Source organism: Schistocerca americana, chromosome 9, assembly GCF_021461395.2.
Source record: "Schistocerca americana isolate TAMUIC-IGC-003095 chromosome 9, iqSchAmer2.1, whole genome shotgun sequence".
Taxonomy (NCBI): domain Eukaryota; kingdom Metazoa; phylum Arthropoda; class Insecta; order Orthoptera; family Acrididae; genus Schistocerca; species Schistocerca americana.
The window spans coordinates 28,970,899-29,042,987 of NC_060127.1; the positions used below are offsets into that span (position 1 = coordinate 28,970,899).

Consider the following 72,089-nt stretch of genomic DNA (forward strand, 5'->3'; position numbering starts at 1 on the left):
TTGATTGGAATACTCTCTTTCAAATTCTGAAGGTGGCAGGGGTAAAAATACAGGGAGTGAAAGGCTATTTACAATTTGTACAGAAACCAGATGGCAGTTATATGAGCCTGAGGGGCATGAAAGGGAAGCAGTGGTTGGGAAGGGAGTGAGACAGGGTTGTAGCCTGTCCCCTATGTTATTCAATCTGTATATTGAGCAAGCAATAAAGAAAACCAAAGAAAAGTTCGGAGTAGGTAATAAAATCCATGGAGAAGAAATACAAACTTTGAGGTTCGCCGATGGCATTGTAATTCTGTCAGAGACAGCAAAGGACTTGGAAGAGCAGTTGAACGGAATGGACAGTGTCTTGAAAGGAGGGTATAAGCTGAACATCAACAAAAGCAAAACGAGGACAATGGAATGTAGTCGAATTAAGTCGGGTGACGCTGAAGGAATTAGATTAGGAAATGAGATACTTAAAGTAGTAAAGGAGTTTTGCTATTTGAGGAGCAAAATAACTGATGATGGTCGTAGTAGAGAGGATATAAAATGTAGACTGGCAATGGCAAGGAAAGCGTTTCTGAAGAAGAAAAATTTGTTAACATCGAGTACAGATTTAAATGTCAGGAAGTCGTTTCTGAAAGTATTTGTATGGAGTGTAGCCATGTATGGAAGTGAAACGTGGACAATAAATAGTTTAGACAAGAAGAGAATAGAAGCTTTCGAAATGTGGTGCTAGAGAAGAATGCTGAAGATTAGATGGGTAGATCACATAACTAATGAGGAGGTATTGAATAGAATTGGGGAGAAGAGGAGTTTGTGGCACAACTTGACTAGAAGAAGGGACCGGTTGGTAGGACATGTTCTGAGACATCGAGGGATCACCAATTTAGTATAGGAGGGCAGCGTGGAGGGTAAAAGTCGTAGAAGGAGACCAAGAGATGAATACACTAAGCAGATTCAGAAGGATGTAGGCTGCAGTAGGTACTGGGAGAGAAGAAGCTTGCACAGGATAGAGTAGCATGGAGAGCTGCATCAAACCAGTCTCAGGACTGAAGACCACAACAACAACAAACACAGCTCGATACTCAAAGCTTCTGATAAAAGCAGCAATAGTCCGAAGATACTTTTTATTTAAGAAGAATTCTACGCATCCTCCTCCCTCCACCCTTCCTCCGTATTCTTGTTCAACACATAGAACGCATTCAACATCGTATTGTATGTAGTCCACACTTCTACTCGTAGTACAAGCCGAGAATTAGCCGTTTATGACGGATATGTCTGGCGTGGTTTGCGGAAACGTTTATGTGTCAAACCAAAGTCGATTCTCTGTATGTCCATCTTTTTAGAGATAATTGCGCGACCCAGGTGTTCGATAAAGAATGTCTAAACGCCTTTCAGCCGTCAAATTTCCAGCCTTATTTTATTTGGCAACCAGTTTTAGCGTCTTACTGCGCCATTTTCAGGCCCCTGACCGACGTGCAGGAAGAATCACCACGGTTGTGATCAAACCCGGGGCCAGCGATACTGCTGCTATTAGTAGATATTTTCTACAGTGATCACTGCAACCATCACCTGCCGACTGCCTTCTAAGAAACAGGAATTGATCATCTCGTCTCCCAGTGAGATAATGTCTCCGCGTGAGTGGTGATTACTTTCCCATTATGGCGGATGTTCAGTTTTCATTTGGATGCCCCTACATTTTCAGTTAGAAACAAAATTGAAGTATATGCGAAACGCCCTGCTTAACCCGCAGTTCAGGACAGAATTATGGAAAGAGGCAAAACTAAGGGGTTGTCAGTTACACTCGAACATACAACTTTATTATTTGATCAAACAATACAAGAGCCCCAAAAATTTGTTTTAAACACACTTTAATTTAAAAATGGCTGAAGGCCAATAACTTAAAACACAAGCATAATCAGAATTTAAAAGGCAAGCCTTATCTTAAAACAGTTCCTTACTTAGGCTGAAATAAACAAGTTAAATTCAAATCGTCTTAGCCCTAACATATAAAACTTAATAACATTAATTTTTTTAAATACCAAAGGCCTTAGGTGAAACAGTTCTTTAATTTTGGCTGAAGGCCTTAAGAGCAAACAACTCAAACTCAAAATCGGCCAAAGGCCCAAGACTTAAAAAAATTCAACAACATTAAAATTTATAAAATGCCATAGGGCTTACGTGAAACAGTACTTTAAACTAGGCTGAAGGCCATAAGAGTAAAACAACTGTAATTTAAAAAAAATCGACTAGAAGCCATACAAGTACAAACAACTAGAAATTTTTTTAAAAAAAATAGGGCAGTAGACACAAGGGCACTCAGATGTTCGAGGGTCGGCCTGGAATTCAAACACTAACGCTCGCTTAGGAGAGTCAGGCAGTCGGGCCAACCATTCACGATCCGACGACAACCCAACCGACCGACAGTCAGCGGACCCACCGACAAGATGACTTCCACTTCACCCTACCAGGGCACAACAGGGAGTTCAACTGAACAATGTAGAAGATAGTGGCGCCCACAACCAACTGTACAAAGGAGATGTCGAACTACACACCGTGCTGGACAGCAACAACACGCTGAGGAAACCACACTGCCTGAAATTTACGTCAACGGCCAGGGCAGATAACCGGAACGTTACGGCCACAAGGCAAAAGATTCCGCTGGTGCACTTCAATTCAAATAACCAAATACAGTGAAACTCCACTGGACGGTGGCTAGCATTTTCCTAACTTGGAAACCATGTTGTTGCTCGCGGGAATATCCCAACAGCCGACAACGAACTGCAAAAGACACAATGTGAACAGTCTCGACTCGCTGGTAGGTTAAATCAAAACTCAACTTTCGTGTCCAGGGTCGGTGAGCCACGGACCTCTTAGCAATGGGAACAGCGACACACACTCCCGACAGTGGGCCCCGGCCAAACGACGCCCCGCCGAGAATTCCTCACTGCTCCACGCCAACCGACCTGCTTATCGCACACCGCCCAGCCGGAAACTATAAGCGCCAGATCAAAAATAGTACAGGGTGGGAATATCGATATACACCGCTGCTGCCACCTGCAGAAGGAGAGGATAACAGCATAATCGCCATAGCCACGGGAGGCTAAACGCAGAATCGCTGCTAAGGTTTAATCCAGTGCATAGCATGAGCCAGCCACGGCTCAATATGAATGCACACTTTTAGACATGTTCGAAAGAACAGACACTACGCATTCACACAATTGATTCACTTTGACGGAAAAAGTTCGGCACACATGCACATTTTGTTCCACCAGCAGGAAGCTAAAAATTTGCGAGCATGGAGAAGATGGACTGGGACTGTGGAGAGGTGGCGCTAGGTACGAATGTGAGTCGCCCAGGGAGCGTGTGATACACACTGTTTCTGGGTAGCGCATTGGTTAACCCAACTGCCCATCAAGCACGAGATACTGCGTTTGAATTCTGGTGTGGCACACTTTTTAATTTGTCGCCGCAAATCCCGCATGAAGTCCTGATGCAGTTGGTATCAATAGTTTGTTACCTTATACAAACTGAGGGCCTCAGAAGGAAATGGATTGAATATCTCGATTAAATTAACTGCAGAAGACTACATTGATATGTCAGATATTGTAATCTGGTAGGGCAGAAAAGTGTGGAATGGCCAGGGAAGAGATGGGCACCATAACAGGCGTTACCTGACGCCAGAAATGCAGAACTAGATAAAGAAATTTTTTGAAACGGCAACCAAAACTTTTTGACTACCCCATGCATAGGAATGTTTTTAGCGGTATGGGATTTCGTTTTGCGACAATCGTCCTTCTCACCTATTGTCACGTACAGAAATACTCTTCCTTTTCTTTTAATAAAGGGCCACCAGGCGGCCTTGCGTCGTAACTGTGCCACTGATCCGAACAAACAGAATGGCAGTTATTTATCTTCTATACAAGATATTGACGACTGAAGGAGGGCATAATCTTACTATTTTCGGGAGCTCAGAAGCGTGCCAGACAAACACAAAATGCACCTCCGTGTTCAGGGTCGCCAGTGCTGATTGGTCCTGCGGCTCTCTCGCAAACACAGCGCGTCTGCGCACAAGGGTTAGAGCTGTGTTGACGGTCGGAGGTGTGTCGCGCGATGCAAAAACAAGTGTGCCGACACGGAGCGCAGCTGCCACTGTGCAAACAGCAGCTGCAGGTTTTGTGAGGGGGCGTGGGTGGGGAGCGGGCTTATATGTAGGCGGCGCACCTCCGCCAGGACTGCCGCTGAAACACCGAGATGGCTCTCTGGAGGACTCTCGCTTGCTTACTGGTCGCCGTCGCCGCCTCTGACGGTCAGTGCCTCGCTTGCGAACTGCTCGCTAGCTGCCACCTGCTAACATTTCGATCGTTTAGTAACTAGCACAGCGGTCAAGAAATTTGTCACGCTATTCTCCCTATCCACCGCCCCACTCCCCCCCCCCCCCCCCTCCTCACCGCCCCCGGCATCGGCCTTGCCGCAGTGGATACACCGGTTCCCGTCAGATCACTGAAGTTAAGCGCTATCGGGGGTGGCCGGCACTTGGATGGGTGACCCTTAGGGCCGCCATGCGCTGTTGCCATTTTTAGGGGTGCTCTCAGCCTCGTGGTGCCAATTGAGGATCTACTCGACCCAATAGTAGCGGTTTCGGTCAAAGAAAACCATCGTAGCGACCGGGAGAACGGTGTGCTGACCACACGCCCCTCCTATTCGCATCCTTAGTTGAGGATGACACGGCGGTCGGATGGTCCCGATGGGCCACTTGTGGCCTGAAGGCGGAGTGCTCTCTCTCTCTCTCTCTCTCTCTCTCTCTCTCCTCCCCGTCCACCAAATGAATGAATGGAACTCTATTCCATAGTTTTTATTTTGCTTTTGTCGCCTTATCAGCAACGAGAATACATCAAAATTTTGCGAAATTTTATACTCTCGTATAAACTTGGTAACATAGAAAATACGTAATAATTATGTCTTTCATCTCGATATAGACTACGACGCTGTGTTGCATTCTAGTCCCCTTTACTAGCTCTTCATTTCTGCCTTATTGCTTTCTTCCTTTCTAACCACCGTCCTAACCACCGTCAACAATGGATATTCCAATATCATGCAACAAGTCGGAGGGTTTCTACCAGCCGCAGTCATCTCCAGTGCATCCTCTACACTGCCGATACGTTTCAATCACGCGAACCTATTCGTGTTCTACAGCATACCAATGATACAGGTAACCATAGGTCTCAGCCCTACGCTTCAGAAACCTCACTTCTCTACCAATACACCTCCAGCGACCCCAAGAATATAAGGACTCCGTAAATGCACGCAGTTATTATAAGCCCGCTCACACCGATTCTTCCCAGTAATTTCTGATTTTACTATCCGATAACCTACGTCACATAAATAAGTTCACTGCCAGAGTAGCCGTCTCAACATTAAAATACAAAATTAATTTTGAAATACGATTTTAATGTTGAGAGAGCTGTAAACGCAAATGAACTCTACATGTTAAGCTACGCTGAAAAGATCTGTATATGACAAAAAATACGCAACCAGTAATCGCCTGTAATAAATCGTAATTGTTTCAGGAATAAATAATCAGTTACATCAGCCATCCAATTGTTCAGCCCTTAGTCAAAATTTTGCACTCTGTTGACATTTCTTCAATTTATCACACCTCATAATTCTTCCTCATTATTGTCATCAGAGGATATTGTCGTTGATATTATTTTGTCCTCAGTATTAATCCCACTTCTGAGTCCTCCTTTAAGCCTTGTACACACTTTTTTCTTCTTCAAAATAATCTGGAGAATTTCTAGAACATCTGATTTATAGAAGCAGCTTCGTTTCGGTTTGTGACGCAAGAAAGAAGACACACTTGCGGTGCACATTCTTACTTAACAGCTGTTGTTTGCTGTTGTTTGATCAAGCCACCACCGTAGCTATTAGGTTGACGTCGCTCATGCGCAGTTAATAAAATCAGTCTCGGAGGTGTAGCCCACATCATGCAGTGTTCTTTTAGGTTGATTTCGGGCGCCTTGCAACACTTTCATGTTTTCTTCTTATGGGTCGCCGTATCCTATGAAACTTTCAGTTGTCCTACGTTTTCAAAAAAATGGTTCAAATGGCTCTGAGCACTATGCGACTTAACATCTGAGGTCATCAGTCCGCTATAACTTGGAACTACTTAAACCTAACTAACTTAAGGACATCACACACATCCATGCCCGAGGCAGGATTCGAACCTGCGACCGTAGCCGTCACGCGTTTCCAGAATGAAACACTTAGAACTGCTCGGCCACAACGGTCGGTACCTACGTTTTGCTTCCATTGTTAAGAATAACTTCAGAACTGGCTTTCTGATGCCTTTAGCTATACTCCGCTCTAACTGATCGTCCTATAACACTTTCAGTTCCCGTTGTGTATACTATTCTGGTCGGAAATTTTGAAGCATGAGGTGTCAAACTGATTACAGTATCCTCTAATTTTCCTGCTCTTGCTGTATTTGCGACTGCCTCGATGTTTCGAAAGTCGCATGGTATGTCTTCAGCCTCAACGATCCTATACACAGCTTTGATTATTCTTCCGTTTTTGCTACTTTCTCCAGTGATGCCAAGTCGTGTAGAAATGCTGTGGGAACCCTTATGTTCTCCTAATTGGCTCACATTTTTCTTGTGGCAAGTTAGCGGACAATTTCTTGCCCTAGAAAATATTTCAGTACTCTATTTTTAACTATCCACTCTGCCTTTCGCGTCTAACCGTGGAATTCGTTTTGCAATAAGATTGTTGACACCTTTACTTCTAAATTTTCATAAAATGTAAGACATCACATTACAAAAAGCTGCTGCTGTGTCTACTTTACTTGTCGAAACCGGTTTCAGTCACATGGTTATCTTCAGTTGAGCTGTACATATGTAGATGACCCCCCCCCCCCCCCGCACACACACAATAACATAAACACACGCACATGCACGCACTCATAAAAACACACAAGGAAGTCTTGACAAGCAGATTGCCATTATTGTTAGCAGAGGTGAACTTTTACTTTAGAATAGAAGCTTACAAGGCGGAATCCTTAGAGTGAGAAAATGTTTAATTCTTACTACTGCAATGTCACTTCTTGAAACCGTCTTTGTCTTAAAAAATACTGCTAACAAGTGAGGATATTAGCATTTGGTGGAATACAATGACGTTTCTTTCAAATACGAAGCTTTGGAAAACTGGCCAAGCAAAATATTTCTTTGGAAGTTGTTTAGATTTTTCTGTGTGCTCAGTCTTTCCTTCCCATCATTATTTCTTTATCATTTGCACTTGCTTCATTCCTTTTCTTTACCAAACGTTTTTGTACTTTCACCCATCCATTTACGTATTTCTTGTGTTGGCCACAATATCTTCGCAGCTGCCTTTCTTAGACCTTTATTTGTCTGTCCAACTCCCGCGACTATCCTTTTTCGAAATGACCATTGCTGCTCTAAAGATCTGCCTACTGCGTGACTCACTATCTTCAGTAGTATGGGCACGTGTTTCTTCATTCTCAAATACGGCAATGTGTCACTGGGTTGTTCCTCAAAATTTTCCTCAAGATCGCTTAACTTCAGGGTCGTCGTCACAAGTTGGAATCTGCAATTAGAGACCAGTGAAGGAAATGGTGCAGTAGGTATCTGAGACAAAAAAGTAGAGAACGTTTACGTAAATAAAAAGCTGACATTTGAACATTTGCTGAATACTGATTGAAAGTAAATCCGTTTGATACTATTGATAAGACATACAGGTTGTTTAAAAAAGGACCGGTATATTTGAAACGGCAATAAAAACTAAACGAGCAGCGATAGAAATACACCGTTTGTTGCAATATGCTTGGGACAACAGTACATTTTCAGGCAGACAAACTTTCGAATTTACAGTAGTTACAATTTTCAACAACAGATGGCGCTGCGGTCTGGGAAACTCTATAGTACGATATTTTCCACATATCCACCATGCGTAGCAATAATATGGCGTAGTCTCTGAATGAAATTACCCGAAACCTTTGACAACGTGTCTGGCGGAATGGCTTCACATGCAGATGAGATGTACTGCTTCAGCTGTTCAATTGTTTCTGGATTCTGGCGGTACACCTGGTCTTTCAAGTGTCCCCACAGAAAGAAGTCACAGGGGTTCATGTCTGGCGAATAGGGAGTCCAATCTACGCCGCCTCCTGTATGTTTCGGATAGCCCAAAGCAATCACACGATCATCGAAATATTCATTCAGGAAATTAAAGACGTCGGCCGTGCGATGTGGCCGGGCACCATCTTGCATAAACCACGAGGTGTTGGCAGTGTCGTCTAAGGCAGTTTGTACCGCCACAAATTCACGAAGAATGTCCAGATAGCGTGATGCAGTAATCGTTTCGGATCTGAAAAATGGGCCAATGATTCCTTTGGAAGAAATGGCGGCCCAGACCAGTACTTTTTGAGGATGCAGGGACGATGGGACTGCAACATGGGGTTTTTTCGGTTCCCCATATGCGCCAGTTCTGTTTATTGACGAAGCCGTCCAGGTAAAAATAAGCTTCGTCAGTAAACCAGATGCTGCCCACATGCATATCGCCGTCATCAATCCTGTGCGCTATATCGTTAGCGAATGTCTCTCGTGCAGCAATGGTAGCGGCGCTGAGGGGTTGCCGCGTTTGAATTTTGTGTGGATAGACGTGTAGACTCTGGTGCATGAGACGATACATGGACGTTGGCGTCATTTGGACCGCAGCTGCAACACGGCGAACGGAAACCCGAGGCTGCTGTTGGATCACCTGCTGCACTAGCTGCGCGTTGTCCTCTGTGGTTGCCGTACGCGGTCACCCTACCTTTCCAGCACGTTCATCCGTCACGTTCCCAGTCCGTTGAAATTTTTCAAACAGATCCTTTATTGTATCGCTTTTCGGTCCTTTGGTTACATTAAACCTCCGTTGAAAACTTCGTCTTGTTGCAACAACACTGTGTTCTAGGCGGTGGAATTCCAACACCAGAAAAATCCTCTGATCTAAGGAATAAACCATGTTGTCTACAGCACACTTGCACGCTGTGAACAGCACACGGTTACAGCAGAAAGACGACGTACAGAATGGCGCTCCCACAGACTGCGTTGTCTTCTATATCTTTCACATCACTTGCAGCGCCATCTGTTGTTGAAAATTGTAACTACTGTAATTTCGAAAGTCTGTCCGCCTGCAAATGTACTGTTGTCCCAAGCATATTGCAACAAACGGTGTATTTCTATCGCTGCTCGTTTAGTTTTTATTGCCGTTTCAAATATACCGGTCATTTTTGAAACACCCTGTACTTACACCACATAAAGATCGAAACGAAACTGAGGAGTGTGTGTAAACGCGTGAACCCACACTATAAAACACGAAGTCGATCATATGTGCCGGAAAGGCTGTGACCAGCTTTCTTTCTGGAACGCCAAAGAACTGCTGAGCAGGACATTGTAAAGCCTATAGAAGTTTTCTGGACGTATTGTATGAAAACGTGCTCGTACATGAGAGAAAACCTATGTTGAAAAACGGAATAACGCAGTACCTTCAAAGGTTTCTTGAAAATCGAAAAAATGTGAGATCTGAAGTAGGAACTGTTGGTGGACGTACGCCATTTACCTGACTTCCGTTAAAAGTCTCATATATAAATAGTTTTGGAGTGGTAATGGTTTTAAGGCGACTAAACAGTTCACAACTGTAGAGAGGTATAATAATAGGCATTGAAATTGTGACGTAATGAAGGATTGCAACTAACGTCAAATTGTCGCGAAGGGCATTAAACGCTTAGATACAAAAATCATTACAGTTTTAGCGCAGATAAGAATTAAGCCATATACACTCTATACATAATGAAACATTACATGGCGTATATGAGAAGCAGATATCGCAATTCAAAGTAGGTTGTGGGAATGTTCTGTTAAACCTAGTGTAAGAATAAGAAACGTCCGACAACGCTTTTCGGAAATCAACAGCAGCAGAATCACGGTCGGTCAAGAGTGTGGTTCAATGTTCTGTGATATCGTTGCTCACGTTCATTGGGATCACATGACTGTCTTGCGAATTTAGAAACGCTGGGTTCGGAAGGACCATACTCCGTGCCATGCAGGATCTAAAGACCCCACACGACTAGCGCGCGAGAGGAGAGACATATTTCTCGCTGGCGACGTATTCCTCCTCCCGTTCTGTACACGCGTAACATGATTTCATATATCACTCACAGACCTTCATAAGAAATTAACAATGTTGACGAGACCTTTTCGCAAATCGAGTCGCAGAGCCTGACCACACCTACCCCTAGAGCCCATCCATGCTCTTTGTGGACTCGAATGCATTCCTCACTGATAGATGACATTCATCTGTAGCATTTAAGAGGAGAGCTTTTATACGGCCACCGTTGTCCCGACTGTTACAGGCGCGACGTACGACTATGCAGACGCCATCAAGAAGTCGATCCTGTTCTACCAGGCTCAGCGCTCTGGCAGGCTGTCCGGCATGGACTCCCTGGTGTCCTGGAGGAAGGACTCCTGCCTCACCGACCAGGGCTGGAACGGGGAAGACCTCACCCAGGGGTACTTTGACGGTAGGTCCTTTCACCATGTTTTGTAGAATATAGGCTATTTTTATATTCAGCTTTGTCTGTTAGTACTTAAATGGCAATGTACTTCGAAGCCCTTTGCCAGTTGCAACCTTAGGGATTTAGGCACTGTCATTCAAGTGAAAAACACCCGCAAGTATTTCTTGTTGTCATACCATGGCTTTCTGTTGTTGTTGTTGTGCTCTTCAGTCCGGAGACTGGTTTGATGCAGCTCTCCATGCCACTCTATCCTGTGCAAGCTTCTTCATCTCCCGGTACCTACTGCAACCTACATCCTTCTGAATCTGCTTGGTGTATTCATCTCTTGGTCGCCCTGTTCACTGGCTTTCTGTAATGTAGTGAATATAGAGAATAAGCTCTTCTATTGCACATGTGTGACAGTGTGTATGTGTGTGACTCAGTATATATAGTATATATAGTATATATATATATATATATATATATATATATATATATATGTGTGTGTGTGTGTTTATACATGTTGTGTGTGTGTGTGTGTGTGTGTGTGTGTGTGTGTGTGTGAGTATGTGAGTGTATGTGTGTAAGTATGGTAAAGCACCTTGGACCAAGCTATGTAGCAATAGAACTATACAAAAATAGCACACGCAGTTGGAACTCTTGTATCAGAAAGAGTTTGTTGTAATATACTGCTGCTCTCGAGTACTAACAGCCCTTTTTCCCAAATCTTCCCTAACTTTTATAGTACACTTGCTTAATTGTAATTTATATAGGAAAAAATATTAAATGCCAGCTGCTGATATCAAGAACAGAATTTCCGAAAAAGAGGAATTTGTTAACATGTAATGTAAATTTTAGTGTTAGGAAGTTTTTTTTTCGAATTATTTGTGTTAGTTTAGTTTTTCAATGAGGAAGAATGTGAACCATAAATAAAGCAGACAAGAATAGACTAAAAGTTTTTGAAACTTTTTACTACAGAACAATACTAAGGATTAGATAGGTGGATGGAATAACGTACGATGAGATACTGAATTGTATGGAGAAAAAAGAAATTTATGGTACAACTTGACTAAAAGGAAGGAATGTTTTATAGGACACGCCCTAAGGCGTCAATAAATAATCAGTTTGGTAATGGAGGGAAGTGTGCGGAATAAAAATTGTAGAGGGAGGCGAAGAGATGAATTCAGTAAGCATACTGAAATGAATGTAGCTTTAAGTAGGTATTAGATTTTTATGAATCATTCAGAAACGAAGACCACATAACATATTTCTTTAACTAAGACAACCGGTTTCACAGTCTTTGGAGTCATCTCCAGGTCTTGAACATCTTTTTGCTGTAATACATCTTCATTTTAGATGGACCTCACGTACAAGATGGCGGCGTAAAGTAAACATGTTTTCTCACAGAAAGATGTTTAAGATCTGAAGATGACTCCAAAGACTGTTGAAACCGCTTGTCTAAATTAAGAAGTATTTTATGTGGTCTTGGATTCTGAATGATTTTTAACAATTAAAACATCGCCCTTCAATGCTCTCAAAATGAGAAAATTCTATCATATTCTGAGATGAAGAAGCTTGTGTGGGATAGACTGACGTAGATAGCTGCAAAGCTTTTTATAGTTCCACAACTTGATTCAACAGTAATGTCAATCAGATAGACTATAATGTGGGTTACATTTCATCTCTATATTTCGAAAATATTTTAGGTTACATTTCATACTGAAAATTTATGTGGCAACGCTAAGTAGATATACAATATACTTTAAAACTTTGGACGTGTAGTTTACGCCATTTTAAAATCTTCCAGACATTGGTATTACTGCCGAATTTAATGGCAGATCAGTAGAAGTTTTAAGAGTTATCATAAACTTCCAACACTCTGGAATAGCTGTGAGTCACCAACTTCTGTTACTTAGTACAACGAAAAACCAGTCCAAAGCTGCAAATTTCGGAATTTTTCTTCTCTTGATGACTAGTTTCGCTGTGTGCGCTGTAATTGTTTGCTGCACATTTTTCACATGGTCTTCACATCGTCGGAAATATCATTTTTGACTACGTTTGATGACCTGAAAATGGTTCTAGGCCCGAAACTAGATATCAAGTGAACAAAAAAAAGCTTGGACTGATATTTCGTTGTGCAGTTTCAGAGTATTGTCTAGGTATACATTAAAATGTCGTTATGAAAGCAATGGAGCACACCCTGAAGGATGATTCTACATATAACCGTAAAATTAAAGAGGAAGTTATAGATATGAAACGATACGAGATGTGTCTGATACAGTTAGTATTAATGAAGTACATTATACATATTCACTGCACTGATGCACAAGAATTAGATCAGAATATATATATATACTATGTAGGTGTGCTGACTTAGCAGGCTCCTTTATAGGCGTTACCCTAAGCGAAATGTGAGCCTCAACCCTGGCAAAAGACATTGTCAAGTTGACAGGAGGTGTTTTCGGATTCATACATCAGCAGCTGACTCCTGAAATTTATTACAAAAATGAAATGAACTTTCCTGTGGGTACGGCCTCCAGTCGGATGGACTAGTCGACTGGTGCAACTGACGCCTCTTCCGCCACCTGTTTTTCGATAAGGACGAAATGGTGACGAAAACAATATAACACACAGTTCCCGAGCGAAGAATATCTCCTACCCAACCGGGCATCGAACGTGGGCCGCCTGCATGGCATTCTCCCGGGGTGACCACTCAGCTATGGAGGCAAACATCTATGACAGACCAAATTTATTTTGTAATGAGCTATTCTGACATAGAAATGTCTATCAAACAATTCAAAACAGACACTTCCAATCAGCCTCTGAAGGGATGCCATTGTGACCCAACTTGCTTAAATCCAGTTAATGTAAGGATCCCCATTGGCTACGTTGCATCCTCTTGTAAGATTCTGTAAAATCACGTGCGTCTGTGCAACCTACTGCTGTGACTATTTCACTCATACAGATAATACAAGTCAGCAGGAGTGTCTAGTACCCTAAACACGTCATAAACGACCTTTACCCGACGGATTACTGACTTCAGGGCTTAAATCATGATTGTGCTAAAATACTGTTACTACAGCGCAAAAATATTTACTTTTAGGTACAACATAGGCTCCGAACTTAGCTATATAACAGTACAGAGTGAAACTGGAGTGTGCTGCAGAAATAGAGTGAGCTCTAAGAGCCGCGCGGGATTAGCCGAGCGGTCTGGGGCGCTGCAGTCATGGACTGTGCGGCTGGCCCCGGCGGAGGTTCGAGTCCCCCCTCGAGCGTGGGTGTGTGTGTTTGTTCTTAGGATAATTTACGTTAAGTAGTGTGTAAGCTTAGGGACTGATGACCATAGCAGATAAGTCCCATAAGATTTCACACACATTTGAACATTTTTTTGAGTTCTGAGAAGAGTGTCATTGCAGCTGGCGATTACGTGAAGTTCACCTTCCCACTGTCTTTCGCGCTGACCATGCTATCGTGGGGCGCCATCGAGTACGAGCAGGGCTACACTCAGGCTGGTGCAATGGACGGCGTGCGCGACACCATCAAGTGGGGCACCGACTGGCTGCTCAAGGCCCACACCGGCCCCAACGAGATCTACCTGCAGGTGGGCAACGGCACCGCCGACCACGCCTACTGGGGCCGCCCGGAGGACATCAACTTCGCCAGGCCGGCCTACCGCCTGGACACGGAGAGACCTGGTGAGTACCAAATCTCCTGGCCAAGTGGGGCCTCGTGGAGCGCATCAACTTCCCCCGGTCGGCTTAACAGCTGGACAAGACCTGGTGAGTAACAAATCCGAGTGGGGCCTCCTGGAGGACATCAACTTGCCCTGGTCGGCCTGACAGCTGGACATGCAGAGACCTTGTGAGTACCAAATCTCCTGGCCAAGTGGGGCCTCATGGAGCACATCAACTTCCCCCGGTCGGCTTAACAGCCGGACAAGACCTGGTGAGTAACAAATCCGAGTGGGGCCTCGTGGAGGACATCAACTTCCCCCGGTCGGCTTAACAGCTGGACATGACCTGGTGAGTAACAAATCCGAGTGGGGCCTCCTGGAGGACATCAACTTGCCCTGGTCGGCCTGACAGCTGGACATGCAGAGACCTGGTGAGTACCAAATCTCCTGGACGAGTGGGGCCTCATGGAGCACATCAACTTCCCCCGGTCGGCTTAACAGCTGGACAAGACCTGGTGAGTAACAAATCTGAGTGGGGCCTCGTGGAGGACATCAACTTGCCCTGGTCGGCCTGACAGCTGGACATGCAGAGACCTTGTGAGTACCAAATCTCCTGGCCAAGTGGGGCCTCATGGAGCACATCAACTTCCCCCGGTCGGCTTAACAGCTGGACAAGACCTGGTGAGTAACAAATCCGAGTGGGGCCTCGTGGAGGACATCAACTTGCCCTGGTCGGCCTGACAGCTGGACATGCGGAGACCTTGTGAGTACCAAATCTCCTGGACGAGTGGGGCCTCATGGAGCACATCAACTTCCCCCGGTCGGCTTAACAGCTGGACAAGACCTGGTGAGTAACAAATCCGAGTGGGGCCTCGTCGAGGACATCAACTTGCCCTGGTCGGCCTGACAGCTGGACATGCAGAGACCTTGTGAGTACCAAATCTCCTGGACGAGTGGGGCCTCATGGAGCACATCAACTTCCCCCGGTCGGCTTAACAGCTGGACAAGACCTGGTGAGTAACAAATCCGAGTGGGGCCTCCTGGAGGACATCAACTTGCCCTGGTCGGCCTGACAGCTGGACATGCAGAGACCTTGTGAGTACCAAATCTCCTGGACGAGTGGGGCCTCATGGAGCACATCAACTTCCTCTGGTCGGCCTAATAGCTGGACATGCAGAGACCTGGTGAGTACCAAATCTCCTGTCCAAGTGAGGAATCCTGGATTTACATAACTTCCCCTAGTTGGGCTAACAGCTGGACATGGAGGGACCAGCTGAGTACCAAATCACCTGCCTGAGTGGGACCTCCTGGGGCACATCAACTTCCCCAGGCCAGTCTACCGCCTGGATACGGAGGGACCAAGTGAGTGGCGTTTCATTCAAGTCCAGGACACGATTCTATTGTAAAACGTAAACATCAGCGGACCGAAATACCGAACTCTGGAAATGTCGAACCTATTCAGATATATAGGGCCATTTTTCCATGATCGGACGAATTTCTGTTTGAAATCCAAAGTTTCGTCCCCATCTGTGTAGTACATTCTCATGGAGCCTTGTAGTTTTCCCAAAGTCCGATGGACATCCTAGCTCGCTACTGACTGAAGCGTTCCATTTCTGCAATTACCTGGTGTAGAGACATGTTTTGAAAATTCCTATACAATTGGTCATTGTCGGCTGCTGTCGACCGCTGTTGCTATCATACCATGGTGGAAGTCTGATATATATCTTCTTCAGCTCCAGTATCAAGATACCATTTACAGTCACACCTTATTGCAATCGATTTATTGAAAAACAGAGACATCCCTATGGCCTCTGTGTTTGTCCTTTCCTGGTATCAGTTTGTGGCTGCCAGCACCTGAGTCTTATCAGGTCGAATCCTGTGGTTTCCTGCCTGGTCTGTCTATTTCTCCCCTTCTACAGCTGAGCATGTGTTCGTCTTGTCGTTTTACCACTATTCTTTTAGTAATAACCATGAACACGTCTCCAGAACTACACGGTTGTCTGTAAATTCCTGATGCTTGCATGATCTTTCCATCCATCTGCAAGCGTTCCTGACCGACTTTAAATATTACTGTATCATCCTGGTGGGTTTTTAAACTACAGCGATATGCCATATATATACAGGGTGAAGAGAAATTCGCGCACTCTGACTTCGCAACGCGATTCCTAACATACTGCCAATACAAAAATGTCAGTCACAAAATTTCGTCCTGGGCATATTACTGGCAGTAAATTGACGTCAGAGACTGGCATTCTGGCAGCACTGTAATAACATGTACGGCAACTACCTCTGTCAGTATATGCTGTGCAGTTGATACGTTAGCATGCGGGAGACGAGGCGAATTTGTTTTTATTTGCTGAATGTAGCCTGCGTGGTACGGTACCTGGCGTCTTAATCGCCATACAGCGAATGCAGTGTGTCTTCGAACATTTTGCATTTACATACCACGAAGACAGAAATGTAATTACAACCATTTTCATTGGTCAGCTTTTAAAGAAGCCTTTTGCACTTCATGGACGCGAATTGTTTCGCACTACGGTATCTGCTTGATTCCAAACCTGTTTCTTGTGTACGCTGCCCCAATAGTCCCATTGATTACTACCAATTACTATTCTTGCCACGTTCAGGTGCACTGCATTTCGCTATGGTTGTACTATGTAAATGTGAGATACATGTGGCTTAAGTAAAGGTGTTACTACAATATTATTTCACAGAATGAAATTGGCAAATGAAAACAAATGCACATAGACCCAGGAGGGTTCGACCTCCTGTATGTTAACCCGAAACGCTATCTATTGCACCACCTGCGCATCACTAGTCTTGTGTGCTGACAGAGATGGTTACCGTATCTGTGATTACAGTGTTACCAGAATGTCAGTCTTTAACGTCCGTTTACTGCCAGGGATATGCTCAGAACTCAATTTTGATAGACTTGTATGGAGACAGAACCTTATGTGTGAGGAATCGCACTTTAAAGTCAGTGTGCGCGAATTTTTCTTGACAAGGCCAAACACACACACACGCACACACACACACATATATATATATATATATATATATATATATATATATATATGTGTGTGTGTGTGTGTGTGTGTGTGTGTGTGTGTGTATACAGGGTGTTACAAAAAGGTACGGCCAAACTTTCAGAAAACATTCCTCTCACACAAATAAAGAAAAGATGTTATGTGGACATGTGTCCGGAAACGCTTAATTGCCATGTTAGAGCTCATTTTAGTTTCTTCCACCTACGCTCAATGGAGTACGCTGTCATGATTTCATACGGGATACTCTACCTGTGCTGCTAGAACATGTGCCTTTACAAGTACGACACAACATGTGGTTCATGCACGATGGAGCTCCTGCACATTTCAGTCGAAGTGTTCGTACGCTTCTCAACAACAGATTCGGTGACCGATGGATTGGTAGAGGCGGACCAATTGCATGGCCTCCACGCTCTCCTGACCTCAACCCTCTTGACTTTCATTTATGGGGGCATTTGGAAGCTCTTGTCTACGCAACCCCGGTACCAAATGTAGAGACTCTTCGTGCTCGTATTGTGGACGGCTGTGATACAATACGGCTTTCTCCAGGGCTGCATCATCGCATCAGGGTTTCCATGCGACGGAGGGTGGATGCATGTATTCTCGCTAACGGAGGATATTTTGAACATTTCCTGTAACAAAGTGTTTGAAATCACGCTGGTACGTTCTGTTGCTGTGTGTTTCCATTCCATGATTAATGTGATATGAAGAGAAATAATAAAATGAGCTCTAACATGGAAAGTAAGCGTTTCCGGACACATGTCCGCATAACATATTTTCTTTCTTTGTGTGTGCGGAATGTTTCCTGAAAGTTTAGCCGTACCCTTTTGTAACACCATATATATATATATATATATATATATATATATATATATATAGTTCCGGCAATAGCCACACAAGAGTTGTATTGCGTTGTTTTGTTTTGTCAGATGACAGTCGCCAGATAGTCAGTGTTTTGTTCTTAGTTGTACGTAGTTACTCGAGTAAACATGGCTTTCGCGAGACTTCCATTCGATGAAAGGAAGTCAGTTATGAAGTGGTATTTTAAGTACGAAAACATTAATGAGGTTCAACGGCAATGGTGAAATGAGTATCAATCAGAGCCACCGACGCGTTTAACGATTCGTCGCGTTCAGCAATTCACTCGCTCACCACAGAAGTCTGTGAGAGTGTTCCCGTGAATCTGAAGTGAGTCGCCCAAGTGTTCGGCGAATTTTGAAGACAGCAAAGTGGAAGTGCTACATCCCACGATTGCTACACGCAATGAAAGAGGACGATCCAGATCATAGAATGGAGTACTGCGAGTGGTTTACTAATATGGTGCGCAACGATGAAGAGTTTGCAGACATGATTGTATAGTCTGATGAGGCACAGTTCAAACTCAATGGTACAGTAAATTGCCACAACTGCATCTACTGGGCCGCCGAAAATCCGAACATCCATGTAGACAAAGCCGTGAATTAGCCTGTAGTAAATGTGTGGTGTGGGTTGTCTTACCGGGGCTTGATTGGGCCATTCTTCTTTGACGGCACAGTTACTGATGAGATGTACCTTCAGAAGCAGATATCTATTTTACCTGTCACCAGAGACTTGTATGGAGACAGAACGGTTTACTTTCAACAAGATGGTGTCCCAGCCCATTACCAAAATCGTGTTAGGGCGTGTCTCGACGAAAATCTACCAGGAAGATGGATAGGCCGTAGAGGTGCAGGTGGAGTATCCACCACGTTCCCCAGACCTAACTGCTCTGGGCTTTTACCTGTGGGGAACACTGAAGGACGTCGTCTATCGACAAAAGCCACGCACATTGGACGAATTTCGAAAATCCATCGTACATTCATGTGCAAATATCCAACTGAACACGTTGCAGTCAGTAGTTCGTTCTCCAGTTCGGCGGCATCGTTTTTGTGTGGATGCTAATGGTGACCGTTTCCAACACCTATAATGATATCTTTAAGTTGGACTTTAAGCTACACTTACACCAAAAATGAGACAACTCCATCAATTAGTTTGCAAGCTATAGACTTTTAAACAGTGGATACATTTTTCGGACCCCTCTGTATATATAGTCAAGAAAAAAATATATTTATGACCCCTACATACCCATCAGGTTATGGGCTATCCGACCGCCCTATTTCGTGGCAGCCTTCAGGCACGTCCCGACTGACTGCACTCGGCGATTACAGTGCCGGCTTGTTGTGATTTTCTAACCTTAGCTTCATAGAGTTTGTCCTGAAAGTTCCTCCTTGGTTCTGCACAGAAACAAAGAGGGTTTTCTTTGGCTATTCTAGTCGTAACAATGCCAAAAAAGCAGAGAAATCTGTGGACAAAATTCCGCCTAATGCAAGGAAAGAAGTATACCCAAGATCAGCTAATTAAGCAACTAAGAGCCGGTGATTGTCGTAATTATGTAAGAATGGATGAATAGTGCGTTTCGGAGCTGTTGAAATCAAATCTTTCTTAATGAAAAAGGAGTCATGAGAGAGGCTGTTGCCTGCATTGATTTCTCCCTCCTGGCAGAAGTTAAGATATCAAATTCAGTGCTGTTATAGCCCCACAATTATTAATTACAATGATTTGCGAAACATGCAATGTGATTTATAGTACCTACAGCAATACATCATCGCAATGCAAAGTTAATTTACGTAGGATAAAGACATGTAAGTTTAAAAAACTCATTTAAATTCCAAGGAAGTCTGAACGTGGCAGTTGGGCCCATGGATCAGGTACATAAGGAACGAACCATTTGGCAACTGTTAGAACAGTAGAAAAGCTCCACACTTCGCTTTCTTCATGTGAAATCTGGTAAGGTGCTATGGCGTGGTAAGAAACTGAAGAGCCGAATGTGATTTTAGTTCTGAACTTCTTTTGAAGCTTGTGACATAAGCTGCTGACAGCGAGTTTCTCTTGAAACTAACAAATTTGTGGAAAATTGTCGTCCTTTCCTGAAATTGTTAGATTACTTTAAATTCTAGGGAATTTAAAGCTTTCGTTGATTGTAGTCTTACCAGGAAACTAATCTGGACAATATGTAGATTTTCCATGTACTGCTTGGGCGTTAGCTTAGCAAAATAAAAACAGAATCCGAACGTAAGTTGTTACTGAGTCAGTCTTAAATACTGTGGTATTTACAGGGTGTTTCAAAAATGACCAGTATATTTGAAACGGCAATAAAAACTAGACGAGCAGCGATAGAAATACACCGTTTGTTGCAATATGCTTGGGACAACAGTACATTTTCAGGCAGACAAACTTTCGAAATTACAGCAGTTACAATTTTCAACAACAGATGGCGCTGCGGTCTGGGAAACTCTATAGTACGATATTTTCCACATATCCACCATGCGTAGCAATAATATGGCGTAGTCTCTGAATGAAATTACCCGAAACCTTTGACAACGTGTCTGGCGGAATGGCTTCACATGCAGATGAGATGTACTGCTTCAGCTGTTCAGTTGTTTCTGGATTCTGGCGGTACACCTGGTCTTTCAAGTGTCCCCACAGAAAGAAGTCACAGGGGTTCATGTCTGGCGAATAGGGAGGCCAATCGACGCCGCCTCCTGTATGTTTCGGATAGCCCAAAGCAATCACACGATCATCGAAATATTCATTCAGGAAATTAAAGACGTCGGCCGTGCGATGTGGCCGGGCACCATCTTGCATAAACCACGAGGTGTTCGGAGTGTCGTCTAAGGCAGTTTGTACCGCCACAAATTCACGAAGAATGTCCAGATAGCGTGATGCAGTAATCGTTTCGGATCTGAAAATGGGCCAATGATTCCTTTGGAAGAAATGGCGGCCCAGACCAGTACTTTTTGAGGATGCAGGGACGATGGGACTGCAACATGGGGCTTTTCGGTTCCCCATATGCGCCAGTTCTGTTTATTGACGAAGCCGTCCAGGTAAAAATAAGCTTCGTCAGTAAACCAGATGCTGCCCACATGCATATCGCCGTCATCAATCCTGTGCGCTATATCGTTAGCGAATGTCTCTCGTGCAGCAATCGTAGCGGCGCTGAGGGGTTGCCGCATTTGAATTTTGTATGGATAGAGGTGTAAACTCTGGCGCATGAGACGATACGTGGACGTTGGCGTCATTTGGACCGCAGCTGCAACACGGCGAACGGAAACCCGAGGCCGCTGTTGGATCACCTGCTGCACTAGCTGCGCGTTGCCCTCTGTGGTTGCCGTACGCGGTCGCCCTACCTTTCCAGCACGTTCATCTGTCACGTTCCCAGTCCGTTGAAATTTTTCAAACAGATCCTTTATTGTATCGCTTTTCGGTCCTTTGGTTACATTAAACCTCCGTTGAAAACTTCGTCTTGTTGCAACAACACTGTGTTCTAGGCGGTGGAATTCCAACACCAGAAAAATCCTCTGTTCTAAGGAATAAACCATGTTGTCTACAGCACACTTGCACGTTGTGAACAACACACGCTTACAGCAGAAAGACGATGTACAGAATGGCGCACCCACAGACTGCGTTGTCTTCTATATCTTTCACATCACTTGCAGCGCCATCTGTCGTTGAAAATTGTAACTACTGTAATTTCGAAAGTTTGTCCGCCTGAAAATGTACTGTTGTCCCAAGCATATTGCAACAAACGGTGTATTTCTATCGCTACTCGTTTAGTTTTTATTGCCGTTTCAAATATACCGGTCATTTTTGAAACACCCTGTAATTTCGGTGCGAATGTTTATTATAGGGGTGCTAACACACTGATTGGCTTAAAGAAGATAATATTTTTTTTATTTTTTAAAGCTGTCTTCAGGGCACAGCATCGACACATCTCTTCGGTTCATTCTGTATCACTTGAGTTCATTCTCTGGGTTACAGCAGTATTTCGATGGATAAATATCTGCGTGGGATTTGTGTTTCCAGACGTAAACCTGCTGACTGGAACATCAGATATATCGCACGTAACGCGAGCACAGTCAGTAGTCGGGCGTGCCGCGTAAAGTTTGCCGTTACTGGTCTCACGCAGCAGACAGAGCGCATGCACTTAAGAGGAGGAAGATGGCGCACACTTGGGATCGCTGTGTCCGCAGGGTCGGACTGCGCTGGGGAGGCCGCCGCGGCGCTGGCCTCCGCGTCGATAGTCTTCAGCTCGGTGGACGCCACCTACTCGGCGACGCTGCTCAACGCGGCCAAGGAGCTCATCGCGTTCGCCGACAACTACCGAGGACGCAGCGTCGACTCCGTGCCCGACACGGCAGAGTTCTACGCGTGAGTAGCCACTCAGAAATACTAGCGAGCGCCCTACTTTATAAAAACACAAGGCAAGTTGTAGTGAGTGGTAAGTAGCGCTCACCGCCACGCTACTTGCGGTGGCTTGCGGAGTATGCACGTACGTGTTGAAACACATGTGACATCGAAATAAGTGTCCGAGGAATAGAAAAGCAACTGAAATCACTCAACAGAGGAAAGTCCACTGGATCTGACGGGATACCAATTCGATTCTACACAGAGTACGCGAATGAACTTGCCCCCTTCTAACAGCCGTGTACCGCAAGTCTCTAGAGGAACGGAGGGTTCCAGATGATTGGGAAAGAGCACAGGTTGTTACAGTTTTCAAAGGGTCGTCGAGCAGATGCGCAAAACGATATCTCTGACATCGATCTGTTGTAGAATTTTAGGACATGTTTTTTGCTCGCGTATCATGTCATTTCCGGTAACCCAGAATCTACTCTGTAAGAATCAACATGGATTCCGGAAACAGCGATCGTGAGAGACCCAACTCGCTTTATTTGTTCATGAGACCCAGAAAATATTAGATAGAGGCTCCCAGGTAGATGCCATTTTCCTTCACTTCCGGAAGGCGTTCGATACAGTTCCGCACTGTCGCCTGATAAACAAAGTAAGAGCCTACGGAATATCAGAGCAGCAGTGTGGCTGGATTGAAGAGTTTTTTGCAAACAAAACATAGCATGTTATTCTCAATGGAGAGACGACTACAGACGTTAAAATAAGCTCTGGCGTGCCACAGGGGAGTGTTATAGGACCATTGCTTTTCAAATGGTTCAAATGGCTCTGAGCACTATGGGACTAAACTGCTGTGGTCATCAGTCCCCTAGAACTTAGAATTACTTAACCCTAACTGACCTAAGGACATCATACACATCCATGCCCGAGGCAGGATTCGAACCTGCGACCGTAGCGGTCACGCGGTTCCAGACTGTAGCGCCTAGAACCGCTCGGCCACTCCGGCCGGCACCATTGCTTTTCACAATATATATAAATGACCTAGTAGATAGTGTCGGAAGTTCCATGCGGCTTTTCGCGGATGGTGCTGTAGTATACAGAGAAGTTACAGCATTAGAAAATTGCAGCGAAATGCAGGAAGATCTGCAGCGGATGGACACTTGGTGCAGGGAGTGGCAACTGACCCTTAACATAGACAAATGTAATGTAATGCGAATACATCCTTTATTCTATGATTATATGATAGCGTAAGAAACACTGCTAGCAGTTACTTCTGTAAAATATCTGGGAGTATGCGTACGGAACGATTTGAAGTGGCATGATCATATAAAATTAATTGTTGGTAAGGCGGGTGCCAAGTTGCGATTCATTGGGAGAGTCCTTAGAAAATGTAGTCTATCAACAAAGGAGTTGGCTTACAGAACACTCGTTCCACCTATACTTGAGTATTGCTATCAGTGTGGGATCCGTACCAGGTCAGGTTGACATAGGAGACAGAGAAGATCCAAAGAAGAGCGGCGCGTTTCGTCACAGGGTTATTTGGTAAGCGTGATAGCGTTACGGAGATGTTTAGCAAACTCAAGTGGCAGACTCTGCAAGAGAGGCGATCTGCATCGTGGTGTAGCTTGCTGTTCAGGTTACGAGAGGGTGCGTTTCTGGATGAGGTATCGAATATATTACTTCCCCCTACTTATACCTCACGAGGAGATAACGAATGTAAAATTAGAGAGATTCGAGCGTGCATGGAGGCATTGCGGCAGTCGTTATTCCCGCGAACCATACGCGACTGGAACAGGAAAGGGAGGTAATGACAGTGGCACGTAAAGTTCCCTCCGCGACACACCGTTGGGTGGCTTGCGGAGTATAAATGTAGATGTAGATGCAGGATACCACTGTGCGACAGCTTGAAGCATTATAGCTTGGGCGCACATAGAGAGTAGGCAATGCCCGTAGTTTAGGCCAGCGTGAAGCGGCTTGAGGTAGCTCAAAGAACTTCCCTGTTTGCAGCGCTCAGTGGCAGTCACGTAGCAGCACTTACCGCACGGGAAGCACGACGCCTGCCTGTAGTCGAGTCAGCGGAAGAAGATCCCTGACAGCGTTGCAATGTGGTAGGCGCGGCTGCTTCGTGCGCCTACTTTAACTCGTCACGTTACGCGGTACTGGATACATCGCTATGGCAACGTCCCAGTGTTGTCACAGCTCTATAGACGACTATTGTTTCCGCCTGCAGCCTTTTGTGTTTCGCAGCCGAAAGCTGGCAGCAGCGGTGATTTCCGTTAGGAATCTTCTTCTTCTGATGACTTTAGTGCAACCAGACATATCTTTAAAAAAAGTTCACTTATTTCCCACTGGAATTATGTGACTTTTGTAAATGTTTGTATAATAATTTAATATGTCACAATCGGTTAGACATGCACTGTCCACTCACGTTAATGTGACCACTGTGCAAAAGCCTGAATAAACATCTGTCGCAGCGGGAGATGTGCAGGAAGCGAGCCAATGAGGTTGACGTTCTGGAATGTACGAGGCGTGTTTTTTAAGTACCGTTTTGAAATTAAAAAAAGACGTGCTAAGATATCTCAATATTTTTATTTTTACATGAAAGCCTGTACCTTAATCTACGTACTGACGCCTTTACAGTCTGATTCTTCCTTGTTTACGTTGTGTACTGAGTGTTTAAGAGGCCTCCGATAATCGTGAGTCCCGCCAACTGTGAAGTACGGGCTGTTATAAGATTTCTTATTGCTAAAGTCCTAAAGGCGATAGATATTCATCGTGAGGTCTGTGCAGTTTACGGAGAAAACATTATGAAAGATGGAAGAGTAAGAAAGTGGGTGAGAGCATTTAAAGATGGCTGCACAAATGTGCATGATGAACAACTGAGTGGGCGTCCTTCGGTCGTTAATGAAAGTTTGGTGCAGGAAGTGGACAATAAGGTGAGAGAAAACAGACGCTTTACGATTTCCCCCTTGCGGGATGACTTTCCTAATGTTTCTCGTACTGTTTTGTATGGTATTTTGACCGAGCTCTTGAATTACCGAAAATTGTCCGCACGTTGGGTACCGAAAATGTTGGCGGATGCGCACAAAACCAAACGTTTAGACAGTGCATTAACTTTCCTTGAGCGGTACCACAACGACGGTGATTATTTCTTAAGCCAAACTGTTACGGGCGATCAAACATGGGTGCCCTACGTCACACCAGAATCAAAGCAACAGTCCATGGAATTTGAGCAAGGGTATCGTTTTGTTGCAAGACAATGCCCGTCCGCATGTGGCGAATGATACCAAAGATCTCATCACATCTTTTCGATGGGAAACTCTAGATCATCCTCCGTACAGCCCCGATCTTGCGCTTAGTGACTACCATCAGTTCCTGCACTTGAAGAAACACCTGGGCGGTCAGCGTCTTCAGGACGATGACGAAATCAAAACAGTGGTGATGCAGTGGTTACCAAGTCAGGCGGCAGACTTCTATGAGGAAGGTATTCAAAAACTGGTACAATGTTATGACAAGTGTCTCAATACTGACGGAAATTATGTAGAAAAGTAGATTAAGGTACAGGGTTTCATGTAAAAATAAAATTATTGAGGTATCTTGGCACGTCTTTTCTTAATTTCGAAACGTCACTTACTTAAAAAACACGCCTCTTATCAATATGGATGTGGAGCCATTACAACTCCAGTGCCATGTACATCTACAGTAGTCTTCTTGGTTGAGAATCCATGGTACGAACAGCCCAGCCGATGTCGTCCCACTGCATGTGTATTGGGTTTAAGTCCGGAGAGTTTGGTGACCAGTGGAGTCTGGTAAACCTATCCCGATTGTCTTCAAACCACGTACGCGTTCCGCGAGCTGTGTCGCATTGTCCTGCTGGTAGATGGCATCGCGCTGAGGTAAAACAAACTGCATGTAAGGGTGGACATCGGCCCCAACAACAGAAGAGTACTTGTGTTCCAGAATGGTGAAGTCACGAAGGGAATATCACGAAAACTTTTCACAGAACATAATGCTCCCGCCTCAGGGTTGCACACTTTGCGTTGAGACGTTTCACGCTGAACGTGCCAAGGGAAACCCGTCGGCTGGATCTGCTGATATGGTTCAAATGGATCTGAGCACTATGGGACTTAACATCTGAGGTCATCAGTCCCCTAGAACTTAGAACTACTTAAACTTAACTAACCTAAGGACATCACATACATCCATGTCTGAGATAGGATTCGAACTTGCGACCGTAGCAGTCACGCGGTTCCAGGATGAAGCGCCTAGAACCGCTTGGCCACACCGGCCGGCTCTGCTCAGATGTTTACAGGTGAAGAGACTTGCAATTTTTGAGCAACTGACCAGCCCGCATCTCGTGGTCGTGCGGTAGCGTTCTCGCTTCCCACGCCCGGGTTGCCGGGTTCGATTCCCGGCGGGGTCAGGGATTTTCTCTGCCTCGTGATGGCTGGGTGTTGCGTGCTGTCCTTAGGTTAGTTAGGTTTAAGTAGTTCTAAGTTCTAGGGGACTTATGACCACAGCAGTTGAGTCCCATAGTGCTCAGAGCCATTTGAACCATTTTGAGCAACTGACCACCCAGATGAACCGAGAGGCTACGAAGAGGTTCCTCAACGCTATTCACCGAATGTTGCTGCATATGGACCTGTGCAGTAGGTACCTGATCCTTGCACCCATGGTGACTGCTTTTCATCGGCGACGAAGGCTGGAATGTACACCCCAGTTCCGCAGGTGGATGTCCACTGAATGCCATAATGGTGGTCCTTTCACAAGAATCACGTTTTTAGCTCCACTGGACAGATGGCTGTTGACATCACGAAGAAATCACTCTACAACAACCTTTGGGAAGGTCCAGGCCAGAAGGTATTTTTCCCTCGGTCGTCTCGTCATTCCTGGAGGCACGTTGGATCAACATATGGATGCATGTATCCTTGGGACCCATGTACATCCCTACATGCAGTTTGTTTCTCCTCGGCGTAATGGCATCTGCCAGCAGGACAATGCAGCGGGTCACACAGCTCGTACTCGTAAGTGCGTGGTTTGAAGAGCACGATGATGACTTAACCGTACTCACATGCCCACGGATTCAAACTGAATCGAGAATCTGCGGGGCTAAATCGACTTGGGTGTTCGCGACATGGATCCTGAACCGAGAAACGCAGAGCAGTTCGCGGCGACCCTGGAGTCGGTTGGGCTCGTTATTCCTGCCAGTACCTACACGAACCTCAATGACTCTGTTCCTACTCGTCTCGCAGATGTCGGAGCTGCAAAAGGTGGTTCATTCAGGCTTTCGACGGGTGGTCACATTAATTTTGCTGGATAGTGCAGCTTTGCCCCTTTCTCTAAATGACATGGGTAGTTAACTGCTTCATTGTTCACATTTCTTTCTCGTCATTCTGGGTGAAAAAAATACGGGCATTGTATGGTTGGTAAACAGTTGCAACGTTTAAGTCCTGCCATACGGGTAACCGTGAATGCAGGGTCTTTAACAACGGTTTTCAGGGATTTGGCGTATAACGGTGCAGATTGGATTCATCCTTTAGGTATTTAGCATCTAACTGTTAGCGACGTCGTTTATTTTCATTTTGGATGTGGCACTGGATAACAATATTTGGATGATTTGGAGTAATTGAACCCACAGCACCGACTGAAAAAGTTTGACTGATCCTGTCATGTGCGAGGTATGGAAACACGGCCCGCGACCGGCCTTCATGGCTTCACTTTCAAACTTTAAAGCCGCCTGTATGTGCTGTTCCGCCGTTGGTACTGGGTAGCTCTGTCATTTCCAACCGTAAGTAACGTTTTGGGTTCGAGTATCAGTGTAACACACAGTGTTAACATTCCAATGGTTGCAGAACAGCCCACATTGAAAGATACACTTTCGAAATCGATCTGTTCTTACTGATGTTGGTTAAAATAGCTATCAGGTTCATGCAAGCTGTCACCTTCAAAAACTGTTTTCTCATTGTGAATGAATAGTATTTCTCATTTTCAGTAAATATTCGGCCGAATTTCTAATAAAGGAAACCGAAGACGAAATCTGAATCAAACGATGGCGAAGTACAGGCTGTGTCACTGGTATGACAATGGAACGATAATTATCAGTAATTTTGTACTGCAGTCGAAAGTATGTGTTATAGTACATCAGAAATAACTTCTAGGTTAAAATGAACTCAAAAGGTCTTTAAATCCGAAACAATCAATAAAATATTGACCGAGTGCTTATAGTCGACTTATGGCTCGTAAAAAGCGGTGTTAATTCAACAGAATTATGTCAAAATCTTTGCGCTTTTATTTCATTATTGCAACAATATACAGAAAAAAGACGTCTTCTGTTGCCTATATGCAGCGTGTCGACGACACGGTCCAGACGGAGCCGAAGATAGCATTCATATTTTGCGTACATTAACCCAGCGTATGGTGTAATCCGGCCCCCCATCACACGGAATCTAGGAGTAAGGACATTATATTTGTTTCATATAACTCCGTAAATTTTGGCGCTGATTGCCTGCGAGACTACTAAATAGCATATGCAACATTAAAATTTGGGAAAACAGTCTTGCTTTCCAAAATAAACCTGCCGCGATCATGACTGTTTTACTGAATGTTAATATTCTAGAACACTAAGTCGGCCGCCGTGGAGGAGCGGTTCTAGGCGGTTCAGTCCGGAATCACGTTGCTGCTAATGTCGCAGGTTCGAATCCTGCCTCGGGCATGGATGTGTCTGATATCCTTAGGTTAGTTAGGTCTAAGCAGTTCTAAGCCTATGACCTCAGATGTCTCATAGTGCTTAAAGCCATTTGAACCATTTGAACACTACCTTCTTGTCACTGTCCATTGAAAGTATGCTTTCTAAAATTGATTTAGCATTGCCGCTTCAGTAAATACTGTTTTTTTTATTATTTCGATTTCTCCACTTTGAGAAGTAGTAATTTGCCATTTTTTGTGGCTACTTTTGCTGAGTTCCAGCAGTTTTATTTTCCATTTAGGATTTTTAATTTTTATTGACAGCCTAGTATTGTTACTACATAAATAAAATATTTCTTGTGAGCAACTCGTAAAATATTCTGAAGTTGATAATGAAAATAGTTTAATTTCACATCGTTAAATCAAAATAATGGCTTTCACGTTTATATTAATAATACAGAGATACATACTTAACTTATATTAATAAAATATTTGTTGTGAAATTATTCCACCTAAAAATGACGGTGAATGGATATCTATCAATCGTTGAGCCGACAATAAGTTACGTGTATTTCTGTAAGATTTAGGTCTTGGGGCCGTATTTGTAACATATATAAAGTTCTAAAGAATTTCTGTCAAATTTAGTTGTTGGGATAACTCCAGCTAAGTGGACCAGCTATATAAAAAAAGGAATTTTAGAATATTACCCCACCCCCACCCCCCTGGGTAAAGAATCTGCTGACTCCCATGGTACTATGCAGTGTTCGTATTCTCCCAATACACCCTGTATAGGCAGCAGGGAAAACGTACTCATGTCTGTGTAAGGTATTTAGTGTAGCTAGTCGTGACGGAAACTTAAACTGATGACGACCGTCACAAAAGTCAGTACATTATTTTGTCGGACAAATATTAACTGCTTAGAACTAACGTTGTGGTCGCTTTTGAGAGATATAGATTGTATAGAAATAGTAACAGATGAGTATGTCGTCTTCCACCACTGACATAAGCCGTGGTAGTGAATTGGTGTGCAGGCGCCAATCGATTGTATGGAGTCAGCACGGTAACGACAAGTGGAAGTGATAACGTGGCGGAATTGCAAAAAGGAGCTGTAGTATTTGGTAGAGCTCTTTGACAACACCGAGAATGAATTTGCTCGGTTGGTCGGGGTATCAACACAGACTGTCCAACGCGTCCAGAAGAGTGTTGTACCAGTAGCAGCAGCATAACACAGAGTATGAATAGTGGTCGTAGGAGTATCATACTTGACAGGACCTGGAGGCGAATGCCATGCGTTGTCAATAACAGACCGACAGGAATCGCTGCTAAACGACGATGCCGAACTACTTCCCGAGCGACCATTGCGGACAGAACTGGACAACGTTTCGAGTGCGTTATACACTACTGGCCATTAAAATTGCTACACCACGAAGATGACGTGCTACGGACGTGAAATTTAACCGACAGGAAGAGGATGCTGTGATACGCAAATGATTAACTTTTCACATCATTCACACGAGGCTGGCTCCGGTGCCGACACCTACAATGTGCTGACATGAGGAAAGTTTCCAACCGATATCTCATACACAACAGCTGTTCACCGGCGTTGCCTGGTGAAACGTTGTGATGCCTCGTGTAAGGAGTAGAAATGTGTACCATCACGTTTCCGACTTTGATAAAGGTCGGATTGTATCCTATCGCGGTTGCGGTTTATCGGTTCGCGACATTGCTGCTCGCGTTGGTCGAGATCCAATGACTGTTAGCGGAATATGGAATCGGTGAGTTAAGGAGGGTAATACGGAACGCCGTGCTGGATCCCAGTGGCCTCGTGTCACTAGCAGTCGAGATGACAGGCATCTTATCCGCATGGCTGTAACGGATCGTGCAGCCACGTCTCGATCCCTGAGTCAACAGATGGGGACGTTTGAAAGACAACAACCATCTGCACGAGCAGTTAGACGATGTTTGCAGCAGCATGGACTATCTGATCGGAGACCATGGCTGCGGTTACCCTTGACGCTGCATCACAGACAGGAGCGCCTGCGATGGTGTACTCAACGACGAACATGGGTGCACGAATGGCAAAACGTCATTTTTTTTCGGATGAATCCAGGTTCTGTTTACAGCATCATGATGGTTGTATCCGTGTTTGGCGACATCACGGTGAACGCACATTGGAAGCGTGTATTCGTGATCGCCATACTGGCGTATCACCCGCCGTGATGGCATGGGGTGCCTTTGGTTACACGTCTTGGTCACCTCTTGTTCGCATTGACGGCACTTTGAACAGTGGACTTAGCATTTCAGATGTGTTACGACCCGTGGCTCTACCCATCATTCGATCCCTGCGAAATGCTACGTTTCAGCAGAATAATGTACGACCGCGTGTTGCAGGTCCTGTACAGGCCTTTCTGGATACAGAAAATGTTCTACTGCTGCCCTGGCCAGCACATTCTCCAGATCTCTCACCAACTGAAAACGTCAGGTCAATGGTGGTCGTGCAACTGGCTTGTCACAATACGCCAGTCACTACTCTAGATGAACTGTGGTACCGTGTTGAAGCTGCATGGGCTGCTGTGCCTGTACACTCCATCCAAGGTCTGTTTGACTCAATTCCCAGGCGTATCAAGGCCGTTATTACGGCCAGAGGTGGTTGTTCTGGGTACTGATTTCTCAGGATCTTTTCACCCAAATTGCGTGAAAATGTAATCACATGTCAGTTGTAGGATAATATATTTGTCCAATGAATACCTTTTTATCATCTGCACTTCTTCTTGGTGTAGAAATTTTAATGGCCAGTAGTTTTTCACAAAGGGGCGTTCATGACAGGGGCACACAAAACTGCGTGTTTTCGATGGGTCAAAAAACAAGGAAAGTGCCCAGTAAGTGACTGCCGGCGTGTAGCGTGGTACGACGGGTCGCGACTTGCCTCTAAAGTTCAGACAGCCCAATGGGGCGTTTAACTTGCAGTGTGTGGAGAGTGCAGTCCACGCTCAAGGAGGCACTAATACTTTTCGGGGGTGTTTTTCGTACCTGGACTTGGGTGCAGTAATTCAAACCATTCTGAATATGTATCACATAACGTGGGGCATTCAATAATTCATGCAACACATTTCTTATCATAAAGCAGGTTGGTTTCATTTAGAAATCCAATACACCACATTATTCTCCATTCTTTTAGCTACAATACCCCAGTTTTCAAAATCATCTCCGAGTAATGAGAGATCCTTAACGAGAAAGCCTGTATGCCCGTATGGTCCACTGATCGACGTCGAAGGCAACGTCTTGCTGCATTTATAACCTCACAATCATCCATGTACTGCTTCCACACAATGGTTCTTCTTTGCTCTTTCTCGTCTTGTGTTAAGTGGCGATAAACCCAGCGGACACACAGTTTTGCTTGCCTCAACTGGTGGTTTTGCGTGTCAGGAGCACCAACAGTGATGTCCAGTTGAGCAGCGACGTGTGTGGTGGTGATCCGCCAAACGCCTGGAATGAGACTGTCCGCACGTTCCAACACTGCAGGAGTCACAGGCTGCACGCAAAAATTCGGACAGGTATTCGCAACCTTGTTGCGATGATGGCAGGCGCCTCGCCCAGTGACTCATCGTGCTTTTGTTCACTGCCAAATCTCCGTAGAAATTATGGAAGCTCCTCTTAATATAAATGTTGTTCCGGTTCGAGTGGTTCAAATGGCTCTGAGCACTATGGGACTTAACTGCTGAGGTCGTCCCCTAGAACTTGTTGTTGTAGTCTTCAGTCCTGAGACTGGTTTGATGCAGCTCTCCATGCTACTCTATCCTGTGCAAGCTTCTTCATCTCCCAGTACCTACTGCAACATACATCCTTCTGAATCTGCTTAGTGTATTCATCTCTTGGTCTCCCTCTACGATTTTTACCCTCCACGCTGTCCTCCAATACTAACTAAATTGGTGATCCCTTGATGCCTCAGAACATGTCCTACCAACCGATCACTTCTTCTAGTGAAGTTGTGCCACAAGCTCCTCTTCTCACCAATTCTATTCAATACCTCCTCATTAGTTATGTGATCTACCCATCTAATCTTCAGCATTCTTCTGTAGCACCACATTTCGAAAGCTTCTATTCTATTATTGTCTAAACTATTTGTCGTCCACGTTTCACTTCCATACATGGCTACACTCCATACAAATACTTTCAGAAACAACTTCCTGACATTTAAATGTATACTCGATGTTAACAAATTTTTCTTCTTCAGAAACGCTTTCCTTGCCATTGCCAGTCTACATTTTATATCCTCTATGCTTAGACCGTCATCAGTTATTTTGCTCCCCAAATAGCAAAACTCCTTTACTACTTTAAGTGTCTCATTTCCTAATCTAATTCCCTCAGCATCACCCGACTTAATTCGACTACATTCCATTATCCTCGTTTTGAGGAACTTAGAACTACTTAAATCTAGCTAACCTAAGGACATCACACACATCCATGCCCGAGGCAGGATTCGAACCTGAGACCGTAGCGGTCCTGCAGTTCCAGACTGTATTGCCTAGAACCGCTCGGCCACTCCGGCCGGCTGTTGTTCCGGTTTTCTGCCAAAATCTGTGCTCAACGACATTTCTGTGTTTGGAACGCACATACGCCTCAGACAACACTTTGTAGGCTAAGTACAGCGCTACCTTTATGAAAGTACAGAGGCTTAAGTGGGAATATTCCACTATGTTCGACAATGGAAGCCGGCTGAGAAAAATAAGTGTTGTATGACTTTTTGAAAGCCTCTCGTACTTATTTTAGCTGTCTCGGTCACCAAATGACGCCCTACTTTGTACATCTTCATGATGAGCCAGCTGTGGACTTTCTCGTCTTCCAAGAGGGCATCATCCCTGACCACACTCCGGTTCTGATGCGTTCCCCATCTGGCGAACACCCAACCGCACTTCGAGTGGGCAGCTAAACCAACCCATACAAACCCAGTGGAAGTATATGAATTTTCCATAAAACATGTCAGTCATCGATTCGGTAGCTCGACGGAATCTGATCACCATTGAGTGGCTTCAGCCGGATATGGCGTACGGGAAGAAACTTGTGAGTTCTCTGTCCAGCTCAATTTAGGACATCATCAACGGCAGGGGCGGTGTTGGATGGTGAGTGATTTCTCCGGATGTGAGTAATAATTTTTTCTGGATGTGTTTTCTTCCGCTTGGCAGGTCCAGCAGCTACGACGACGAGCTGGTGTGGGGCTACACGTGGCTCTACAAGGCCACCAACGACCAGACGTACCTGCAGCGGGTGTACGCCCTCATCCAGGAGTTCAACCTGCAGTTCGTCAGCGCCCTCAGCTGGGACCAGAAGACCATCGGCACCTTCGTAAGTGAACTGACTCGCTTGTATATTATTTACGCGCGCAGCGACGCAGTAAAACTAACAATAACAAAATTTTAGCTTAATTTTCCGTAATGTGACCATGTAGAGAGCGATCATGACGTACATAATTCTTGAAACTTCCTGGCAGATTAAAACTGTGTGCCCGACCGAGACTCGAACTCGGGACCTTTGCCTTTCGCGGGCAAGTGCTCTACCATCTGAGCTACCGAAGCACGACTCACGCCCGGTACTCACAGCTTTACTTCTGCCAGTATCTCGTCTCCTACCTTCCAAACTTTACAGAAGCTCTCCTGCGAACCTTGCAGAACTAGCACTCCTGAAAGAAAGGATATAGCGGAGACATGGCTTAGCCACAGCCTGGGGGATGTTTCCAGAATGAGATTTTCACTCTGCAGCGGAGTGTTCGCTGATATGAAACTTCCTGGCAGATTAAAACTGTGTGCCCTACCGAGACTCGAACTCGGGACCTTTGCCTTTCGCGGGCAAGTGCTCTACCATCTGAGCTACCGAAGCACGACTCACGCCCGGTACTCACAGCTTTACTTCTGCCAGATGGTAGAGCACTTGCCCGCGAAAGGCAAAGGTCCCGAGTTCGAGTCTCGGTCGGGCACACAGTTTTAATCTTCCTGGAAGTTTCATATCAGCGCACACTCCGCTGCAGAGTGAAAATCTCATTCTGGATACATAATTCTTATTTAATTGCCTTGATCCAACAGCATTTTGAATAGTATTAGTGGTTTCGCCTATGCAGTAACCGTCTTCAGGCTCGACAGTAAATGTACAAGAAGGTACATTACTAATTACTATATTAAGAGATGAGAACCAAATGACCGAAGTTATAACAAAACACAATAAACCTCTTGTTTTGCTGCACCACAACAGCCTATTATATATAAAAATAGCACGAATCGAAACTGCCATGCATGCTTCAACCAGTTAAATATAGCATGCAAACCAATGCCAAACGTCGCTGATGATTGCATAACGAACAAATAAGTGTAGAAAATAATTAAAAGCAAATCCTTTGAAGCACCTCTTTAAAATATTGTCAGTTGTATATAAGAAATCAAGATTTCTAAAAAAAAAATGCTTAGTAAAAAAATATATTCGTCTTCTGACAGTTCAGACTGGTCGGAATTTCACAAAATTTTCAAAAACTAAGCATAAATTACAGAGATAATTATAAAATTGAATATATTGTGATGGATCTAAAATCGGATGATAAAGAAAGATGACGGAATACGCTTCGACTACAAGCACATAGTCCTGCTTCTCATAATCTAGTTTTAAAAACTTGAGGCTGTGACAAGTCACATCACCAATTGCCATCACGGTGGCAGTAGGGTGTCTCCAAAATGGTGCCTTTTTGTAAGTGGGTGGGCCAGATCTATGATTAAGATGCATTCTCAGAATAGGCGCTGTTGTTTGCTTGCTTGTCTGGAATATGCAAACCGTGGCTGTAAACCAGCGTAGATTTTACCTTTCCTACTTAGGCTTTCGTTCCATTCTTTCTGTCACGACTGAATTGCTGTTTTATTTTCGGGAAGTAGTATGTGTATACTACTTTCTTGTCCACGTGTGTTCCTCTGCTGACTGCATCTCTCGCCAATCGCTCTACTTTTACCACATAATTTTATGCCAGAGTGAGATTTAATCCGTACCAGTTCTGTAATTTCACCAGTTTTATTTGCTTGAACATTATGACATATTAGATCAGGATCTATTTACGAGGAGTTTTGCTCCAGTTTTTTTAACTGATTTCAGAAGGCTTGGTTAGAAGGAGATTACGCCTACTTTGGCAGTTTTGAAGTATCTAGCATGGGAGATATCTACATGATATCTGGGTATTTGGTGGGCGCCAGGTTTTTCTGACAAATGCGATGTAGCCGAGTGTGCAAATCTAGACGCTGTGTCAGATTAGGAACACCGAAAATATTTTATAAATGGCTGTGTTTGATCGCAGTTTTTAAGGTTCTTGAGTACGATCAAATGAACTATACGGATTCCGATGGTTATCATTCTAGGCAGTCAGTAAAGACACTATGGTGGATGATGACGAATCAAACATTCAGGCGCTGTGGGGGTTGGCAAACATATCAATCTTAAATAAATAAGTCTGGTTCGGAAACTGTCAAATGCCACGAAGCGAAATACGTGGTGCTGTTGATAAATACGACGGGGTGGAGACCTCTCCTGAATAGCATTTTGCAAGGCATCTGAGACATGCTTAACACTGTTCATGTCTGGGGAGTTAGGTGCCCATCGGAAGTGTTCCTGGAGCCACTCTGTAGCAATTGTGGACGTGTGGGGTGTTGCATTGTCCTGCATGAATTTCCCAAGTCCGTCGGAGTGCACAAAGGGCGTGAATGGATGTAGGTGGTCGGACAAGGTGCTTACGTACGTGTCACCTGTCACAGTCGTATCTAGACGCATCAGAGGCCCCATGTCACTCCAACTCCACGCGCCCCACACTCTTACAGTCTCCACCAGCTTGAACAATCGCCTGCTGACCTGCATGGTCCATGAATTCATGAGCTTGTCTCCATACCTGTACTTGTCCATCCGCTCGATACTACACTCCTGGAAATTGAAATAAGAACACCGTGAATTCATTGTCCCAGGAAGGGGAAACTTTATTGACACATTCCTGGGGTCAGATACATCACATGATCACACTGACAGAACCACAGGCACATAGACACAGGCAACAGAGCATGCACAATGTCGGCACTAGTACAGTGTATATCCACCTTTCGCAGCAATGCAGGCTGCTATTCTCCCATGGAGACGATCGTAGAGATGCTGGATGTAGTCCTGAGGAACGGCTTGCCATGCCATTTCCACCTGGCGCCTCAGTTGCACCAGCGTTCGTGCTGGACGTGCAGACCGCGTGAGACGACGCTTCATCCAGTCCCAAACATGCTCAATGGGGGACAGATCCGGAGATCTTGCTGGCCAGGGTAGTTGACTTACACCTTCTAGAGCACGTTGGGTGGCACGGGATACATGCGGACGTGCATTGTCCTGTTGGAACAGCAAGTTCCCATGCCGGTCAAGGAATGGTAGAACGATGGGTTCGATGACGGTTTAGATGTACCGTGCACCATTCAGTGTCCCCTCGACGATCACCAGTGGTGTACGGCCAGTGTAGGAGATCGCTCCCCACACCATGATGCCGGGTGTTGGCCCTGTGTGCCTCGGTCGTATGCAGTCCTGATTGTGGCGCTCACCTGCACGGCGCCAAACACGCATACGACCATCATTGGCACCAAGGCAGAAGCGACTCTCATCGCTGAAGACGACACGTCTCCATTCGTCCCTCCATTCACGCCTGTCGCGACACCACTGGAGGCGGGCTGCACGATGTTGGGGCGTGAGCGGAAGACGGCCTAACGGTGTGCGGGACCGTAGCCCAGCTTCATGGAGACGGTTGCGAATGGTCCTCGCCGATACCCCAGGAGCAACAGTGTCCCTAATTTGCTGGGAAGTGGCGGTGCGGTCCCCTACGGCACTGCGTAGGATCCTACGGTCTTGGCGTGCATCCGTGCGTCGCTGCGGTCCGGTCCCAGGTCGACGGGCACGTGCACCTTCCGCCGACCACTGGCGACAACATCGATGTACTGTGGAGACCTCACGCCCCACGTGTTGAGCAATTCGGCGGTACGTCCACCCGGCCCCCCGCAAGCCCACTATACGCCCTCGCTCAAAGTCCGTCAACTGCACATACGGTTCACGTCCACGCTGTCGCGGCATGCTACCAGTGTTGAAGACTGCGATGGAGCTCCGTATGCCACGGCAAACTGGCTGACACTGACGGTGGCGGTGCACAAATGCTGCGCAGCTAACGCCATTCGACGGCCAACACCGCGATTCCTGGTGTGTCCGCTGTGCCGTGCGTGTGATCATTGCTTGTACATCCCTCTCGCAGTGTCCAGAGCAAGTATGGTGGGTCTGACACACCGGTGTCAATGTGTTCTTTGTTCCATTTCCAGGAGTGTACTTGAATCGAGACATGTTTTCAGTAGGTGTTGACGTGCCTTGGCGATGCGTAAGGCTTTGTATCTACATCTACATCGTACGGAAAAATCCTCACATTATCTCTACCTCGAAGGCTCCAGACTGTAGCTCGTGTGCCGACTATAACACAACGTTCAAACTCACTTAAATGTTAGTAACCTAGTATTGTAGTAGCTGTAACCGATCTAACAACTGCGCCGGACGCTTGTTGTCTTACATAGGCGTTGCCGACCGCAGCGCCGTATTCTGCCTGTTTACATACTTCTGTATTTGAATACGCATGCCTATGCCAGTTCCTTTGGCGCTTCAGTGTAATTCACCAATACAGCAGCATCGTGCACACGGTGTCTGCCAGGACAGATCTTGAGTAGCATCAATGCACTGGTAAAGTTGTAGGGCGGTTAAATGAGTTCTCCCACAGAGTAGGAGTAAGTTGCTGTCACAGAGTGCTGACTTTGCAGGCGCTGCTGGCCGACATGACGGGGAACCAGGAGTACAAGACGCAGCTGGAGTACCACTGCTGGCACATGGCCAAGGAGCAGCAGCGCACGCCCAAGGGACTGCTCGTCATCGGCGACTGGGGCAACATGAGGCTCGTCGCCAACGTGCTCTTCACCTGCCTGCAGGTGAGTTCCGGCTGCGACCACCTGCCCAGGAGAACGCGTTTGTTGCTCAGAAGCCAAAAGATGGACGGTGGGGAAATTAATAAGGCTCCAGCGATACAACATCGTTAGAGAATAAAGATTTCGTTCCTATCATCTTTACAGTAACAACTCACACTGTCCTGAGTACCAACGTAGAATATTAGAAACATAATAGGACCCAAGACAGATGCTTGTGGTACACCTTGTCTAGGTACTTGATGTTGACATTCATTGTGCTCTATTAGTATTTACATCACTCATGTGTTTATTTAATTACCACATGTATCCACCATTGCAAAATGAGACCTATTTACAGCTTCTATATCAGAACACCATTCTCTCCTGCTATAGCGTTAATTGAGTTACTTATATATTTGGCCATGCTGTAGGAATTACTCAGTTTTTACGTACCGATTCCCTTGTTTATCTAATGATAATTCATCAGGATTGAACCAACTCTTCATATTTTCAATCATAAGCCACCTTTCCGGTAATAGGACAGTAGATTATGTGTTGGCACAGTGTTTCACTTTCTCCGTTTTCTTATCATCTTCAATGCCACAAACATAACACTACTCTGTACACACACACACACACACACACACACACACACACACACACACACACACACACACACGCACACATACACAAACACATAGAAACACACACACGACCTGTGAATATGCACGTGGTATAGTCACCTTCTAGGCAGTGTTGTCTGAGTTCAGACTAGGTGCTTCGCCCCACCCATTCTCTCTTTACCAATACCATCACTAGCACAAATATGACACCATGCACACTTACGTACACAATGTGACCACGCACACGATACAGTCATGCTTACACGATGTAGACCAAGTGCCAGTACTCCGTTTCTCCGTATCCCTAATCAGATCACCATTATTATCAACGTCACAAATAGGACGATACATTAAACTTGACAAACAAACATTGTGGTCACCCACAGGACACAGGTCTAAACAAGTGGAGTAAACAAGTAATTTCAGAGACCAGGAGTCACAGAAGTAAATAAATAAGATGAAGAGGCCTGATACTTGCATTATCTATAAAATTTTGGTCTTATTACATCGTGTGTATCTGTGGTGCAGATTAGAAACGTGAGTCGACACAAGGTAGGTCACTGTAGTAAACTATGTATGACTGCTTAAAATGATCATTCCTTGCGGTCTATTGGTCCATATTTTAGTCAAGTATTTGGACAGCCATTACAGAAAGCTTGCAGTTATTGGCTGTAATACATACTATGTAGTTTTACAATCCCTCTTTGTAGGTATGGATATATTTGAGCACTGTAAATCCAACTATACCGTGGTCCTAACCGCAGTGTAATTTCTGTCACCTCGTCAGGCTGCCAAGCTGAACATCAACGCAGACGTGAACAAGCAGATGGTCCAGGAGCAGATGGGCTACATCCTGGGAGACACCGGGTACAGCTACGTGGTCGGGTTCGGCAGCAACTACCCGCACAGCCCCCACCACCGTTCCTCGTGAGTACTGACCTCCAATTCTTACTTACTGGCAAAATTGATGTCTCTTCTCCAGATTATATTAATTTCAGCACAACATTCGAGCTCCATAGTAAAGCAATAATTTCAGGGAGAGAAGATAATAAATTCCTGCTGGCGATGATGTCATTAGGACAGGAAAGCATCGTTGTTGCACCGTCACAGGAAACTGTAGTAAAACTTGAGCGAAGTTGTCACTTGTTGTAATGGACCGTAGGTCTCTTTATAAAGGTATGAATGTAAAAGAATGCGTACCACGAAGTTAAATATCCTAATAGTATCTCGTCACAAGATTAGTTGGGAATTTCTTGATCATGTCATATTGTACAGGGTTTGCAAAATAGGAGTGTTTGCTGAAAAGTAATGGTTTCGAATGTTTAAGACAAAACTCTTGACGATGTCTATTGACACACAGTCAACATGGGTTTAGAAAACATCGTTCCTGTGCAACACCACTAGCTCTTTATTCACATGAAGTGTTTAGCGCTATGGACAAGCGATTTCAGATCTATTACGTATTTCTGAATTTCCGGAAGGCTTTTGACACTGTACCACAAAATGGCTCTGAGCACTATGGGACGTAACTGCTGTGTTCACCAGTCCCCTAGAACTTAGAACTACTTAAACCTAATTAACCTAAGGACATCACACACATCTATGCCCGAGGCAGGATTCGAACCTGCGACCGTAGCGGTCGAGCGGTTACAGACTGAAGCGCCTAGAACCGCTCGGCCACCCTGACAGGAAGAAACGATCACCACTATAAAATAAGGAAAATCAGAGCTCATACAGAAAGATATAGGCGTTGGTTCTTTCCGCATGCTATACGAGATTGGAATAATAGAGAATCATTAAGATGGTTCGATGAACCCTCTGCCAGACACTTAAATGTGATTTGCAGAGTATCCATGTTGATGTAGATGAAGATTTTTAAGCAAAATAATCTTTGTTATATTACTCTTCATGTCTAGATGTTAATTTCTCACCGTAGTCACCGGCGACGAAAATATTTCTCTCAATGAGAGACCAATTTGTTGATACCATCACTGCAGAACGTGTGACTTTGCTGAGAGAGCCACAACTTCACATCTGTTTGCACTCTTTCATTACTGTTTAAGTGAAGTCCTCAAAGGAGTTCTTTAAGTTCTGGAATATGATGAAAATCGGAACATGCCAGGCCGGGAGTGTATGAAGGATGATCAATGGCAGTGAACCCAAGGTGTCAGATTGTTGCAGATGTCGCAGCGCTCATGTGTTGTCTGGTATTGTTGTGTACATAGTTCCACATAGTCAGTGCGTACACAACTTTCCCACTAGAGCGCGCCCCGCTAAGCACAACAGCGCAGGCGCAGCACTCGTCCGTCTCCGCACTACGAGATGGCGCTGCCTTAGAAACGGACCAAATTCTGCTTCCGCCGATCCGTGTATTAATATGTAACGCAGCCAATGAGATTGCTGCTAACATAGAACCTTCTCTCCTCGTGGATCACACTCGTGCAGTGATACCTGAACGTGCGAGGTATTATAATGAGTGTACAGACCTCTGATCAGTCAGTCTGCATTTGTCTGCATTAGTCTGTACCAGTCTGCATTTGTCTGTACCAGTCGAGTCAAGTTTCAGTCTGCGCCTAATAAGATTATCATATTCCTGTACACAGCCATGAAGATAAATGAATAGACACGTTGTCAAGTATCAGAGACAGGTGAGAATAAGATTAACCTACCAAGACCAAAGGAACTTCAGATTGTCGATTGTAAATAGCATCCAGAACCAAGTTAAGTTATTTTTATGCTTGTTATTATTTTAATAAATGTGTTTGAAAATTAATCAAGTTCTGTTTAAAGTTGGTCACCGACAATCTGCTACTCTAAGCATGGAAGTGGCATTTCTATCGTCTGACCTAACGGCAGAAGATAAACACGCCACGATAAGACCACGAGACGTATTGCTGACACTCGCTTACTTCGTTAGAGCAACAAGTCTTACAGTACGCACACCACATGTATTGTCATGCTGAAGAAGTGGGTCCTCCATGTGTGAACGAACTCTTCGAATTCGAAAGAGTATTACAGCAGCGACACAGTTACGTTACACACCTCCTTGTTACACGCTCCAGTTCGGAGCTCTCTAGCGGCAGAGGGCTGGAGATATGATAGACATGAAGACAGAAGATATAAAATGTTTATATCGTCTGTTTTCTTCAAAAAAGTCTAAGATTTTTCCTATACGAAATTCGGAGGCACTACTTTTGAGCTTGTCCTCGTAAAAGTGGCCCCGAAAATATTTGATGCACCAAGACAGGCAACTGAACCTACATGACACGCACATAGAGTAGATGATATGATGTGGGGTGTTCAGATGTGTGTGAAATCTTATGGGACATAACTGCTAAGGTCATCAGTCCCTAAGTTTACTCACTACTTAACCTAAATTATCCTAAGGACAAAGACACACACACACCCACGCCAGAGGGAGGACTCGAACCTCCGCCCGGACCAGCCACACAGCCCATGACTCCAGCGCCTAAGACCGCTCGGCTAATCCCGCGCGGCGCGTATGTTAAAGTGCTTGAAGTATATCTCGGACTAGTACTTATTTTGCCACCATCTATAAGAATTTTAAATGTAGTACTACTAACAATGGATATGAAATGGTCATGTACAATCAGCGTTAGATTTATTGGAAGATTTCTGTGAAAGTGCAACAAATTCTAGAGCACTGCTTCAGTGTTTGGAGTCCTTATCAATAGGGCGTGACAGCAGACAAACTGGTGGGACCGCAAAAAGTAGGTATAACCTTTACGAAAATATAACGGAAGTACTTGGAATTTAAGTTCTCCATTCTCTTATTTAAGAGTCCTTTGAAGGAAGACCAGTAGTTACCACGAAACAGCATCTGGGAAATTCATAGGACTAGTATTCTCAGTGGACTGTGCCATCGCTTTGATGTCATCACCTTATATTCCTTGCAGGGGCCATGAGGATGAGATACGAGAAATTAGAAAACGTACAGAGGCATCTAGCCTTATTTTCGCGGCTCAGTATGAGAATAGGAAATAAAATCGATAGAAAGATGACCTACGCCGTGCAGTGAAAGGTCGCTTGAGGAGTAGATGTACAGAGGGAGCACAGGCTTAGAAAACAGTGACGTAGGTGAGGGCTTCAGATGTTATTTTCAAACGAAACGCCCCATCAGTTGAAAGCATACATTTTAGTGGTCAGCCAGGCCGGAAAAAATATTCTGCAAGAACAGCAACAACGACGACTGCAGAGACTCGTTCAACACGACAGAAGTGCAACCCTTCCGCAAATTGCGGCAGATTTCAACGCTGGGCCGTCAACATGTGTCAGCATGCGAACCATTCAACGAAACATCGTCGACATGGGCTTTCAGAGCCGAGGGACCAGTCGTGTACCCTTGATGACTGCACGACAGACAGCATTACACCTCACCTGGACCCGTCAACACAGACATTGGACTGTTGATGATTGGAAACATTTCGCCTGGTCGGGCGAGTCTCGTTTCGTATCGAGCATATGGACGAGTACGGTATGGAGACAACGTCATGAATCCATGAACCCTGTATTTCAGCAGGGGACTGTTCAACCTATTGGAGTCTCTGTAATGGTGTGGACGCATGCAATTGCATCGATATGGGACTCCTGATACGTCTAGATACGACTCTGACAGGTGAATCTTACGTAAGCATCTTGTCCAATCACCTGCATCCACTCATGTCCACTGTGCATTCCGATGGACAATTCCAGCAGGACAATGCGATACCTGACAAGTCCATACTCGTAATTGGTACAGCGCTGCTCTACAAACACTCTTCTGAGTTTAATCTCTTCTGCTGGCCACCAGATTCCCCAGACATGAACATTACTGAGCATAGCTGGGATGCTTTGCAACATACTGTTTAGAAGAGATATCCACCCCTTCGTACTCTTTCGTATTTATGGACACCCCTGCAGGATTGATGATGTCGGTTCCCTCCAGCACTACTTCAGATATTAGTCGAGCTCATTCCAAGTCGTGTTGTAGCACTTCAACGTGCTCACGGGGGCCCTACACGATATTAGGCAGGCACACCAGTTTCTCTCAGTGTATATTAAGAAGAAAGTGGTAACATAACCTGCTGAATTAATAGTCGACTAGACTATTACAGTTAAGGTGAAGAGAAAATTGTACAATTACATCAACACTGTAACTGAAACTATATAAAAAGGGAAAAGAGCCAGCAGTGCCCTGGTACAAAACAGTGATTACGGAGCTGGGAGACAGCACGCTGTTAGTCAAGAGAAACGCATACATAGCCAGGAATAAGGCACATCACTCAGGGCGAGCGAGAGGCGTACGATCTAATGATGGCAGATGGTACTAGAGTGGGATTACCTCAGCTGCATCGTAGAAGTGTTGGCAGCTGGTGGCCATCACACATTTGAGCAGTGTAATTGTCGCATCTAGCGAGCAGCAAAGCCATATATTGATTCTCTGACTAATTGGTATTACGACTTCCTGATGCCTGTAGCACTCAAACTGTCTCCACGTGGAAGGCTGGTTAAGCTTTTATCACACAACCCTCATTTGGCTATAATAGTTGACCACTGATGCAGAGTGCGCCAAAGCAAATTGCCTTGAGCACCACAAGGCGCCATCACCATCTGTCAAGTTCCACATTTAGTGTTAATCTGTAAACTGCAGGTGTGAGTGACAGTAATTTGTTTGCAGGTCGTGCCCTGATGCGCCGGCGACGTGCGACTGGAACTTCTACAATTCGGCGGAACCAAACGCGCACGTGCTGTACGGCGCGCTGATGGGCGGACCGGACGCGAACGACGTGTTCACCGACACACGCACCGACTGGGCACACACCGAGCCCACGCTGGACTACAACGCCGGGTTCCAGGGCGTGCTCGCCGCCATGATCCAGCTCGGCCTCTAGGGCAGCCAACTCACTGCGCGCCAGGGATGCCAACCTGAGAGCGCATCACCAGCCTGCTCTCGCAATGTGGCTGCTGCTCCACTGTGACCAACCTATCTTCCACTTTCCATTTTGAATTTTGTAAGAAACAGTTATATCACCTTTGCTTTACCTGTTCAAAGCGCCTCTGGCTGTAAATAAAGTGGTTTAGTTTTTAACAGAAAGAAACCTACTGCTGTAGTCACTGCTCCTGAGGATCAACTGCAGTGTGCAGCACGGCTGCCAACCTGACAAACGAGCTCCAGTCTACTCAGTAATCGTGCTGCATCTCTGTTGCGACTGTTGTGCACCAGTTTATATTCTCTCAGTATTCTATATCGATTTCGTGACAAATCAATTACCCTTGGCTATTAAAAATGGTTGTCAAAAGACTTTGACTACAAGCGAAATAGTTTCGTTTTCAAGACAAACATATCCTATACTGTTTGTAGTGAAGAAACCGGTAATTCCACTGTGCACTGTTGCTGACAGTCTGTCAATCCACTCTGGCCTTTTCGGAAATCGTACTGCATCAACATTGTTTCTGCTGTGTCACCAACTTACCATTTCCTAGTTTTGTACCTCGATTTTGCGAGAAACCTTTAGCTGTTAAAAAAGGTGAATCAAAAGATCTATTAAAAAAATGTCGTTTCTAACTTAAAAATATCTAGCACAGTAGTCACTGTTAAAAACCAAACTATTCAGTAAGCTAGTTTCATTTGGACGAATATTTCATTTCTCTACAACATTGATAATATGACCAAAGATGGGGCTCCTGCCTGAAGAAAGAAATAGTTCACGCCACCAGTGGACCTCTGAGTGAACTTACTCATTAAACGGGACAAAATTATGAAACTCTATGGCTTCCAGTCTGTGAGAGATTTTAAGGGCTGAGAGCAAAGAAAGTGGTAACAGTGATTAAAATTCTTCTGGGTATTATGCCGCGTCAGTGTTAAAAACAAACAACAATAATAAACTAAAACCAACGTTTCGGCCAAATTGCAACGGCTTTTCTCAGGGCACTATGACATCGGCCGCGGAAGCCTACGTTCTTATAAAAGTGGTAACAGTTTAGGTAGGGTGACACAGCTGGGGAAGCGCAGTGACCACCCAGCTAATCTACAACCGTAGGTAGCTGATTTTCTAACATTTGTGACTCTGAGAAAGCTCTCTTTCGGAACAAATTTGATGTTGTGAATATCCATTATCTTAAATTTATACCTTATAACAGTAGATAGCCAGCTGTAGTGCCCAAAAATCAAGAGTGCGTGTGTGTTTGCTTTATGAGCTCCTTTACGGGCCTAGTCGATTGAAAAGTTAGTGTGTAAGTACTGAAGTTAGTTTGATTTGTAATTTGTTCTCCTAACATTTCGCTATCCCTTTTCCTTTCTTGAGAAATGTTTCATCATTCATGACTAGCTAATATCTCAAACCGATAACTACACCACTTCTGTGATATAAGCTTAAAGTACACTCTAAGACAAAGAAAGCGACGCACAACGAAGGAATTATCAGAATTGGATGGAAATCTGTACATTTGATGTGCATGTACACAGAAACAAATGATTACAATTTCAGAAAAATTGGATAATTTATTAAAGAGAAATAGCTTCACAAATTGAGCATTGGTCCACCTCTGGCTCTTATGCAAGCAGTTATTCGGCTCGGCATTAATTGATGGAGTTGTTGGATGTCCCCCTGAGCATTATCAAGCCGTATTTTGCCCAATTGGTGCTTTAGATCGCCAGCATTTCGAGCTGGTTGGAGACCCCTCTCCATAATGCTCCAACAGTTCGCAGTTGGGGAGAGATGAGGCAACTTTGATGGTCAAGATAGGGTTTTGCAAGCACGAAAACAGGCGGGCATTATCTTGCTGAGGTGGACCAAAGCTTTACTGATTTGCTGAATTAGTGAGGCTCTTCCTCTTGAATAAACCACCAAATATTTTCTGAAATTTTAATCATTTGTTAGTCCATACATGTACGTCAAGGCTACTGATTTCCGTCTGATTCTCATAATTTTTTCGTGGTGCGCCGCTTCTCTGTCATACAAAGCAAACATTAACAAAATTAGTAAGGACCCATCTCATCACGTCAGCTTTTGTGGTTTCGAATGCACCACAAGTTGGTAAGAAGTGGTTCGATGTCTACAACAAAAACATGCTGTCTATTGCTTACACTGTTCTGCCGTCTTACATTTATGTCCTTATCGTTTAACTGAACACGCAGTGCCTCAAATAAAGCCTCCATGGAGTACTTCCTCCAATCATTGCTCCAGTCCGTCGGTTTGGAGTCAAGTGTGCTCTTTTGAAACTTCCAGGCAGATTAAAACTTCGTGCTGTCACAGGATTAGTACCTTGAACCCTGTCATGGCTGTCAAAATTCTGTTAATGCAAGAAGCGGCTAGGCTGCGAAGAAAGAAGAATACTCTTACAATGGCCTGGCGCCAGACATCAGGCACGGAGGTATAGCACTCCATCTGACTAGTTGACAGGATGCTGAGGAAAGGGCAGCGTTGTAATGGATATCAAGGACAGCATCGTCTGCCACGAAGATGACTAGCAGATGTAGGCCTAGAGCCAGGATGTTACATAGCATTCTAGGACGTCATTAGGTAGATGTTCGGAAGAATTAGGGAAAGGCTACGTGATCAAAAGTATCCGGATATACCCAAAAACATACGTTTTTCATATTAGGAGCATTGTGCTGGCATCTGCTACCAGGTACTCCATACCAGCGACCTCAGTAGTCATTAGACATCGTGAGAGAGCGGATTACAGTGCTCCGCAGAGCTCATGGACTTCGAATGGTGTCAGGTGATTGGGTGTCACTTGTGTCATACGTCTGTACGTGAGATTTCCACACTCCTAAACATCCCTAGGTCCACTGTTTCCGATGTGATAGTGAAGCGGAAACGTGAAGGGATACATGCAGCACAAAAGCGTACAGGCCGACCTCGTCTGTTGACTGGCAGAGACCGCCAACAGTTGGAAGAGGGTCGTAATGTATAATAGGCAGACATCTATCCACACCATCACATAGGAAATCCAAAGTGCATCATGATCCACTGCAAGTACAGCTTCTACATTCTACGAAGTTGAGCCCACAGCAATCCCGTCACGTTATTCATTAAATTAGCCCTTAAGTTTAAAAGCATATAAAAGTTTGAGGTCGAAGCTATGTATACTTTAATTGTGCGCAGTATTTCCAAAAAATGATTTTAATGCTTCACAAAAGCGTTTTGACGATAAGAGATTGAAATGTTACTAAACTACAGTCATGCTCATAAATTAAGGCTAATGCTGATACATGGTGAAACAACGCTCTGGAGGGCTGTTTGCGGGTTTAAATCACCTCGGGGTATGACCATGCGGTGCATCTGACCTGCGGTCGTCGCACGGTGGCGCTGGCAGCAGTCCACATACTCAGAGATGTGTTGTTGGTGGTGGTGGTGGTTAGTGTTTAACGTCCCGTGGACAACGAGGTCATTAGAGACGGAGCGCAAGCTCGGGTTAGGGAAGGAAATCGGCCGTGCCCTTTCAAAGGAACCATCCCGGCATTTGCCTGAAACGATTTAGGGAAATCACGGAAAACCTAAATCAAGATGGCCGGAGACGGGATTGAACCGTCGTCCTCCCGAATGCGAGTCCAGTGTGCTACCACTGCGCCACCTCGCTCGGTGCAGATGTATTGCTGCATGTCAGAGTACGGTGCAGCGAGTAAGTGTGCAGAAGTTTTCAGACGTGCTAATGGTGACTGTTATGAAGGGTATAATACTAGGGCGACTGGAGGCTGGTCAAACACAGCAGGCCGTAGCACGAGCTCTCCGTATGCCACAAAGTGTGATCTCAAGATTATGGCAACAATTCCAGCAGACAGGAAACGTATCCAGGCGCTACAGCATTGGACGTCCACAGTGTACAACACCAAAAGAAGACCGATATCTCACCATCAGTGCCCGCAGACGGCCACGGAATACTGCAGGTAGGCTTGGGCGGGACCTTACCGCAGCCACTGGAACAGTTGTCTCCAGACACACACTCTGCAGACGACTGAATAGACATGGTTTATTCGCCCGGAGACCTGCAAGGTGCATTCCACTGGCCCCTGGTCACAAGAGAGCCCGTAAAGCCTGGTGTCAAGAACACAGTACATGGTCATTGGAACACTGGTCCCAGGTTACGTTCACGGACGAGTCCAGATATAGCCTGAACAGTGATTCTCGCCGGGTTTTCATCTGGCGTAACACAGGAACCAGATACCAACCCCTCAATGTCCTTGAAAGGGCCCTGTATGGAGGTTGTGGTTTGATTGGGTGGGTTGGGATTATTGGTGCACGTACAAAGTAATGGTTCAAGTGGCTCTGAGCACTATGGGACTTAACTTCTAAGGTCATCAGTCCCCTAGAACAGAACTACTTAAACCTAACTAACCTAAGGACACCACACACATCCATGTCCGAGGCAAGATTCGAACTTGCGACCGTAGCGGTAGCGCGGTTCCAGACTGTAGTGCCTAGAACCGCTCGGCCACAACGGCCGGCGGTGCACGTACACCCCTGCATGTTCTTGACAGAGGAACTGCAACAGGTCAGGTGTATCGGCACGTCATTTTGCACCCGTATGCCCGCCTTTTCAGGTTTGCAGTGGGGTCCCACCTTCTTCCTGATGAATGATAACCCACGGCCCCACCGAGTACCTTGAAACAGAAGTTATCAGTCGAATGGAGTGACCAGCCTGTTCTCCGGACCTAAACCCCATCGAGCACGTCTGGGATGCTCTCGGTCGACGTATCGCTGCACGTCTTCAAACCCCTAGGACACTTCAGGAGCTCCGACAGGCACTGGTGCAAGAATGGAAGGCTATACCCCCAGCAGCTGCTCGACCACCTGATCCAGAGTATGCCAGTCCGTTGTGCGGCCGGTGTGCGTCTGCATGGTGATCATACCTCATATTGATGTCGTGGTATATGCGCAGGAAACGGTGGCGTTCTGTAGCACATGTGTTTTGGGACGGTTTTCTCAACATCACCAATACTGTGGACTTGCAGATCTGTCTCGTGTGTGTTCCCTATGTGCCTGGGCTATTATCGCCAGTTTTGTGTAGTGCCACTTTGTGTGGCACCACATTCTGTAATTATACGTAATTTATTAGGACGAGTGTAGTTTGGTGCACTTAGCCTGTTTAGCATTTCTGTGCAAATTCGTTTAGAATAATCAGTGTTAGTAAAATTGCTCTGGGTTTGTGACCGCACTTTCAGTATGTAAAGCAACCGACGTTTTGGTCATTGCAGCAAGTGACCTTCAGGATATCTTAGGATCATGCCAAGTGATAATTTGCTTTTCTAAGGTCAATGAATAAGAGATGAAGTGTAGATAGTGCGTACTCTTACGTTCATGTTATTTACATGAAATTTGTTCTGAATAACCTAGCAAGTATATTTTGTCACGTAGCCCTTTAGCATGCTAATTCTGCAATTGCTTTCATGCGTCTGAAGAACACACACAGACACACAGACACACACACACACCCACACACACACACACACTCACACAAACACAGACATGGGCTAGCGCTTCTGCTTGCTCACACGAATGTTGCCGCCCCTGGGGTTTTTGTTGTTATTGTTGTTCCTGGTCTGAGAACCCTGCAGGGAAGTGAACCGGTGTACTCAGGGCTCATGCATAAAGCAGGAGCGCAGTTCCTCCTGAGCCAACAAGGACGCGAGCAAGCGGCCGGGATTATCTCTTACTTGCTGCTCTGCTACTCCCAGGACACACGCACACGCACACACACACAGCCACGAAACACAACGTCGTCGCCCTCAGCGACACGCACGTACATACACACACACACACACACACACACACATCGCCCACGCACTCTCTCTAGTGACAGCAATCTCGCGAGGGCAGCTTCGGAGCCTTATCTCCCGCTCTGGCGAGACCAATCCGGTCTACTGCCCAGCAGGGACGTCTTCGTCCTATAGGCGAGAGAATTAGCTGCGTGGATCCCCCTTCCCCTTCTGTACGCTCGAATGCTGCCGCGCTAAGCTCGGAAGTGGTTTCAGGAAACGCCGACGTGAAATTTTGAAAAGTACGTGCGACAGTGATGAAGTTTTAACTATTTCCACGAAGAAGTCAAGCTGCCGGTAGCGTTAGTGCTCCTCTTCATTCTCGCCTGTGGTGCTCACGAAGTCGACACAGCCGGCCGGAGTGGCCGAACGGTTCTAGGCGCTTCAGTCTGGAACCGCGAGACCGCTTCGGTCGCAGGTTCGAATCCTGCCTCGGGCATGGATGTGTGTGATGTCCTTAGGCTAGTTAGGTTTAAATAGTTCTAAGTTCTAGGGGACTGATGACCTCAAGCGTTAAGTCTCATAGTGCTCAGAGCCATTTGAACCATTTTGAAGTCGACACATATTCTCAAAGACGTTACAACGGCGGTGGCGCCAAACTCAATACTGTAAAAAAAAGGCGCTCTCAACAGCCTTACTGACAGCATCAACTGCTGCAAAACCAGCAAACCGCATGATAATGTGGTAGCTACGTACATGAATGTCCAACTCAATACGGGACCATGAGGTCTGTTAATCACGAATTTTGATAATTCTTAGATATTTTGCAGAGAGATTTTCCTGAGTACCTGGATAGTGCTTTTTTATGCGACAGGTTCCGAGAAAACCGAAGTTTTATACATGTCTATTGTGCCTGTAACGCTAATCATACAGTATTTCGACCAAGCGAGCGTAGCGCGGCGGCTTAAAGTCAGTGACGCTACCGAATCCATCCTACTTGTGTACCTTTTGTTTTCTTCTTCCAATTTTATCTTACAGAACATAATTATATAGTACATTTCTTGCAAAAGTACCCAAAAATAATCATTTTCGCCATGGGGATTTCATTACTAAACAATCATTACAGAACATTTTCTTCAAATTACATAATCGGTAACACTTGCTTCGCTTTCCGTGCCAGAACAGAATTCCGGATGGTATTTGATGTAGAAGCAGCAGAGACAGAAGCTTGTTTAATAAAAGCTATTGCCTCGCAGTCCTATGGGTTTCTCAGGTCAGCGATACCGGAAAACAAAGTTCGTGAAATTGGAAAATATTATTGTTTCTCCGATCAGTTTCGATGCGAATCACGCGTATTTGAATATTCCTGTGAAATCAGGTGGACGGAACTGACGCGGAAATAAATAATGTGTTTTTATGGGATCTTCCCGCGAAGCTATTTTTCTATTAGCCTTCAGCAATTCTGAACTGTTTTCGTTAAAATTCAACTTACTTGTAAAACTAAACATTTCAGGAATGGCAAAGTGAAGATCATTTGGATGGGAGAATTTTTACGGTGCAGGTGAATGCTTGTGTTCACGTACAAATATTTTATCGTAAAGTGTCTCATTGGTCTGTCCTCCCCTAGCATATAAACTGAAAAGGAATTTTCATTGGCTCACGACAGATTTTAAAACTCTTCGAACAGCACTTTGACGGACTTCTCTGATTTCGAGCAGCTCACAGTTATAACTTTTTAAAAATACGAGCCAACTCGTCAACTCCGTTTTGAACAAGCGGACCAAATTTCCCGAGTGGTTCTGGCATACAAAAGAAAACGAAAGGGAATTTTTTCCTGATGCAGTTACAGTCTTTTGTGTTGTCAAAGAATAACTAATCTTCAATTTTTTTCTGCATAGGGATGGTTTACCCGATGGTTTACGCTTCTTGTTCCACAAAGGATCTATTATACGTCGATTCGTACAGGCAGCCAGTTATTAACTCGACAATGGCTGTCAAAAATATGGATGAGTACCAGCGGCTGTATCTGGAATCCTCCCTCAGCTGCATATACTATTTAATGATATTGTATATCATGAAAGAGAGAAAAAGAAGTACACAAGCAGAGTTGGAATCCGTACCGCCAACGAGGTAGCCATGAACCTTACCGACTGCGCTACGCGCGCTTCGTCGAAACCGCATTAACATTCCAGGTACAGGAGATAACGCATAAAACTTAAACGACGATTTTCTCGGGAAATAGGGGCCACCGCACCAAAAGCAGCTAGCGAGGTGCTCATGACAGGTAACTATACAAATACTTGTCACCACAAGCCATGATTAACTGTTCTGATGGGCCCTTTGTCGGATAAAAAGCTACGATAGGAGCAAAATACTAAGCAATATGGAAGCCGTTTTGAAAATTTACTCTGGCAGTGAACTAAGCGTACTTCAGTAGGTGAAGACAAAGAGGCCTACCAATAGCAGATAAACTACGGTACATGAAGCCGATAATACCTATCTTAGGGTCTCAAAATTTTAAACATGGCTGAAGTAGCAGCTGTTGAAAATCTTCACGGTAAATGATAACAGCCAAACACTTGCAGGATAAAGATTTGTTGAAATCCTCCATTACGGTTTCGGTATATCTCAATATACCTTCATCAGAAGCAAAAATACACCTGAAGAGGCTAATGAAGGTGTTTCCCTGTTCAGGTGTATTTTTGCTTCTGATGAAGGTATATTTAGATATACCGAAACCGTGGTCAAGGATTTCATTTAATCTTTATCCTCCAACTGTTTGGCTGTTATCATTCACCGTGAATATCCTAGGGTCACTGCATGTTTGCTTATTATCATTTACCGTGAATATCCTAGGGTCATTGGCCAACAACATCTGACGAGCCTTTTCATGGTTGTTATCGAGAGGCAATGTGTTTAAAATACAACTCGACAGGCTGATTCTATCATTCGCGAAGGATAGCCTTAATCTTGTCGGCATGACACTTAAGCGTCGAACACGTTTAATTAATCACATGGAGAAAGAAGGAAGAAAGCGGAATCGGTATCCAATCCAAAATATAGTACTTAAACATAATCTAGAAAGTACCACGTCACCGATAAACCTAGCAGACATTATCAGTTTATATAGGCTAATCAGGCAATATTACCGTGAGCTTAGTTTATAAACAGCAAAGTGGAAAAGCCAAAATCAAAATCATGACATCAACAGCCCACTGCAAGTTAATCGAAGAAAGATATCATCGATTGAAATGGAACATCATTTGGAGGAAGATAGACAACGTCCCCCTCACGTTGAAACGTCCCCTTTGAACAATTCTACATGACTGTGCTTAAACTGACACACAATATTTTGTTAGCGCAACGCAATCTGACTTTCAAAATTCCCTACAAAAGAATGGCCCTGACTAACATTAAACTATACCTTTCACAAATCACTTACCTCACAAAAATCTTCGCTGCTCAAGCTACTGCAATACAGCGAGCGCCACTACTGCCAGCTAAATAAAAGATTCAAACTATGGAAGGCACTAACTACTGATAGGGATAGTTAGCAAATGAAAGATATTAATAGAGAACAAACAATGTATTTACCTTGATATCATCATATATAAATATAGCAGTTCATGACAAATTTCAAAACTCCGCCATCTCTCTCCCCACATCCACCACTGCTGGCGGCTCACCTCCAACTGCGCAACGCTACGCGCTGTTCACATTCACATCCAGCTGCCGCTGCCCAACACTACAATGGCAGACAACAATGCAAACTAGCCACAGACTGCACACAGCACAGCGAGTGATTTTTATACAGAGGTGGCGTTACCAATAAAAAAACCTGAACAGCCTACTTACATAGCCCCCATGCTCCCCACAAAAAATTTTACAAATTGGATTGGGCAGTGGCCAATACAGATTTGAAAAAAAATTTTCATAATTACAATAACAAAGAAATCAAATGCACACACTTATTGATACAATGTTGGTCAAAAGCTAAAATTGTCTCACAGTCCATAAAGACAGTCCTAATCGTACATAACAGGAGAATAGCAGTGTTTTTCTCAAAGTCTGAGCAGTAAAAGAAAATGCACACGGAAGTAGTGGATTTCCATGCAGTCTTGAAGAAGTAGTGTTGTCCTTCCAATGGAAAGACAGTGCTGACTCTCGACATGCAGACAGGTAATGGGCCACAACAGAGCAAACCCACAGCAGAGTCAGTCGAAATTTTGAAGAGTATTGGTAGGTAGGTCATCACAGAGCAGACCCACTGTAGTCCTGGTAGAGATTACGGTATTGGCGGGCCACCAGAGCTGCAGACCCACTGCAGTCCTTGTAGAGATAATGGTACTGGTGGGTCATCAAAGATGCAGACCCACTGTAGTCCTTGGAGAGATAGCCAGCAGCCATCTGTTGTGACTGTGCAGGTGCACAATCACCGTTGAAGAGTCTTGCGGATAATATAGCAAGTCCATAACCACCACTTGTGCACTCACAAAGTTTTTGGAATTGTCCTTAGAACGAGCAATGCTGTTATCCAGTCCCTTGCTGAATTATCAACACACCTGCAAACACTAACAGTCCCTACTTCTCACATATTGTCCATATACTATGACCAACAGAAACGTGTGCAGTGAAATGTAACTTACAAGTTAATAATAAGATGAACTGGTGTCAATTACAATTTTATAACATGAGAATACAATTACAAAGGTACAAAATACATCACTAAAAACATAATAATACAGATAACATTTGTAGTAATAGGGGCTTTACAAAAGAATAGAAATAAACATATACATCAGTGTTACAGGAATTATGACATGAGTACAAAAATAAAAGATCAGAATCACTTTCGAAACATCAACTTCACACATGAGCATTAAAACAAAACAGAATAAATAATGTGTAAGCATATTTATAAGGTAAATAACATATTATTAATGCCAATTATATTTGAGGATAACAGTATTCCTCATCATAGTGAATGTAGCTTAATATTAAAAGAAGAAAAAATTCTATGAAACTACACAGAGACAGGAAGAAAACAAATACACAAGGGTACACAAACACATAGTGGGATAACACCAATAGGAAAGGACAGGGTTCGTTTTCAGTGTAACATTTGGTACTGCAGTCCAACCCAAAACTTCATATATCTTTCCTCTTATTTCATCCTTTGTTTCCACCAAAAAAATTCTATCTAAGCATGCTTTCTGTATTTATATGTTCACACATTTCTTACCTCAACATTTATTTCCAAGAAAATCCTACCTAAACCTGTTTTCTGTACTTTTTTTCGTATAACTTCTGAATGCATTTCTTCCAATTCATCGCAACTCATTCTCTTAGAGGCTACCCCCTCTTAAGCTAACTTAAATCTACTGAGCTCAGATGCTAAACTAAGGGACGGGGCAATGCAGCAGCACATAAAACAATTAATATAAACAGCAATGAAAAAAAATGGAAAATCGCAAACCAAGCTACAGTAAATCTAAATTACCAAGCAATGCAACATTACAACTAATATGAGCCAATGTGCAGCAACAAGAAAAATAAATGAATAGTAAAACTGGCTTAGCAGAGTAACACAAAGTCAAATTCAGTAACACTATGCCTCGCAAACAGCAGTTTATATCTAAACATGACATAGCTCAAGCAGAAAAAATAGTACACTAAAGATAACAATGCAGATAAGGGAAATGTATAATCACATCTTAATGTCTAAGTAATTAAAGTGGTGCACCACAAGAAGTTATTCTACCAAAAAAGTTACCAAGTACTTGAAAAGTAAATTATGTATGCAGTTCCTGTTATTAGTCCCTTCTTATTGTTCTTTCCTTTCCAAGTGCTCCTTTTTTGAAGAATGTGGATCACAAAATTATTATTTAATAGATCTGTTGACAGAAAGTGTTCACATTAGCAAATGCATTTAATTTTATTTTATGAAACCAATGCTGCAACACAGCTGGAAAACAGATGTCAAATGAAATAAGCAATTACGCAAACCAAAGCATAAAAACATCATTCAATAGCTATGTGGCATTTCGTAAGTCAGTAGCTCTCAACTCTCGTAGAAAGACACTTGTCATTATCAGGTTTGCAGATGTAAGAATAATTCCGAGGATAATGGCCTCCCCTTTTTTTTTCTACCTGTGCCGCTGAAAGGCTAATGGCTTTTTTTTTCGGGCTGCTGTCGCCCAGGTGGGTGCCCGCGACGCATTAGACGCATTACATGCAGGTGGTCACGGAAATATTTACGACACCAGTTTCCGCTACACTGACAGTCTCACATAAAAATATTTCACAGGTCAAGAATTAGCGTTGCAAATCTGTAGAAAGAAAATCCTATAAATATAAGTGTCCAAATAAAATATTCGTCAGCATTGTGATACAGTCACGCATTTACGCACATTTCATAACTCTTAAAGTACGATTCTTGGCTTCCAACATACTTCTTGTTCCTAATATACGGTAGCATCATCTTATTGATCATAAACATATCTCAACAGCATAGTACACATCGTCGTAAAAATAATATCATAACATCTCAGTCAATTCTCAAAATCGTCGTAGCTTCCACCAATAATTTCAAAACCTAAAAAAAATTCTCTGCTCATTTCCATAGTGTCATCTACCTCAAACGTACTTTAAAATCATGCTCCCTTACCAAATACATCATTCAAAGCTCTCATAGTATCACAATGGTTCCGAAAAAATATGAACAGTTTACAAAGTACAGACAAAATACAATTTCATAAGTGTGAAGTTACCCAACTGTGTATTGCGTAAACATGTGACACTGATATAGTAAAAAAATGTTTATGTCTCAGTTAAACGATCAGATAGCTGTGTAATTTGTGTTGGAGAAATATGGTACCGATGTGTAAAGTTGTATAATCAAATACCATATTAGCTAGGGTTCCTTGTGGTTGCCACACACATGGTACACAAAGTAAGCGTGTACCCCCCTGAGGATTAATGTAATTATACCCTCAGGTGTTACAGATTACAGCAATGGAATGAAATGTATCACGGAAAACTTTCTTTGTAATTCAAAAATCTTTAAAAATAAATGTTTTAAGTACAAAATTAATCACTGAAATGCGTGTCCTGTAGCGCTAAATATGCATCTTGTTGTAAGACAATCTCTGTGGAAGTGTCATAGTTATTTTCCTCCGAAAGCTAAGTTCTGCAGAAGCCAATGTACTTACCTCATGATAAACAAAAGTGAAATGCTTTGCATAGAGATATCTTAGTTATTACGCTTATTGTTGTGATGATGAAAGTACTGTGCTGTAACGTATTGTTGTGCTATGGAAAAGGCTGTCTCCTTGTAGCTATACGACAAAAGTTACTAATAAAACATGTTTTGATTTCCAGAAAAATTCAGAGAAACTGTGCAGATATAAAACAGATACACCGCAAAAGCAACATTGTAAATTGTCACTCATTAGTAGCGTCGTGATAAAACCGTGTAGTTGTCACTTAAACTAACCACTGTGTCGTCTGGTATCTCACAGAAAGTACATTAAACCCAGAATGTATTTTCAAGTAAACCAAAATGTTGCATTAAAATCTCATTAGCAGTACCAGTATGTGTCCTAAGTATGTAAGCCTGATAGTCGTTACGTAATTGTGCAACTAACAAGCAAGAATGTACAAATACAACACTGTGTCGTCTGTTCACTATAACAATGCAATCGTAATTTCTGTTTAAAAATGTTCCCTAGGTTCTAGACTGGATATTTAACTTCAAACATTGTTGCATGTTAACAGTTTCTTAAGTCTGACAAAGCATACTAGAAATGTGAAGTGAAAAGTTTTATGGCAAAGACAAAGTTAAAAAGCAGATTATCTTTCAATAAACGGTTTTACATGTGAAATGTGGTGTAAACCTTTACTCTTCCTAGTACGCAGAGTTTCAACTTCAACGCAATTATCATGTTGTGTATGTCGGATTCTGTAAGGTCCATTGTAAACTAGAAAGAATTTGTGACTCAAGTGTTTCTTCTTATGTGACAATGAATGAGCTTTAATGAGAACTTTCTGACCAATATACAATTTCTTTGCATTTGCTTTACCGTGTAGTTTTCTCCTTTTGTCTGCTGCAGATTTTATATTTTTAAGAGCCAAATCAATTATGTCTTTGTGTCGAAGTTTACGTGTATTCGGGAAAGGTACAAGCTCTCTGATTCTGTTCGGTGGTTCTTCATTCTTCAGTACAAGAATAGGTGGTAAAGCAGTGGAATCATGAGGCATTTCATTCAGCACATTTTGAAATAAGTGTAAATATTTGTCCCAATGCTGATGCTTTCTGTGACAATAAAGTCTGCAAAGCTTATTGATTTCTTTCATAATCCTTTCAGACGGGTTGCAATGTGGTGAGTACAATGAAATAAAAACAGGTTTGATTTTATGATTCCGAAGCGTGCGTGACCAAACAGCAGATCTAAATTGCGGTCCGTTATCTGAAATGACTTTAGCAACGTGGCCAACTTCAAGTAAGAAATTTTTAACAAAGGCGTTGGATACAGATCGTCCAGTGGCTTTACGTAACGGAGTGAAAGAAACAAATTTTGAAGTAAGTTCAACAGCGACTGGAACGTACGAAAATCCATTGGATGTTCTGACAAGGGGCCCCAAGAGATCAACAGCAGCAAATTCTTTTAATTTAGAAGGAATAATAGGAAACAACGGAGCACGATGTGAGATAGTAGATGGTTTCGCCTTTTGACAAAGTTTACAAATAGACAAGACTCTTCGAATTCGCTTTTCCATATTGTTAAAATAACAAGTCGTTCGAAGAATATGATAACATTTTCGTGGACCAAAATGTGCGTAGCTGAAATGAATGTACCAAATGAGCTTATTAACAAAATCGTCTGGAATGCAAAGTACCCATAGCTTGTCATCAACAGTGCAGCGTTTGAAGAGTATTTTGTTTCTAACCAGGTAATAATGCCGAATCTGAGTGTATGTCTTTTCATGCCATTTACTTTTGATGTCTTTCCAAATCGGATCTTTATCTTGTTCATGAGCAATGTCCTTTAAAGATGTGGTGATGAAGTTTTCAAAGGCGACTTTCTGAATGTAAAGAATACTGAAATTTTTCTCGAGGTTGCCTTCTGTGTTACTTTTCTCAAGCCCAGCCGGTGCGCGTGACAGCGCGTCCGCAACAATGTTCTCCTTGCCGGGAATGTAGACTATTGTAAAGTGGAATTCTTGCAGAAACAATGCCCAACGTTTTAACCTGTCATGATTTAATTTTGAAGACATAAGAAATTGTAATGCACGATGATCACTGTATACTTTTACGTGCTTACCAGAAAGAAAGAAACGGAATTTGTTAAATGCCCAAACGATAGCTAAAGCTTCTGATTCAGTAACGGAATAATTTTTTTCAGATTTTGTTAGCACTCGGCTAGCAAAAGCAATGGTTTTCTGAATGGTAGTGTCATTTTCTATGGCTTCTTGAAATAAATGTGCACCAAGACCGACTTTAGAAGAATCCGTGCTAAGGCAGAAATCTTGTGACAGATCTGGATGAGCTAAGATTGGCGCGTGAAGTAACGCTTCTTTCAAAGAATTGAATTCCAATTGTGCTTGTTCGTCCCAGTTCCAAATAGTATTTTTTCCAGTGAGAGAACAAAGTTTTGGTGTAACAAGAATTTGCATATTCAGAAAACGACGGTAAAAATTTACGAGACCTAGAAAACTGCGGACTTGTCTTTTTGTGGATGGAACTGGAATGGCTCTGATTGCTTCTAACTTTTCAGGATCCGGCTGAATCCCTTCAGAAGAAATAATATGTCCCAAAAACTTCACCTTTGTCCTACCGAATTCAGACTTTTCCAAGTTAACTGTAATTCCAGATTCTGCAAAAATACGTAACAAACTGTTGAGGATGCGATTATGTTGTTCCCATGAAGCTTCTGCTATCAGAATATCGTCCACATATAAGGTGATGTGACGTTTTAAGAACTCAGGTAATATGGAATTTAACCCACGAATGAATGCTGCCGAAGAAATGTTCAAACCAAAAGGAAGTTTCCGAAACTGATAACAAACGCCGAAACAAAGGAAAGCTGTGTATTTTCTACATTCTGGATGAAGTTCGATCTGATAAAAGCTGGATCTGAGATCAATGGAAGACAACACTTTTACACCATTAAAATTTTGGAGAAGTTCTTCCATCGTCTGCGGCCTGTCTGTTTCAGGAATGATGATAGTATTGATTTGTCTCGAATCTAAAACAAGCTTGATCGATCCATTTTTCTTCTCAACAACATGTAATGGGTTGTTGTATGAGCTTACTGCAGGCTCAATAATGCCCTCATTAAGCATAGATTGTATTTCTGTTCTAACACGGTCCCTATAATGCGCCGGAATTACGTATGGTCTAACACAAAATTTAGTATGCTCACGAACACGAAATTGGTATTGAAATCCCTTGATTGTTCCTGTTTTGTGAGTAAAAACTGTGGAATGTGCTTGTAAAATATCAAAAAGGTCCTGCCTATCAGTGTCATTACAATTCTCAATTGTTTGAATTTTATTCTGAATTAACTCATTAATTTCAAATACGCCGTCGATGTCATCCCTGTCAGTACTTGCAGAGTGATTGTTAGTGTCTAGTTCCGTAGAAAATTCCGAACTGTTGTCTAACAGAACGTAAAGCCGATTAATTTCCTCATCATGGTTTGAGAGCCAGTCTTCAAATTTCAAAGCTGTTGACTTACCTTCTTTCTCTAAACTTATTTCAGCATCGTGAAAGTTTAAGAATGCTTTGAATTCATTCAAAAAGTCTACTCCCAATATAATTTCCGTCGACAATAATGGAACAATAAGAAAGTTCGTAGAGAAGCTGTGGCTTTGACAAAAGAATTCTAAGTTGGTTTGTTGGCGTACATCTACACTTTTTCCAAAGATTGCACCTTGTAATTTAATCTTACGTAACGGAAGTGTGGGGCAATCGTTCGATTTGTTGCATTTGCTAAAGGCTGTTTCACTAATTACTGAGATGGGACTGCCAGAGTCAAGTACTGCCGTAAATTTTACGTCATTTACAGTAATGTGAATCACAGGATATGCAATGTTGTTAAGTTTTACGTCGTGTTCCTGGAGTAAGATGTCCCTAATGTCTTCCATTTTTACGTAATTACTAGCTACGGCAGCTGCGTCATCAGTTTCATAAGTACGTTTTGTTGCTGCCAGCGGTGTGTGTCATTGCCTATTGTCTCTTTGTTGGCGCGCGTCGTTATTGGGATTTGGAGACCTAACTTCTACAAATTCACCGTGACGAGAGGGCCCTGCTCTGTTTGAATCCCGCCAGTTCTGATGCAATTCAGGTCTGTCGTTACGATCATATCGTCTGTCGTCATGTCGGTAGATTCCATAGTTTCTTTCTTGTCGGTCACATGGTGGAGAATTTCTCCCTGAATCGTAACTGCGCGCTGGTCCGTTGCGTCTAAAGTTATTCTGTCTCCCTTGATAGTATTTATTTTGGTTCCCATATTGTCTGTTTATCTTATTGTCTCTGTGATAGTCATTACCACAGAGAGGTGACCTTTCCCTGTAGTTATTACTACTCTGCCAACGGTTGTCATACGGGTGGTGTCTGTTTTGGTCACGATTTGTGTTGTGAGAATAGCCTTGTCGTGTCAAGTTATTACTTCTTTCATCGCGGAATTGCGACGGATGTGACCTGTAATTGTTGTGTTCCTGGTTTCGCGTTCCGCGATTGTCAGTGTCAATTTCTAATTCTTGTAAGAGTCCCTGAAATGCTTCAATGTCGTCTTTGCAACGTCCTGCCAAAATAATATGTCGTAAATGTTCAGGCAGTTTGATTAAGCAAATGCGGATGAGTTCTGAGGGGCTGTATGGGTTTGAAAGATACTGATTCTTATGCAACATGTCTTCAAAATATTTCATAAGACTGGAAAATTCAGATTGTTCGAAACGTTTCATCATTATGATGCTATGTTTTACTCGGTCTTGTGTGGCTTGAGACCAATATGCTGAGAGGAAGGCATGGTAAAACTCTCCTTCACTGTGGCAATCGTGAATTACCGATCGCATTCTTACAGCTGGTTCATTCTCCAAGTAGCCACACATAAATTCTAATCTGTGTTCTAACGACCAGTTGGGAGGAAAACAATGCGAGAATTGATGGAGCCATGCTTGTGGATGAATGTCGTTGCCAGAATTCTTAAATGTTTTGAATTTACGTGTAGTAATGAACAGCTTATAGTCAAAATCATCATGTCGCCGAGTCGCATATCGGTCATTGTTAGGTCGTGTCGGCCGTTCCATCTCAAAATTCGGTGCACATTGCCAATTTCTTTCATAACTTCCGAAATGCCCTGTGTTATTATTTTGTGGCTGTTCCGTATTTATGTGTCTCTCTTCCCGTATTGGGGCGCGAGTATCCTCTGAAATACGTAATTCTTGTATTACCTGTGTCAGCTGATCTTGTACTTCCCGGATTTTTCTTTTGTACTGTGTATTGATTTGATTTTGATTCTGTTTTAATTTTCTAATTTGTTCATACTCTTCTGTGTCAGTGAAGGCTACAGGTCTTGTGTCATTCAGATCATCATCTACCTTTGTAGATAAGTTAGTGACCTGATCCGAAAGTTCGGCTACTTTCTCCGATAGTGAACACATTTCCTCAGTGTGTTTTTCTGAACCAAGTTTCAGAGTGTCCATTTGTGTTGAAATCGAATCTACTGTGTCCTTTAAGTTTTCCTGAGCTTTTGCAAGTTGCGTAACCGAATCGGTAGATGCAACTGAGTCAATTTTAGCCCACAAGGTCTCATGATTTTCATGACCAATGGTTTGCAGTTCTTTTATGGCTGCTTCGTGATTTTGTAATGCATTTTCATGCCGCGAAAAAATAGGTTGAAAATGCTCACAAATTTGTGTTTTTACGTCATTACAGACTTTTTGACATTTCGATTCAATGTTATGTAACTCAGTAGTTAAATCTTCACGTGTTTGTTCAAGTGTTTGTTCCAATGAGTCTAACTTTTTAAGATTTTGTTCCATTGTGTCTAACTTTTGAAGCTTTTGCTGTGTTTGTCTCTGATTTTGTTCCATTTGTTGCATTAATTGCAATAATAATGTATTAGTGTCTGGAATCTGTTTCTCTACGCTTTTCGGCAGTGCATTTGCACCGGCAACATTCACATTTTGACAAGCAGAAAATGTGTCTTGACTTATTTGAGAAAACGGTGATGACCCAAAACCTGAATCTACAGTATTTGCGAAATTGTGCCCTGTCATTTCGGATTCCTGAGGCGAGCTGTTGCCGACCGATCGATCGATAATGCTTCCCTGTTCACTACCTGTTTCACTGTCTACACCATTGTTTGCAGCCCGCTCCATTTCCCTATGCACAATTACCAAATTACTACTTTGAACATCAGTCAATTCATTACTCGGTGGCGCTAACACACTGCTTTCATTTTCACTGTCATTTCTCAGTTTACTTTGGAGCCTAGTATTACGTTTTTCACACGCCATTATTGTTACAGTATTTCACACGACAACACAGAAAAACACAATTTGAAGATCAAAAATAAGAGAACACATTAACATAGCACTGAAAATAATATCTAATTAATTGCAGCTGCGAAATACTTGGTGCAAATCTACATGCATGCGACAACTGTTTCACTGTACAACAATGAAAGACTGCAACTACAAAGGAGATTTTCTCTACAATTACGCGCTAGCAATAAACAATAGCTACACTAATTACACAAACTACAAGAAAAAAATCAGAAGATTCCAGTGAGGTATCCTCGGCTAAGGGTCGACATATGAAACGTCCCCTTTGAACAATTCTACATGACTGTGCTTAAACTGACACACAATATTTTGTTAGCGCAACGCAATCTGACTTTCAAAATTCCCTACAAAAGAATGGCCCTGACTAACATTAAACTATACCTTTCACAAATCACTTACCTCACAAAAATCTTCGCTGCTCAAGCTACTGCAATACAGCGAGCGCCACTACTGCCAGCTAAATAAAAGATTCAAACTATGGAAGGCACTAACTACTGATAGGGATAGTTAGCAAATGAAAGATATTAATAGAGAACAAACAATGTATTTACCTTGATATCATCATACATAAATATAGCAGTTCATGACAAATTTCAAAACTCCGCCATCTCTCTCCCCACATCCACCACTGCTGGCGGCTCACCTCCAACTGCGCAACGCTACGCGCTGTTCACATTCACATCCAGCTGCCGCTGCCCAACACTACAATGGCAGACAACAATGCAAACTAGCCACAGACTGCACACAGCACAGCGAGTGATTTTTATACAGAGGTGGCGTTACCAATAAAAAAACCTGAACAGCCTACTTACAACGTCAGCCACGAAACCTAAATGGTGCATAGTTGTCAATGAAGAAGCTTGCGTTAGCGATCTCTCCAGCGGAGGAGGGTAATACATGAAAGAAACGGAGAAGATGGCGGAGACGAAGAAGGAGAAGAAGAACATAACGATCAACTGCTGATAGTTGGAGGAAGGAATGGCTAATTAAAGCGAAAAAAGAAGAAAAACTGAAACCTTTTGATATGCAGAGTAACAACAACATTTTCGTGTCCTACTTGATGTTCAAATGGTTCAAATGGCTCTGAGCACTATGGGACTTAACATGTGAGGTCATCAGTCCCCTAGAACGTAGAACTACTTAAACCTAACCTAAGGACATCACACATATCCATGCCCGAGGCAGGATTCGAACCTGCGACCGTAGCAGTCTCACGATTCCGGCCTGAACTGTCTAGAGCCGCTCGGCCACCGCGGCCGTCCCTACTTGATGTGACTGTATCTTTACAGTGTTGATATACTATATAGGTACTATTAACACATTATGTTTCGGAAAAAAATGAGACATATTTTTCACAAAGATGACTGACTTTCGGGTTGCCTTTTTGATCAAGTTCAAATATTCCAGCCGAATCAGTACGCAGCAAAGTCAAACAATGTGACTGCATTTTAGCTGTACATATTCACTGTTTCTGCACTACGATATTACAACTGGGACGAAATAATTAGAAACAAATGGTGTTTTGGTTATCTTTCCCTCGTGCATGCTGCTCGTCGTCTAGCATTGGGACTGTTGTGTGACGACTGAAATACATTTCCTCGTCTTTTTCGTCGTTTATTAACATCAGATCAGCTGTTGACGACACAGCTTCTTCAGACACGTGAGATTAATGACTGATGTTTGACGACGAACAGCACAGTATATTCCACGTAGAAATTTAATTACCAATTGACTGGCATAGTGTTTCTGCAGGTCAAACAATAACCAGAACTAGTCGAACTTGCGCGCAAAACACATATTTATAACCTCGCATTTTCCGCGAGGAACTCTCCAATTTTAATAAATTCATAATGAACTCATTAAATTTTACAAAATACTCATTACAGAAACGGAGGAAATAGAATACAAGAACAAATTATGGATTATTCAATTATTATTCTGTTTTACGGTGGAATATTCTATAATGCGATGGGTGTTATTAGTAATAACTTTTGGAACTAGATTTGGAAAGTCAGTAATAAATACTATATCGGGCAAGGGTACGAATACAAAATGAAGCTTTGACAGAAAATTCTGGAAACGGGTCAGGCAGGGCTGTTGTCTCTCGCTGATAATAATTAACATTCATTTCGAAAAAATAGTGGAAAATTGTTTGAATGGAAATAGAGGCCTCACGATGGGTGGATGGAAAATAGTATGCATAATATTGCAGGTGGGATAGTGATTTTTGGAGAAAATGACAGATTCAAAAGCTGAATGACTTGACTGTAGTGTGTATAGCGTATGGTATGAAAATAAACAAAAAGAAAATGAGAGGCTTAAAGAAAAGAATATCGAAGTATAAATTCCGGCATTAGAGCATAGAAGATGCGAGCTTATTGAAGTATTTGGAAAGGAGGATTAGGGAAGATATTCATTATGTACAAAGCGTCGAAATCAGAATGGTGCAGGCGAAAGGAGCATTTCAAAAGCAGGGGAGACTCTTAGGTAGTGGTGTGAACACAGAATTAAGAAAGCGAATAGTGAACCGCCCGATATGCAGGGTGGCTTTGTATTGAATGGACGCAGAGGATGAGAGGGGAACTGGAGCTTATGAAATGTGGAGATGGCGCACAATGGAGAAGATCAGCTGAACTGATAAAGTCAGGAAGGAGGAGGTACTGAGAGTAGTTGGAAAAGATCAGAGGATGTTGCTGACAGTGAAGAATAGAAAAACTGGCTAGGACATAATTTGAAGACGAGATAGGCGTTTACTGGAGGATGTTAAAGGTTTTATTCAGGCAGGACGCGGGTTTGAACCTTCGTTCTCCCGTGACTCTGAAAAAGTTTACAAGCGATATCTGTAGACTTACCTCAGTTATTCCCCCCCCCCCCCCCCCCCTATAACTCTACCACTACTATTGTAATTTAGCATAGTTTTACTTAAATAACAGAAAAACCTGCCTCTATGTTGTCACGTATACTATATCGCAACAGAACATAAGTCCTGTTACGGAAAAAGCCACGTATAACCCTCTCATTAAAATTTAGTTTAGTTTCCAAACAATGTTCACTATCGGAGGGTAGTCCCGTTAATAGGAAAAGCTTATCGATAGAGTTAACCTTTTTGTAGGATTTGACCGTGTGTTGTGTCTAATGGATAAGTAAATCAGACTATTCAATTCTTTTCCTAAGATTTTACGCAGCGTTTAAATAGAAACGCAGTATGAATAATGTTATACTGAAGCTAGAACAACTCAGTTGCAAGTTCATTTAGTGGTTCAAAACATGTGATAATGGTCGCCAGCCGATTCAGGCAATTAAACAGTGAAGTGTTGGAAAAGCAGAAGCATGAATTTTGCCTACGTTCTTCCTACTGTTTAATTTGATTCTTCAAACTAAATATTACTCCACGTAAACAATGTAGATGGACACACTGGAATTTTTTTTCGACTACTACATCCTTACATATTACGTCTTTTAAAAAAGAGAAAAACCCAGCAGATAACTTCAAGGATGCTTAAAAAAAAATTGGCTGGGTGGGGGTTTAAGAGAAGCATTTTCTATAATAAACAAACTTAAATAGTAAAATAGTTACATATTGAAGAACACACTTTTTATACTAATCATTTCACTTCAAGAAAACCTCTTTATTGTTGAATTTACTTCCAAAAGCTGTTATTCGTTGAACTAATTCTGTATAGTCATTTACCAGATTCTAGTAATTTGGCTACACTCTTATTCAACTTTACATAAGAAAAATTTTACTATAACACTTTGCAATAGTTAAGAAAACCCGAAAACAATTTAAATGACGCCTCTTTATATTAACTTGGCACTTCATAAGTCTGTCAAATAGGATACTCGGCTTCATCAAACACCAGGAAAGAACCCTACATAGGTGTATGATTAGGATGAAAGAACAGGGTGAACCACTTTCTTTAAAATTCAAGAATGATTATTAAAATACAATTAAAATTAATGATTCACGCTCTACAAATGTAAATTTACTATACAAAAGTCTTATCAGGTGACTGTAGGCTTGGGTGTGGCGAACAGTTATGGCGGTTACACTACCCACAGTACGGCCTACAAGTCTCTTGCTGTATCGGCTCAATGTCTCTTTTTGGCGTCGGTCAGCTACGCCGCAGGCCGTTTGCAGTCTCCATCCGAGGTATTTTGCGCGAATTTGCAGGCAAAGCTTCTCCTGCTCCACAAAGGTGTTGCCTCAATCACTTCTGCCTCCAGACTGTGTGATTTACTTCCCACACTTGCTGTAGATCGCGCGCCAATTTGCCCTAGCCACCGTTTCCACTCCCCAGAGCCACTTTCGTTTTAAGCAAAAGCACACTGGCTTTTCTATAACACCTATTTCTTATATTGTTGGTAAGCGTAACCATTCCTTAAACATTCAAATTTACATTAACATGAACAATTTATACACACAAATATTTTTAAATACGAAATGTCATCAGAAAATTGTTTAACATAATAAACAATTTACATAGTGTTTTACCTACATTATTCACATACAATGCAAAGAACTTCAATCTCCAGCAGCCGGCCGGAGTGGCCGTGCGGTTCTAGGCCCTACAGTCTGGAGCCGAGCGACCGCTACGGTCGCAGGTTCGAATCCTGCCTCGGGCATGGATGTGTGTGATGTCCTTTAGGTTTAATTAGTTTTAAGTTCTAGGCGACTGATGACCTCAGAAGTTAAGTCGCATAGTGCTCAGAGCCATTTTTTTCAATCTCCAGCATAGCACACTTTACTTTACATATTCAGAAAAATAGTAACAATACGTGAAAATTTTGAAACGAAAGCTATAAAAATTTTAAGTGAACCATAAACAAATATTGTTATATCCCTCCCCCACCCCAGGAGCGTATGAAAACCTTACTCGATCGAAACGTGAATTCTCTTATAATGGCCTGGCATCCATCGAGCAACTGCAGTGCTGATATGCGCCCATTGTGGCGGTATTTGCCACAACGAGTGGTGGGCCATCTACACTGCATGAGAGCCTCTCCCGGGTTTACTCTACTAGATTAATGAGTACTGATGTGTATGAAATATGTCTGTAAACCACAGGAATCGCAAGTGCAGTAGTAAAACCCACAAATGATGCCCACTCTATAATGAACATATCAGATTTCAGTAACACTTACCAGTTCAATTAAGTATGTGCCCGCTACCTGTAAGAGAATACAAAGGCTCTAGAAGAACTCTTGAACGAAATGGCGGAGTGTTCAAGGTAACAGAACCTCATGCATCTAACCTAGGTTCGAATTTATATTGAATTGGGGTGCAGGAACGTTGACAGCGATAGGGGGTGGTGTAATCTGGACCCATGCCCTTCCATACTGTATCTTATGATGAATGACTCAGGATGACATGGTGGTCGGTCGTCTATCGTGTGGTCTTCGGTTCCTGATATTCGGTTTCCTTATTAAAAACAGATATGAGAGAATCATTAACAAAGTAAAACCACGATGATGGAATGCATTCGAGTTAAACCAGATGATGAAGTGGGAATTTTAAGGGCCGATTGAGAAGTTTTCGTTGCTGCAAGGTATATTTAACGTAGGCGGACTCCGATACGGGTATATAAGCACAGACAAATAGCCAAGGTATCGTGGGGCATTCGTCTGTTACGGCGTGCGTGTGGAGTGGCCGAGCGGTTCTAGGCGCTACAGTATGGAGCTGCGCGACCGCTACGGTCTCATGTACTAATCTTGCCTCGGGCATGCATGTGTGTGATAGGTTAGTTAGGTTTAAGTAGTTCTAAGTTCTAGGGGACTGATGACCTCAGAAGTTAAGTCCCATAGTGCTCAGAGCCATTTGAACCGACGTGCGTTCGGAAAATGCGGTAATGTGTACTACAGCGACGTTATTAGCAAATGCTGCCGAACACGACCAACGTCTATTATCCTTTTCTTGGCTACCGATGGACAAACACCGGTGGGTATCTATCGGAGAATGAGGAATGTTTATGGGACAGCACGTCGATCGAATACCACCGTTGTGGAACGGTGCGCCAAATTCCGTGCTGGGCGCGATTCAACAAAAGATGGCGATCAATTTGGAATGCAAGCGTCATCCATTACGAACGAGTTGGACACACTTGAGCATCCACCCTATTGTCCTGATCTGTCCCCAAGCGTTTATCACGCCTTCGTTCCTTAAAAATGGCCTTCAAGGATTGACTATTCGCGTCGGACGAGTATGTGCAGCAAGTAGTTACAAAATTCTTAACGCAGCAGGACACGGTGTTTTAGTAAACCGATAAAAATGAAATTATTGTATGGCATTGTTGGCTCGTATGTCCCAGTCGGGTTTGCCCACCAAGTGAAAGTCTTATTTCATTCGGCGCCACATTGGGCAACATGTGGCCGGCGATATAAACGAAATGATGATGAAGACGACACAACACCCAGTCTCCGAGCGGAGAAAATCTCCAACCCGGCCGGGAAACGAACCAGTGCCCAATGCATGGGAGGCGAGCACGTTACCACCCACCGAAGCAGGCGGACACCAAACCTGGTAATCCAGTAGAACGATTTCGTCAATAATCACTGCGATTTTGTCTATTTGGCATAACGATTCTGGACTGTACTACCTTCTAACGGAATATTTGTGATAACCCCTTATAGATCAGTGAATAAGGCACTAAAAGTAGTTGGTAAATTTTTGTCTTTCGAGTAGCAAAATAACTGTCAATTGCTGACGTAGAGATGACATTAAATTCAGATTGCCAACAGCAATAAAAATATTTCTAGAAAAGAAAGTAAAATGTTAACATCATGTAGACATGGAAGAGTTAGAATTATTTTCTAAAGATATTTGAAGTGTAGTTTTGTATGGAAGTGTACTGTACGCGGTACGCAATACATACAGAAGGAAAGGAAATTACTGAAATGAGGTGCTACAGAATGGTGCTAATGACTACACGGCAGCTCAGATACTTAGTGACGAGCTAAAGAACAGAATTTGGGATAAAAGGAGCTTGATGGCACAACTTGACTACACAAAGCAATCAGTTGATAAGAGGATTCAAAGAAGTGTCAGTAAGATAACTCTCATTTATTGTTCAGACTGAGTT

General features: G+C 43.5%; 1 protein-coding gene across 1 annotated transcript; it reads left to right on the top strand.

Moving 5' to 3' along the window:
- Window positions 1-4,141: 4,141 nt before the first annotated feature.
- Window positions 4,142-45,835, top strand: LOC124550922 (endoglucanase 20-like). The gene is made up of 8 exons (XM_047125719.1): window positions 4,142-4,291; window positions 10,391-10,558; window positions 13,948-14,226; window positions 22,297-22,474; window positions 34,318-34,477; window positions 38,974-39,138; window positions 40,525-40,664; window positions 45,415-45,835. The coding sequence occupies exons 1-8, from the start codon at window positions 4,237-4,239 to the stop codon at window positions 45,626-45,628; spliced, it is 1,359 nt and encodes a 452-aa protein (XP_046981675.1). The 5' UTR covers window positions 4,142-4,236; the 3' UTR covers window positions 45,629-45,835.
- Window positions 45,836-72,089: the final 26,254 nt, after the last annotated feature.

What these genes read in the sequence shown, in the direction of transcription:
- LOC124550922 (XM_047125719.1), top strand. Translation starts at nt 4,237, where the DNA reads ATGGCTCTCTGGAGGACTCTCGCTTGCTTACTGGTCGCCGTCGCCGCC. An exon ending in CGCCGTCGCCGCCTCTGACG is followed by an intron (nt 4,292 to 10,390) that starts GTCAGTGCCTCG and finishes CGACTGTTACAG; the next exon opens with GCGCGACGTACGACTATGCA. An exon ending in GACACGGCAGAGTTCTACGC is followed by an intron (nt 22,475 to 34,317) that starts GTGAGTAGCCAC and finishes TCCGCTTGGCAG; the next exon opens with GTCCAGCAGCTACGACGACG.